The sequence below is a fragment of the Topomyia yanbarensis genome, chromosome 3 (assembly GCF_030247195.1).
Source record: "Topomyia yanbarensis strain Yona2022 chromosome 3, ASM3024719v1, whole genome shotgun sequence".
Classification (NCBI taxonomy): Eukaryota; Metazoa; Arthropoda; class Insecta; order Diptera; family Culicidae; genus Topomyia; species Topomyia yanbarensis.
Genome location: NC_080672.1, coordinates 240,448,456 through 240,520,544, shown reverse-complemented (window position 1 = coordinate 240,520,544; position 72,089 = coordinate 240,448,456). Strand labels below are relative to the sequence as shown.

The 72,089-nt window shown below is 38.1% G+C and overlaps 1 protein-coding gene and 4 long non-coding RNA genes across 9 annotated transcripts; 3 read left to right on the top strand and 2 right to left on the bottom strand.

Moving 5' to 3' along the window:
- Positions 1-9,930: 9,930 nt before the first annotated feature.
- LOC131689541 (uncharacterized) lies at positions 9,931-10,966 on the top strand. Its single transcript, XR_009305416.1, has 4 exons — positions 9,931-10,078; positions 10,269-10,407; positions 10,459-10,611; positions 10,671-10,966. It is a non-coding gene; the product is annotated as an uncharacterized LOC131689541 (long non-coding RNA).
- A 20,339-nt stretch (positions 10,967-31,305) lies between these two features.
- On the top strand, positions 31,306-32,287 carry LOC131689539 (uncharacterized). Its single transcript, XR_009305414.1, has 3 exons — positions 31,306-31,601; positions 31,665-31,751; positions 31,810-32,287. It is a non-coding gene; the product is annotated as an uncharacterized LOC131689539 (long non-coding RNA).
- A 617-nt stretch (positions 32,288-32,904) lies between these two features.
- LOC131689538 (uncharacterized) lies at positions 32,905-34,134 on the bottom strand. 2 transcript variants are annotated; one of them, XR_009305413.1, is made up of 5 exons: positions 33,886-34,134; positions 33,682-33,765; positions 33,352-33,490; positions 33,095-33,300; positions 32,905-33,035 (listed from the first exon to the last, which is right to left on the bottom strand). It is a non-coding gene; the product is annotated as an uncharacterized LOC131689538 (long non-coding RNA). The 2 variants fall into 2 exon arrangements; XR_009305412.1 differs by lacking the exon at positions 33,886-34,134 and having other exon boundaries at positions 33,682-33,857.
- A 488-nt stretch (positions 34,135-34,622) lies between these two features.
- On the bottom strand, positions 34,623-35,876 carry LOC131689537 (uncharacterized). The gene is made up of 4 exons (XR_009305411.1): positions 35,661-35,876; positions 35,442-35,588; positions 35,168-35,389; positions 34,623-35,064 (listed from the first exon to the last, which is right to left on the bottom strand). It is a non-coding gene; the product is annotated as an uncharacterized LOC131689537 (long non-coding RNA).
- Positions 35,877-39,584: 3,708 nt separating this feature from the next.
- Positions 39,585-48,049, top strand: LOC131689534 (uncharacterized). Of its 4 annotated transcripts, none has more exons than XR_009305409.1 (5): positions 39,585-39,599; positions 40,341-40,541; positions 45,408-45,532; positions 46,440-46,647; positions 47,779-48,049. XR_009305409.1 is itself a non-coding variant. In XM_058974728.1 (5 exons), exons 2-5 carry the CDS (start codon positions 39,804-39,806, stop codon positions 47,800-47,802), a joined length of 363 nt encoding a protein of 120 aa, XP_058830711.1. In that variant the 5' UTR covers positions 39,589-39,599; positions 39,767-39,803; the 3' UTR covers positions 47,803-48,049. The 4 variants fall into 4 exon arrangements, 1 of the variants encoding a protein (XP_058830711.1); XM_058974728.1 differs by lacking the exon at positions 40,341-40,541 and adding an exon at positions 39,767-39,809 and having other exon boundaries at positions 39,589-39,599; XR_009305410.1 differs by lacking the exons at positions 39,585-39,599; positions 45,408-45,532 and having other exon boundaries at positions 40,252-40,541.
- The last annotated feature ends 24,040 nt before the right edge of the window (positions 48,050-72,089 follow it).

The window sequence follows — 72,089 nt, the reverse complement described above, 5'->3', positions numbered from 1 at the left end:
TTCTCATCGGCTGCTATTGAATTTTTTATTGATTGGACTTCCGGTTCCGGAGTTACGAGTTGAAGAGTGCAATCACACAGCAAATTCCCATATGAACTGAAATGAAAAATTTTCAAAATCAATTTTGTATTTTTCATGCCAAATGACATTATAATGTATGAAACATTGAGATTTGATGTAAACTCGAAAAAAAAACGTTTGACAAAAATTGATTTTTTTGGACTTTGGTACTTTTTTGCTCTGTTACTATTTTCTGAAAAATTAATTCTGCATAATTTTAAAACTTCAAAAATTACGGTTTCGGAATTATGCCGTTTAGACTTTAAGATCGATTTTCACCAAACCCCCACCAATTGTAAAATTGGTATTGTAAAAAAACGTAAGGGCGATACTTCAATGCTGATAGGTGGGACCGAAAAAGTAAACAATCGCCAAAGGGACTATATACTATATATACAATCATTTTGTCAATTTCAATAGCAAACACAAATTTTAATTTAATAATTTCAAATACTTCATGAAGTTTTGGGTTTCGATCACTGAATCATGCAATCTAGGATGTAAAAAACACAATAGTTCTTAAATAGGAAATAAAACCAAGTCTGGAAATATGCACTGTTGATTTTCTTTGAATGGTGGGTTTTTTTCAAGAAAAAGCGTTGATTTCTTAATTCTCAGTCGCGTTGGTAATTTGAGTAAAGTATAAACTTTAAATCGATTAAAAAAAATCGTTTTTTTTTGGCTCAGTACAATATACATAACCCCTTTAGAAAAATCAGTTTTCCCACCACAATGCATTGATTGAGGAATTTAGATATTTTATTAACAGAGCATTAGCAATAATTCGTTTGTATGTCTATTTTATGAGCCATTTTTTCGCCTTCCCATTGATTTGGTTTGAGATTTCCAGCACTGATGTTGTCCTATGCTGATTTGAGTGATTCTCTGAGTCCTGCCACTATCCCATGTAGTATGTGTTATCAAAAACATCGCGAAGCATCAAGTTCTAAATGTTCTCAAACGATATAATATCCGAAGAGAGTGATAAGAGCTATAAGAAATGTCTTATCACACTGTTAGGTGGATTAAAAGCGTTTTTGCTTTTCATATTGATTTTTTTTTCTTTCTTTTTTATTGTTTTTGATTTTTTTTATTTTGATTTAAGTTAAACAGTGCGGTCGAGCGTGTTGCTCCCGCAATAAAATGGAACAAACAGAAGGATCACCCTCCGAATACGAATATTATGGGGAAGAGGAACGTATATCTGATTCGGAGACTGATGATGTTACGGTCGATCCACTTCCCCCAATGCCTCACAGCCCCCCCCCCCCCGAGTCAAGGTTTACCAGGATGGATCCGCTGGTTCTTGGGTGGTATACTTTCGGCCCAAAAATAAACCGTTAAACAGCATAACTGTTGCACGGGAGCTGACAAAACGTTACTCGGCCGTAACCGGGATTAAAAAGGTTCAGTCAGATAAATTGCGCGTAGTCGTTACTGACTTGAAACAGGCCAATGATATCATTAGCAATAGCCTCTTTACGCTGGAGTATCGCGTCTACATCCCTTCTCGTGATGTGGAGATCGACGGTGTAGTAAGTGATGCGGGTATAACTGTCGATGATCTGATGAATGATGGGGTTGGCCGCTTTAAGGACCCTAACTTTGCAAGCAATTGCACTCAAAGTCCATCGAAGATGAGAATTTCTATCCATTAGACACGTTCCGCGTAACCTTCGCCGGAGCTGAAAAGCTACAAAGAGATCGATTAAAAGTGTATAAATTGACCGATACTAAGGTATACATGAGTAATGGAAAAGCAAAGTAACAGAAGTATATATATATATATATATATATATATATATATATATATATATATATATATATATATATATATATATATATATATATATATATATATATATATATATATATATATATATATATATATATATATATATATATATATATATATATATATATATATATAGTGTTCTCTTTGTTTCAACTCTCCTCATACCAAGGTGAGTTGAAACAGCAGTGAATGTGTGTGTATGTGTGTAACCAAATATTTTAAATATTATCAAAACGTTTTCCAAAGCAACAATTGTGTCATTTTTATTTGTTCACACCAGGATAATTCCTTAATATGACATGCATTCTTATCATTATTTTTCACAGTATAAATCTTTTGTAGAAACTGGCACTTGTTTTGAAAATTAATGTTAGATTTTGTTTAAAAACACAGGAATTTCGGCACTTATCCCAACAGTAATAACAGTAACTTACTTTAGCTAACCACTAATTAATTATAACTGTAAAATCATGAAATTTGATACCCATTTTTCATATATTTAGTTATGTATTATTTTCCAACGACTTTTCCTAGAACATTCTACATTTATTAAATTGGTTGATATGACCAGTGATACTATTTATGACTACAAGTTATACGGGTTTATGGAAACAGGTAATTTGGTATCTGTCGTGAATTTCAGAAGCTCAGTGCGAGCTCTCCATTAAGACGGCGTCCTTTCGCGGCAAAGTTCGTCAATTGTATGAAGCACGACTTTGTAAATCTTCGCTCATCGGTCCGTACATATTGGACAGCTTACCATACATACATGGGTATGCCATTACCGATTCGAACTTCGGGCGCTTGCAGTTGGTCTCACTCATTGAAGTCAGTTGCGATGCACACAAACACTCGTTCGTAGGTAGTAAAGTGGACGACGGATTCGAAACTTGGATGTATCATTTACTCGAAGCAAGCTGCGGATACTTCGTGCTCGCTTGCTTTATTCTATTTTTACGCATACATACATCGACAAGTAGAAAAGTGAGCAACGACATATTCGGCAGTTAGAAAAAGCATTAATGCAGAAGCTTTGAGCACGGAAAGAATGTGGTACCCAAACTCTGGGTTAAAAATCCCTAGCGGCAAGTTCCAATAATGCGAACTCAAAAATGGGTATTTTTCACGTAGTCTTTGTTTTCGATATAGGGGTGCACGTTGCAAATTCTACAAAAAAGGTATGTAACGAAAAGTGGTCCAATTTTAAACGCATATAATTCAGCCACAGACAAACAGACGTAACAGCTCGAAGAAAATTCTAAAAAAATCATCGCCCACGTTATGCTAGCGACATCTGTTGAACACATTGCACAAAATGTGATTCTGGCAACCATGGGAAATATTTTTTTTTTTCAACCGAAGTCCTGGCAACAACGCCCACACCGGTTGTCAACTGCAAGATAGTAGATGAAAGGTAGGAGCATTGTTGCAGTTGTTAAATTTGAAGAGCGAAATAGAAAAATCGCCTATGTCACGTACTTCAATTTGCATAGCATAATAACTAGACACTTTATACACAGACTAGCCAAGTGTCAAAAATTGCAGCCAAACGGAGTGCAAGAGGAAGCCCATGCAAAGCTTATGGGAGCTTCCATGATGCCAGTTTACATCCATGGTTGCTAGTTTTATTGTTTTTCTCTCCGCTAGTATGTTATATAAAGTGTCTGTAATAATAACTACAATTGACAAATTTAAAGAATGTAGAGCTACATCTGCATTTTTAAAATCCAACAACCATTTATTGTTACGGGAAGTTAGGCAACACTAAAATTGTTTTTCTTTTCCTGTGAAGAAATCAATTCTTAAAGTTAATTGGTCGTAAGATTGATTTTTGTCTCTATTTACTCTTCTTTGCCGTCGCGCTTTTGGAATCCCGGAGACATCAGGGACTCTTTATTTTATTTTTCAAACTGGCGTTTGCTTTTACTATAAAAACAAGGTTATGTAGCCTAAAAAATTGGCTGTGTTATCGAGGTAATTGGATCAAGATCGCAGAGAAACAACCCCTAAAATTTCCTTGCCAATATCAAGATCAATTCGCATCAACGATTTCATTTTTAGTTTTTCGTAAATGAAAACTCACTATGTAGGTTATGGGAGAATTTAATTTTATAAAATTCTAAGCTGATGGTTCGCCACGATGATTCTGCATACGAGTACATGACACTACTTTCCCTTTCAACGAAATCTTTGATCTTTCTCTTGAGTGCAAACTATGCTCGATCTGTTGGTTTTCTACGGAACTGTATCCTAACGCAACCTAAATATGTAGTTATTATCATTCATAATAATCTCACGACTTGATGTTTTATCACTTGTTAGGTTGCGACTGATCATTAAACATATCTAGATTGAATATGGCCTCAGCATATCTTTAGTTTCCATAGCATAAATTGGCAAGATCATAAAATGTATCTGCTTACCGATCGACATCGTGCAGGAAACTACGAGATGATTTTGAATAATTCTTGCCTTGGACACTTCGTCAGGAATACATTTCACATTTCTGGACCATTGTTGTCATTTTTCTTCGATAAAACAAACGAATATGAATGAGAAAAACAAATAACGTGGTGGGCTTTTCTGTGGCCAGAGGTTTTGATTCGGTTCAGTCATAATTATTTTTATCGGTAGTTTCGAGATAATAAAGTATCACTAATAGCCGTAAGCTCAAACGCGTACTAACTATTTTTAAACCGGACTAACTTTTAAACCGGCCTAAACTATTTGGTAAGCTTTAACCCAACGATGCTGTCATTTATATGGCTGCGTTCTGATCGGCGATACACGACAATGTTAAAAAACAACAAATTCATGTTAAAAAAATGAGTAAATTAGACAACACGGAGAGTTGTTTTTCATGCCGATATTTTCTTGCAGTAAAATAGCTTTTCTTCGTCATATGTCTCGTTCCATAGCGTGTGAGAACAATTTGGTCAACATGTAACTGACCTTAAAACTTTAACTTGGTGGATAGTTTATAGTTGGCCGATAATGCACAGCTTTTTGTAGTGACATAATATTTAATGCACAAAAGAAAATAAGTTTGAAGTGGTTGAACCATCGTGCCATGATAGTTATTTTAAACTTTGATTAAAAAATTGGTTGAAATATTTCAATTTGAATTCAAAATGAACTGTGAATATAATTCTAATTGAACACGATACCTGTCGACAGGGGGGGGGGGGGGGGGGAGAATATTTATATTCATTTCAAGCTAATTTTCACAAGTTTGGAATAAATATCAATTTTAAATAAAGGTTAGATCACACTCTGCGAATTAAAATTGTACACGTTTTTTCAGCGAAGCTTAAATAAAAAGTAAACAAAGGCCAAACAAAAAATTGACAGAATGATCATTTTAAATTCACAAGTGTTATATTTCATATTGTTGATTGCCTATTTCTGTAATGCACCAATGCAGATTGGAACGATTTTATTTGCTAACAAAATTTCTACGATTTTATAAATAAACAGTAATGAAAGTTTTGAGCATCCTAGCAATATATTTTTACGAACAAATATATTGATCGCCGTTGCGTTCGCAATTAATTTTAAATATTTTTATTTGGATGTTTTATGTGAGTTTATTCATATAGGAAAAATGCGTATATTTAAAATCTTTTATTTTTATCTTTGCTTTGGGTATTAATGGAGTTACTTTGTAAGCAGTTGACATTCTGAATCAATTTGAGAACTGGTAGTGAAAATAAGAAAATTTATAAAATAGTGCATTTTACGATCTACATCCGATTGTCATTTATTTGGATCTATCCAATAAAGAAAAACTATTTTTTTTCGTTATTCACTTTCTTTGATGTGTGAACGACAGATATATGGGCAATAATTCGTGATAACATGTTATTGATTTATATTACGGAATAAAATGATCCCACTTATTCTCACAGCGATATGTAAAAGAAAATAATCAAAACAATTCTTATTGCAGTTTTGGTTCTAATTCGCAAAAAACAACTTTGATCTGAATATGCGATAATCGATTCGATTTATCCAAATGCTCTCCTGTAACTCTTCGATGAGCAATTGGAATCAAGCGTGTAGAGAGAAGGAAAGAACAGAAACATCAAAAATACAGGTAAATATAGAGCACTCTAGTTAGAGTGCGCCCAAGACGCGTTTGACGTATCCAAACGAGCAGAAATCTGACGTATTTCTATTGTGAATACGTCAAATTTCATGTTCGTTTGGATACGTCATGGCCTCTTGACCACACTCTAACTGGAGTGCTCTAGGTAAATATAGTTCGACGGTGCTTGTCTTTTCTACCTGTTAAAACTGGCTTTATTGCGAGCAAAGAGAGCCATATTGATCCAGAAGAAAGCCGAAGAGAGGATTGAAAATAACGAAGTATGCGCAAGAGGAGCATGTCATATTTTTGTCTTTTTCCGGTAACATGATGCTGCCATTTGCATTACTGCGTTCTGGTCGGCAATACACGGCAATGTTAAAAACCGTATAATGAGGTTAATAGAAAATTCACTGTTTATGCTATTTAATAGTCTGATGTATTTATATTTTTAAAATAATTTTGGAATCCTCGATTTAGCTTAAACAAAGTAACATTAGAATTATTTAAGATTCAAGTGGCTACTACGTTCACACAACAAGTAAAAACGTGTTTTAACGCTATCTCGATGACATTTTTTTGTTGCTAATTATTAAAACATGTTTTAACTGTATAGTGTGAACATGGTATACAACGTTATTTCGCTATTTTGCTAATAATGGTGCATACTATCGTGAACGTTATAAAATTGTATTGTAAGTCTCTAGCCACTCCAAGGATTGAAAAAGCTTCTCTAACATTATATTTAGTAGTCAGACAGTTTAGCCAAATCTGACTATTTCAAATCAAATCAAATGCTTACAGAACAATAATGGAAGCTTACCTTTTTTGGAAACGTTTGTATTAGTTGCTGTTCTGCAGCACATGAAAAAGCCAAAATCAATTATTTATTTGCTTCAGATAATTATGTGGTCATTGGAAAAGAAATCTGACATTTTAGCCTGGTGGTGCTTATTATACCATCCTACCCAACTACTCCACTAACCATGCATATAGAATTTAGCGGACCTACTTTGCTGAAAATGAAGTAATTCAAATTATTATCACGATTACCTAATCAATCCTGAAATACCAAAAGTTCCGTAATTGAGCTGAGAATTTGACAACCTCAAAAGCTGATTTTCAATGACGTAAATCTGTCAAATGGGTTAAATCCAAATTGCTGAGCCTTCAACATCTATTGCTAAAACGATCAGTTCAACGAAATTTTGCGACGTCGTGCGAAAATTGAGAAAGCTTCAAATCCCGGTTACAAAATAATAAATTACAATTAATTACTTCCTATAGTCTGCAATCTGTCTGATAATCAATTGACAGATATAACTTAACAAATTGAACCTGACACTTGATGCAGACAGTGAATCTTCAGGAGGCACCTCGACAAAATGCATGTTAACCGTAACTCAATATTTCCTGGACCAATCGTACTGAATTTTGTACAGTTTTTATTCTTCACATCATTGGTCTACAGCGGAAATGCTAATCGTCCAAGATCTGATGGAAAATTATAAATAGTGAAACAATATAAGCAATCTTCGATGTTATTTAAATAACGATCAAAATGAGAATATTTGTAGCAGATTGTTTGCCGTCATAGTGTTACTTAGGTTGTATGGCAGGGCTTTATTTACAATCTTTTATTTAATCTTTGTTTGGATTCTTTCGAAAGCAGTAAATTATAAGAAAACTTCCACTTACTTATTGTGTTCTTTGTGAGAAGATATAAGTAGAAAAGAGTACACAGTGTGATTATATATTCTTTTCTTTTCCTCTAGTTAAACTAACTAAAAAATTGTGGGTATATTAAACAGCTTCACTCATTTCGATAGCCATAAGTAAACTAACAAACGAAAACAGTTTTTTTAATGCAGCTTTGCATCCAATTTTAAATTTTCGTTCTACGGTTTGTTTCAAAATTATTCGACTTCTGCTAACTTGCAATATAACTCTTCGACATGGCATTTTCCAATGAGCGTGCAGCACCTTATGGATAGGACGATAAAGAATGTCAAAAAATGACATTTAAAACTCGATTATACCTGTTTTTCGTACGGGGTAAAACTTGCTTACTTACCCTCATATGGTTTGTGTACAACATGGGCCATAATATGCACATAAAAGTCGAAAAGTTGATTCAAATTATTGAGATGTATGCAAGAGGAATATGGCGCCCCTTTACACTGTTTTCATTTGGCTTCAGGATGCAGCCATTTCTGCGATGACAGGTACTAACGTCTTAGACCGGACTAAACTGAGGCCTAAAATCAAAGATAGTACCGTGCGGCGGTACCAACTAGCTTCAAGCTTACCGCTATAAGTGTTCGAATCGGAAGATCCGTGGTGAAGTTCATCCTTTTCTCTCTTTTCAACGTGCACAAAAGAATCAGCATGCTTGTTCGGATCTTTATGTTTATTTATTTTATGGGTCGCTGACGCCATGTTCAATTTGACCTGTATAAAACTAATACATTCAAAAGTGACGAATGCTTCCACCTTTTTCCCCTTCATCTTGGTTTTCGGCTGCTTGCGGTAACGAAGTGACGCATTATGGCTATGTGTCAAAATCGCTTCACAAGCGCCACGCTCGGTGAGGTGGCGCATTTTTCATAATTCAAATCGACCGTTTTTTCTATGGGCGATGAAAATTCATCTCGTGTTACGTCTGTTTGTCTGTGATTCAGCCATCTCACGATAAATTTTCAATTTTTTTGCGCATGTCGCCCCGAAATACTTCTAAGAATAGATCATCATCATCGACTATTTAAACGGACGGATTTCGCCGAAGCAGCTCAGTCGCCTGTTGAGCGGCAGGCGAAGCAGATCACTGCGCTGTGTGCTTTTACAGCCAGTGTAGCTGAGCTAGAAGTCCGTTACACTGCTTGTGGAGGTACGCTACCCAGTGAATGCGAATGAGCTTGTCCGTATGCTATCTTTTGTGTTGTGCTCGTTTCCAGCACACTTTTATGTAAAATTATTCGTACACAAAATAGTTTGTACATGCGAGCTCCATTTGCAAACACGGTTAACATAGTGTCGTGGTATTAGTTGTCTCTTTCGCTCTACCCATCATCATCAGCGTTGATTCATTTTGCTTTGTGCGCTTAGGTTTAATGTTTGAAGCGAATGTGTAGGTAGGTAGATCTAATTTGTTACTAAATTGCACAACGAAAGTTTATTATTTACGTTCGATCAATTCATTGATTCATTTCCCCATCACGTGATTCATTTCAACTCAGCCTATAGTACTTTGATTCTACTAATAGGTACATACTACAAAGCCTATTTATGAATGAATACACTGCCACTTGAAAACCCGTTGCAAAAACGCATGTTGTGCATATATAAAATTGTTTTCGATTCTTATATTTTTATAGTTTCGATATATGATAAAGACCACTGCATTCGCTATATTTGTATGCGTACTTTAGGAAAGTTATAATAATGGCAAAATATTACTAGAATGCTTGATCTATACATGAAATGTAAGGATTGTATATTGTCTAAAATTTGATTTTTTTCACTGATCCGAGTTTTTTACCACACACAATCGAAAAGGTTTCATAAGCTAATCTTATTCTATAAAGATTTAGTTCCAGATATTAGTTCAGTCGCAGTTTTCTGTCTTCTTTCTTCAGATCTTCTTAAGTAAGTTTAATCGGATTCGATCACCTACTACAAATGAAATGACCTGATAACCAAGAAGGTTTGGTTCAATATGTAATATTCGATGTTGATTGGTTGTGATTAAACCATACGTAAGAAATATGTTTGATTTATTATTACTATAAATGTGCTAAGAAAATAAATATTTTACATTAAGTAGTATAGTCCTACGTCTACAGCCCGTGCAACCCCATAGGGCTGCCCCTTGTAGTTTTTTAAATAAGGCGGTTCCTTATTGAATGTGTAAAATGGTTGGAACTTATTTTTGGGTAATTTGAAAACAGTAAACAACTTATCACTGCCTGTGCGCGTCTTTACGTTTTTACTTTATTTTTATTTACGTACTGTGCGCGTCTGAAAACAATAAAACGTTGCATTTTTCGGTTCAGTTTAGCGATTCGCTGCAATTTTGGTCCCTGGAAACGATTTTCACTGGAACCACCCGGTAGGTGTTAATTTCGGCTTCACTAAAGGTAAATTTTGTAATTTTGTTAGTGTTATCGGAAACCTGGTAGTTGTTAGATATAATAGGTTTGTTCCATTACCAGGAGAAACTGAAAGTAAAAGTTTTTTTTTGCCCGGAGCAACTTCCGTGTACTGAAACAAACCTAATATCCGCTGGTAGCATATCTTCTTTTTTTAATTTATATGTTTGTTATACAGTGACTGCCGTATTTGTCGACCGGTCAATCCGTGTCTGTTTACTGCTGCAAACATGGTCGACTGCGCAACATTTAATAGTACCAACGAGTGATTGATCAAATTATATTTAAAACAATCGGAGCTGCCCGGAGCTCAACAGGTAAACATTCGTTGAATCCAATGATGTCTACTAACAAATTTATATTTCAAGGGTTGGCAAATGTATTGAGTTTACACCATGAGGAAGCCGGTTCTGGAAACAAGAGCTCAAACATATTCTCAGCCCCACCTGGCATGTACTCGATTTTCCACAGCGTTGCAGTCCTAGAATTGATTAGGTGAAAACTGAACTTTATTTCCAAAAGTAAGCCAAATCTTTTACATAATCAAAAGAGTAGGTAATGGTTGAATTTCCCGTTGCAGGCCACCCGTGGGGAATAATGAAATAGGAAAAGTGTACGGTGTAGGAAAACCTGCTGATCCATCGGCACTGGCTGCACTGTGGTATGGACCGGGCGAGATGGCCGAGATGTTACCTTGGGTTAGCAAAATAATCATTTGATATACTGGCGGTTTTCGATGCCGGTAACCGAGTAATGGGTTTACGTTAAAGTCGTGCCAAATCATGTTCCTGAACAAACTATATTCTTATTTTGTTCAATTTAATCAACTGCAAGAGAAATAAGCATTCTTTAATCTGGGAAGGGTAATGGCAGATGTTCCAAGTTGTCAACAAATGACTGAACGTTATTAAATACTCAAAACTCAAAAAGTTGGGGATTGGGACACGTTCTTTTCAAATTGGTGTATAGCTGTTGCTACTACTCTGGACATAGTTCTCTATTCTCATTGGTTTCGATGTCTTCACGGTTGATGGGTTGGTGTATCTTCCTACTTGCAAGTCAATTGTTCAATTCGTTTGGGTGGGGGATATGCGAGTCTTTGACTCTTGACCTTGGGTGCAGAGCTTAAAAATATGATATCCCAGCGTGAGCTTGGAAGAAACCGAAATTGAATTCATGCCCGTTGCGATGAATGAAATTTTTGGTTCGTTTCCCTCGCCATTCGTTCTACCGCCGCAGCGCATTCAGATTCGGACATGCTCGGTTTCCGAAGCAAACTGCATTTTGTTTATATGTTAACTCTGAGAGGGATTATTGAGCAAAAGTGCACCAGATATAGATTACGCAGTTCACTTATGCTTGAATTTTAGAAAATGCTAACTTCTGCCTTCAAATTGTCCACATAATAACAAAATTAATTTATATTTGCTCTGCACTTAAGCATTCGATTCTGTGTGAAATTTCAGTCAGTTGGTAAGTTAATGAATGAGAGAGGCGTTGAATCTGAATGTCGGTTTCGGTAAATGCAAGTAGAAATAAGTAACTGATTTTGAAATTTCGTAGCACTGCTTGGGTGTAAGACTGATTCAGAAAAGAAGCACTGCTCTGGTACATCAGAGATTGTTGGTCGAAATGATCTCAGATTTGTTTGAGTTGAATCCTATGGATATTTGGTTCAAGCAGAATTAGTACATTTAAAAAATTCGTCATGAATAAGAAATAATGAATATTTCTCACATCCGATATGGGCGGAAATTCTTCTTGTGTATTATGAATATAATGAATTGTGAATATAATTTCACCATCAGTGTGGTAAGATTTAGCAAAGTACTTTAAAATCATAATTCTAAAAATTTAGTTAATTCACATCCTAACAACGACCAATAGATTAGCATAGGAATCTTCAAATTATGTGATACGAAAAGAAATATAGCACAGTTGTAGTGAAGTACTTTGTCATGTGTATTAACAGTCGATTAGGACACTTAACATTTAGGTGACGAAAAATACATATTCCAACGATACGGGACAACCATTGCGTAATATCAGTTGAAGGTTATACGAATTTTGAATAGTTTACATCCGTTCAGTATCAGTGTTGAGACTGTCATAATAGGCAATCAAATTGCAATGCGTTTCGTTGTAAAATCGTTTTTCTCACTTTGTTGATATGTTTCAATGTATAAAGTTTGCAAGCTCATTCGTCAGATATTTCAATTGATAATATACTATCCAAAGTAAAGATTTTAGCCCTAAGTGAGATCTGGTTGAACAATTGTTTGGCGTCCAAAAGGGGCATTTCAACAGGAAACGGGAAAAACTTCCGCTTCTCCAAATTAACATTTCTTTGAAAAGACATTTTTATTATTAGTTAGTAGTTCATTGTTTGCAGTTGTCTAAAACAAATAATATCATGCCATGTACTACTTTTCGCGGACATTTTCAAAATTCGAGGGGGTAACCCCGGCGATACTTGTCGTCCAAAAGGGGGTAGCCCACAATCCGTATCCCCTTTTCTTATCTTTCGTTTTAATTTTTTTTTATTTGACGCGGCTCAATGCGTTAGTATAATTGAGCCGTGGGTCCTTAATGATTTTTACAATGTGAAAAAAATTAAAATTCACTTTCATGTGTCCATCGTGTCTTTCGTGTTTTTACAATTTGTAAAAATAGGAATAAATAATCGTTACAGCCTGTTCGTCGGGTCTTGTTGATGCATCTTACTGCTGCGTGTTGAGATCCTCTTTCTTAGTGGTGAAAAATGGGGTGCGTTGTCTGCCGCAATTTGGGGGTCATTCGGTCCGTCTTCTCTCGTATTTTCGTTCACGTCCATGTCCTCATCAGTGCTGCATTCATGATGTTCACGGTCCGATGTTCTTGGTTGTTACTTACGGGTCGGGTATTTGATTCTTTATTGCTGGTGGTGGTTGTTGGTTTAGAGGTATTTGGTGTAATTGTTGTTTCTTCGCTGTTTGAAATGGCAGGTGGTTTGGTGTTATTTACTGCCTGGCCCGCAGTTGTTGGTTTAACAACCGTTTGTGGATTAGCAGACGATGATTGTATACCGGTTTTGGCCGTAGCAGGTGGAATTTCCTTAGCAGTCTCTGTGCAAGGTTTTCCGTGGTGTTGCAGCTGATCACAATACTGGCATGTAGGACTTTGCCCTGTGTACGTGATTAGTGTTCGTTGAGAATATTGATACCTCGAGGTGATGTGAATCTGAATGTCAATTAAGAGGGGATATGTTTTGTCGGACGCATTCTCACCACACGAACGCCGTACCGGAGTCCTGGGAAGAAGTTCCTCCAAGTATCTTCCGTAACACTATTCACCTCTCCGGATTTTGACATGATTTTTTGATAACGGAGTCGCTGTATCTGGTGCCAGGTCATGTATCTTTATTTCAATGCTGTCAACATCTTCATACGTCGGGATACTGTATAAAATGTCATTACATTCGACGACGTGTTTCATGTTGTTCTGGGAAGCGAACGATTCTGCTTGACTAATGTTTTTGAACATAATCAGTACCGCACGACGTAAATGATGGAATTACACCGCCTTAACTTCTGCTATGTTGAGCTTCATGTTCACCTTCAACAATTGCTCCACTTCACGAATCGATGGTCTTACCGGACATTTCGAGAAGTCAACAGCAACACAGTTTGCCCGCAATGGGATATACTCTTGGTTTGTATTGTCACTCATTTTTTGTTCACGTTTCACACACTAGGTAGAAGGAATCAATTTTTACCTTTGCAAATTTATTTATTCCTTCGTCTTTGGCTAATTCTGCCATACAGACTGTTACTTAAAATTATTTAACATGTACAGTAACAATATATAACAACACAGACAATCGAGCAACAAGCAAAGGTATAACAATACAGTATTCCAAACAAAATTTAATTACAAATTCAGCGCTGTGGGGACTCCCAAATGTCAAACTTTTCGTGAAATTGTCGGAAACAGAGTCCTAATGGCCATGTTGATGGAGATAGTGCTATTTTTCTTAGCCTTGTGTCAATTCCTACTTTGAATGAAATGAACGGCATTAATGACTCGTCCTTCCATTCAGGTACGAGCTTCTTCACAATTGCAGCATTAGTTCCGAGTCATTCTGCGACCAGAGTAGCAATATCTTTCTCATTCACTGTGTTCTTGACACGCGTAAAGAATAGCCAACAAAGATTTGTAGAATTACTTGACTCCAAAGAACCAGCAACCCTACACCCTTGTTTCAATCGAGTGGACGACATTTGCGGGTTTGATTGAGCTAGAGGTGAACTTGTTTCCGCCAAAGAAAAACGAGATCCAGCCATTTCGATAATTGATTCACGAATGGCAGCGATTTCGTTTTTCATGTCCGACACTTCTTTGATTATATCAGTACTGTATTTGTTTGTCTCAGTATTTACATCGACAGCAACAGTAGCCGCATGAGCAGGGGTAAATGAAGTAGCATCGGTGATAAATAGAATATACGACGAACATACGGCGCGCGGGTAAATTTGATTACTTACCCTGCTACAGCAGCGGAGCGATTGCTAGCGTCTGAACTGAGCGAGATGAGAAATCAAACTGATGAGTACACTCAGGTTTTTTTACGCAGGGGATACGTACCGCGTAAAAAAACCGCGTTCATTGGAAAATCCGCGTAAAAAATACGTTAATTGGAAAATCCGCGTAAAAAACGCGTTAATTGAAAAATCCGCGTAAAAAAACCGCGTTAATTCGAAAATCCGCCTAAAAACTCTCAGCAAAAGACTTATACAGTCGTGATTCGCTGGTTGGGCCACAGCCTTGTCCAACTAACGAATTTGATTCGCTAGTTGGACCGACTGACAAATGTCAAAAACTCTCCAAAGGAGAGGTTGGTAGTGTAAATGCATCTGTTCACATCTCTAAATATTGTCAGATTGATTGTCAAAGTAAATTTGACATGAGATTTTGACGTTCAGATGTTTTTTAGTTGGACAATGGTCCAACTAGCGGAGGTCCAACTAAAAAGCGGTCCAGTTATAAAATGTCCAACCAGCGAATCACGACTGTATATATTTTTGGAAGTTTTTTTTGTACGGATTTTGCAATTAATGCGGTTTTTTTGAATGCAAAAGATTTTTTTCTGAAAAAAATTTAAATGCAAAGAACTTAGAAGAATTTTGGCAGTTTTTATTTTGCGCGGATTTTGCAATTAATAGGGTTTTTGCAAAAAATATTTGAAGTCTTTTTGAATGCAAAAGACTTAGAACATTTTCGAAAAGATGGAAGAGACGTGTCTGGAAGACTCCTTATGGCCCGCACCCCAATAATATGGGTATTTTCGGAATGGTCTTGAAGAGTAGGTGCCATAAATTCATTTTTGAGGCCATTTTGAAATCAAAGATGGCGACTTCCGGTTTAATGAAATTCGCTACAACTCAATCAATACCTATGGATATTTTCGGAATTGTCTTGACGAGTAGGTGTCAGAAATGGATTTTTGATGCCATTTTGAAATCAAAGATGGCGACTTCCGGTTTAGCAAAATTCGCTAATATAATCAATATAGATATTTTTGGAATGGTCTTGACGAGTAGGTGCCAGAAATAAATAAATCTGCACCTTCCCCGCAAGGTTTTCCATGAAAAATTGATTTTGGCGCCATTTTCAAATGCTAGATAACGACTTCCGGCTTAGCGAGATGCTCTACAACTCAATCAACATGAGCATTTTCGGAATGGTTTTGACGACAAACGTTTGGCGTGATTTCAAAATTCTCGATGGCGAATTCCGGTTTTCCGAAATTCCCGCATGAAAAATCTGGGCAATCATCTAAATCACCCTCAAATATAAAATCTAATCATAAACCAGCAAAATGCAAAATAGTTTTATTTGTTCATCCAGAAAAATGCGGTGAGAATGGAAGAGAGAAGAAAGAGTGGTGGGTTTGAATTTATTCAAATTAAATATACTGCATCTTTGTCTCCTACTCGTCAAGACCATTCCGAAAATACCCATATTGATTGGGTTATAGCGAATTTCGCTAAACCGGAAGTCGCCACCTTGGATTTCAAAATGGCGCCAAACATAAATTTCTTGTACCTGCTCTTCAAGACCATCCCGACAATACCCATATTGCATGGGTTGTAGAGAATTTTCGCTAAACCAGCAGTCGCCATCTTGGATTTCAAAATGTCATCAAAAATCAATTTCTAGTACCTACTTGTCAAGACCATTCCGAAAATACCCATATTGATTGGATTATAGCGAATTTTGCTAAACCGGAAGTCGCCACCTTGGATTTCAAAATGGCGCCAAACATAAATTTCTGGTACCGTAAACCGGGGTGACATTGATCACTTTTCGAAGTAATGATTACATAATTTTGGACGCAACACATTTTTTTAAAGTTTAGTATTTTTAAATCATTTACTGATGTATGGAGAACAAGATTGGATGGTTTTACCTAAAATTGTCCGCTTACTGATTTCAAGTTGAAGTCCGTTTTCGTATTCCGGGGTGACTTTGATAACCTGCATGTTCACCCACATTAAGTTATTGATGTCAATGTTTTTCATTCAAATGTTTGTTTAAACTAATTCTGGAAAGGTTATTAAATAGATGTTTATTGGTATTTTACAAAGTATTTCAATGTACTGTAAAATTCGAGTAACCAAAATTCGTATAATTAGTGTCCAACTAGAATAAAAGATTCTGAAAAACTTTAAAAATACTAAAATTGTTTATTTCAGTGCTTTATCAATATACAAAAAGTTTCATCCATTTTAACACGTTGGAATATTGAACAATAAAAAAATGTTGCGAATATTAGCTTAAAATAATTTGAAATAATTGCCGATTAGTTTCACAAAAATTGTATTTAAAATAAACAAACTCTTAAAAGTAAATTTGGCACATCCCACTCTAAAGAAAAGTAAAAAATCGCTTGTAATTTATTACTCTTGCACAAATCTGAGATTTATTTGTTTTATAAAAAATAGACACGTTACGAAGCTTCGTAAAAATAAGGTAAAGTCAAATTTCGGTTTTTTGTAGTTTTTGTGCCCAAAAACGGAACAATATACTCAAAAAGTATAACAAATCAGTATTTAATAAGTTTGGAATAAAAATTATTTCAAATTAAAGTGATTCGGTAGACTATTCTGGTTTAATAAGAGATCTACGAAAAAAGTTTCGAGTGATCAAAGTCACCCCGGTTTACGGTACCTACTCTTCCAGACCATTCCGACAATAATGGGTTGTAGAGAATTTCCGCTAAACCGGCAGTCGATATCTTGGATTTCAAAATGGCGTCAAAAGGAGTCTTCCAGACACGTCTCTTCCATCTTTCAGAAAATCTTCTAAGTCTTTTGCATTCAAAAGGACAAAAGGAATTTTTGCAAAAACCGCGTTAATTGGAAAATCCGCGTAAAAACCGCGTTAATTGGAAAATCCGCGTGAAAAAACCTCGTAAAAAACCGCGTAAAAAACGTGGGTGTAATGCTCTTTATCTCAAAGACTACTAAAGATAGACTATTACCATCTTCAGTAAAGTTTCTCATATAAAAATCTACCACAACTTTGCAGAATGCACCAACTCGCTATCTCTAATTATACGAGAAATAAATTTTGGATCTCACTTATAGGAGGGTTAATCATCAAACCATTGACTTAAAAAGATGGGGCGTCCAATTATCATAAATTCTTCAGAAGATAGTATATCGCTATAACTAACCATTTCGGAGTTATTCAAAACGATCATTTTCGCGTTTTAAACCGCTGTGCGTAGTGGGGAGACTTAACCAAAGAAAACGTTCGCAGGAAAACTTATAACTTTTGAAAAAGTAAATCAAAAATTCTGCAAAAATTATGAACACCCAAAATACCTTTGCATATTATATTTCAATGACTTTTGAAGGATTCAAAACTTTTTTAGAGATTTATGCAGGCTTAGCTTAAAACCTGGTCAAGTCTCACCATCCCCTACTAATGAGCATAGATAAACAATCTTAATATTAAGTAGTTTTTAGTCGATTTATGGATTATTTAATAAATTACAGAGTTATTACCATATAAATCTGAAATTTTGAGTTTTAGATTTAAACCGTATCCAGTTTGAAACTATTACAATGAACTTAGTGCATGTTCTGTGGCGCATTTTTATATAGTTGTTTCAATGTGGAACTAGAACTGAAACAGTTAGATCCCCTGTATACAGGTGTGTTTTATAAGCTTGAAAAGTTTCGTTTTCAAATTTTAAATTTGGGTTAAACACCCAAATAAAATACGAAAAAATAAAAAATGCGTTTAAAATATTGCATTACTACTTTGGGGTTGACTACCAAGAATCGCTATAGATTAGTTTCGCAACTTTTTGAAAACCAAACTGAAAGTGCTCTAACACAATTCTACCTGCTTACAACCCTACAGTTCAGTATGCGCAAATCGAGGTCCACCATGTCTTAGAAATACCTACAGAAGCATGCCCTTCAGATGCCTATATCCAAAATATGAAACGTGTGTGCAAATAGACTCATTATGCTACGTACCTACGAACCGCCAAAAGCATTTTGGCATAAGAATTCTAACCTAACGTACACACAAGCATACAAATAAATTTATTTATCCAAACGCAAACTCACAAGCAGCACACACACATTAGGGCATTGCAAAAATACGCACTGTTGAATTCTTAAAGTCCCCTTGCTTTATATTGTGACAAATGTCAAAGTATGCTCAGAAACCAATTTCACATCATTTGGTTTAAATAAATAAATAAATAAAAATAAACATCTGTATTTTCAACGTTGAAAAAAAATTTCTTTGATAAAAATCGTTTGAAGAATAGTTGAGATATACACAGCAAAAAAATATGAAAATTAACTTCAGCGTATTTCCTGATATCGTTGCGTTGCGTTGCGTTGCGTTGCGTTGTGACGATGATTTTGGCGGATTGCACACTGACTTCATCATGTTTGACTGCTGATTATCTAATAAGAGTTGCTTAGGAAATGGTAAGTAGGAATTCATACCAATTCGACCCATATTAAAACCTCAACAGCATGATAGCCATCATTGCCGGCCGCCCCCATCTCCATCGTTCACGGGGAAGGATAAAGGATAAGGTAGCCAGGAAGTGTTGATGCTCCACCTACTTAACGGAAGGACGACGATTCATCAGACTCTTCCATAGGTGTCGCGGAGTTGGTAGTTTGGAAGGGTATCAGGTCTAGGATTCGCTCCAAGCAAGCGATGCGACCTGTAAAGCATATTTTATTACGTAGTTGTTTAGTTAGTCTTCGAGTGCACGATCACTCGAAAAAGAGATCTTCTTTAGTTTTTGGTTTTTTTTAAACTCTGGGCAGCCGGCTACCGAGAGTATACTATGTTCCCTAAACAAAAGCAATTTGAACTCCACTCGAAGTGACACATTATATAGGCAAAAATAGCGCGAGATGTTATAAATCAGGGAAAGTATTTCTTATTTTCCATATCAGATTTGTGGAATACAAGTATACGAGCGATAATAACGAACACTGGAGGGAAATATAAAGGATTGTTAACCTGATGCACGGGCTTGTTAGCAATAACGGAGCTTGAAATTAGGTTCATAAAAACAGACGTGGCGAATTTTCAATACGTATTGACCCGTGATCATAGATACTAGTCAGATTATTCGTATTGGGGCTAATTTCCGATCAACTATTCATTTTTACGGCAATGTTTTCTCGACTAGATCTGTTCGCACCCTCTCATTCTGCTACTATCGGCAGAAGGCTGATAGCACCCAGTCGTCGCCGGTCTAAGGACCAAATGTCATCAATAGACTTAGACTCGCGTGGAGGCATGAGATAGGAAACTTGTGAGAATTTTGTTATCCCACCGTTTGACGACCTTCAGCGTATTTCCTGATATCGCAGAAAAACTATTCGTGTAATTATGTTTCACGAATAAATTTCCGCTATATATCATGCACATAAAATGACCCCTGAAAATCATGCAAATCTGTATGTTCCTATGGAAATTTACATTATTCTGCTCGAGACCTGCGCGCTATTCATTCAACTTTCAGGTAAAATATCTTATTTTTACACGATTTTATACGAAACGGTATTGAGCAGAGAGAAAAATTAACTGCGTCATACACATACATGCACGAGCCGCAACTCAATGCGCTTGGATCGTCCACGCTCAAGCGAAGCTTATGTACGCCACTTTGCAGTCACGTTGATATGTGTCGCTTTAGCCTAGTCCATAAGGGGGTGTCTCTGGTGAGTCAATGATTGTCGGTTCAAGTCTTGGTATTATTTAACGATTTTTTTTGATGTCGGTATCGTCACTAATACATACGTAAGTTATTTATAGTACAATTTGTGTCCAATGTAAACCTAATCACTCGCATAATTTTACACTATTGGTCGCGTTCCCTTGATGTGCAGTATAGTTAGCATAATTTTACACGAATTTTTTTTATCTGTGTATGAGATTTGATATGAATGACAGAAGGCCTTAGAACCCCAACTTCTCAGGTGCTGACTATGTTCGCAAAGGTTCCGTTTGATTCCAGAGTTTCGTACATTAAAAATTGCAAAAAACTATGATTTGCAGCGTGGAGAATAAAGGAATGTTGGGCACAAAATATTCCAAAACCCCAACTTCTCGTATTTTCTAAGGAACGAGAATTTTCCCATTCAAATACAAAGATTGTTTCCTTTAAAAAAAGTACCAACCAAAATGTTCCTAACGCACTTCTAAAGTTATAGCATTTCGTGTATGTTTTCCTCATATTTTCCTGTAGTGAGAAAGATGTAAACTTCAATCGAAGTGAGCGGGGTCAAAAGCTGTCCAAATGATGTGAAATTTGGCATCTGAGCTTACTTTGACATATGTTACAATATGAAGAGGGGGATTCTGAGAATTTACCAAAACTGTTGTTTTGGACTTTGAAAATTTAAAAAAGAATTACTTAAAATCACGATATTTTTCAGTGTTTTCACTGATATTTTACTTCCGTCTCAAATGCAAGGTATAATATGTGCTTCCTTCTCATTAGATCCCACCATAACCCTCCTCCATCCCTTAGACAACTCTCACACCCCGCGTTTCTTTCATTCACGCCGCCCACCAAATTAACTTAGAGGTTCTCTGATACTTTCTTCCTTCACACATTAATAACCCCCCACCCCTGCAAAACTATATTCCCCATTCATTCCAAAATATAGTAACATGAAGACAACATTGAACTCACACTGATTAAACTAATTATATATGGGTCATTCCACGCGAAGTGATCAAAAAAAGATGCAAACTTGAAATCGACCTTCACTGATTTGAACAAAATTCGGAGGAGTTCTTCATCTAGGGCCAATATATAAAAAACCAAATTTTTGTGACAATTGAACCACCCCTTTGGTCATGGGAGCACCCCCCGTTTTGGCAAATTGCCAAAACCCTTGATTTTCTTTTGATCATATCTCTGGTTCTATTTACTCTAGAATCAAACCACAAGATGGCTTTTGAAGAAAATTGTTCAAGGAGTCTATAAAAAACATTATTTTTTGCCGACAGTGTTGCCAACTATGCAATTTTTTCAGTTAAATATTAAAAGGTAATTTTTCTCCCAATACGTATATTTTAGTTTCGAAAAAAATTTTAATGCCATCGCGTTCCTCAGACATTTTTACATAAAAAACACTTATCGTACCAATATAATATGAGCGCATCCTGAGATATACCGTTTTGAAGGGAAAAACTCCGATTTTCTCATATAAAATCCATTTTTATTGGGCAAAATTGAGAAAATCTTCAAACTGTCATAAAATCGGCCCTGATCTGCTAGAAGCAAACCAAATACGTAGTTTTTCATCATTTCTCGTCTACTTCACGAAAAATTATGTTTGAACCCAGAATACTCAAGTTGGTTTTTTAGTGTTGTGCGCTTGCGATTTTATATGGGAAATTGCGGTTTTTTCTCTTCAAAACGGATGCGCTCATATTATATTGTTTTTTATGTAAAAATGTCTGAGGAACGCGATGGCATTAAAATTTTCAAAATTAAAATATATGTATTGAGAGAAAAATTAACTTTTAATATTTAACTGAAAAAATTGCATAGTTGGCAACACTGTCGGCAAAAAATAATATTTTTTATAGACTCCTTGAACAATTTTCTTCAAAAGCCATCTTGTGGTTTGATTCTAGAGTAAATTGAACCGGAGATATGATCAAAAGAAAATCAAGGGTTTTGGCAATTTGCCAAAACGGGGGGTGCTCCCATGACCAAAGGGGTGGTTCAATTGTCACAAAAATTTGGGTTTTTATATATTGACCCTAGATGAACAACTCCTCTAAATTTTGTTCAAATCCGTGGAGGTCGATTACACGTGCCTTGATCACTTCGCATGGAATGACCCATATTATATATTATATTTTTATGTTCCAAGTCTGTCAGCGTCGACATGGTGCTCACACTGATAATATAAATTCGTAAATATAATGAAATCGATCATGCAATGCACGAATTCATTCGTCGTTTTCTGCAACGAAGCATTTTCGTGTATTGTAAATAGTAGGTTTCGTTCATTTCATGAACAAGAATGGCCGCTCGGTGAACGAAGGCTTTCGTAAATTTTACACGTTTAATGTACACTGCACGAATGTTATCGTTGAAAACGATATTATTTTTCGTGAATGAAACGAAATGTTTCGTTTATTTTAATAAACGTTTGTGTATATTACGCACGATTTCATTACTCACACGAATTTATTTCGTTCATCTTAGGAAAGTTTTCGTATTCATTAGCGTATTATTTTTTCAATCGATATTTTAGGATCGATGTTTGCCAACAACGATTTTTTGAATACAATAGTGCGTGTTTTTGCAATGCCCTAATGTGTGTGTGCTGCTTGTGAGTTTGCGTTTGGATAAATAAATTTATTTGTATGCTTGTGTGTACGTTAGGTTAGAATTCTTATGCCAAAATGCTTTTGGCGGTTCGTAGGTACGTAGCATAATGAGTCTATTAGCACACACGTTTCATATTTTGGATATAGGCATCTGAAGGGCATGCTTCTGTAGGTATTTCTAAGACATCGATTTGCGCATACTGAACTGTAGGGTTGTAAGCAGGTAGAATTGTGTTAGACCACTTTCAGATTTGTTTTCAAAAAGTAGCGAAACTAATCTATAGCGATTCTTGGTAGTCAACCCAAAAGTAGTAATGCAATATTTTAAACGCATTTTTTATTTTTTCGTGTTTTATTTGGGTGTTTAACCCAAATTTAAAATTTGAAAACGAAACTTTTCAAGCTTATAAAACACACCTGTATACTGGGGATCTAACTGTTTCAGTTCTAGTTCCACATTGAAACAACTATATAAAAATGCGCCACAGAACATGCACTAAGTTCATTGTATTAGTTTCAAACTGGATACGGTTTAAATCTAAAACTCAAATGGATACGGTTTAAATCTAAAACTCAGCGGTTTAAAACGCGAAAATGATCGTTTTGAATAACTCCGAAATGGTTAGTTATAGCGATATACTATCTTCTGAAGAATTTATGATAATTGGACGCCCCATCTTTTTAAGTCAATGGTTTAATGATTAACTCTCCTATAAGTGAGATCAAAAATTTATTTCTCGTATAATTAGAGATAGCGAGTTGGTGCATTCTGCAAAGTTGTGGTAGATTTTCATATGAGAAACTTTACTGAAGATGGTAATAGTCTATCTTTAGTCGTCTTTGAGATAAAGAGCATTACACCCACGTTTTTTACGCGGTTTTTTACGAGGTTTTTTCACGCGGATTTTCCAATTAACGCGTTTTTTTACGCGGATTTTCCAATTAACGCGGTTTTTGCAGAAATTTTCTAAGTCCTTTTGAATGCAAAAGACTAAGAAGATTTTCTGAAAGATGGAAGAGACGTGTCTGGAAGACTACTTTTGACGCCATTTTGAAATCCAAGATATCGACTGCCGGTTTAGCGGAAATTCTCTACAACCCATTATTGTCGAAATGGTCTGGAAGAGTAGGTACCGTAAACCGGGGTGACTTTGATCACTCGAAACTTTTTTCGTAGATCTCTTATTAAACCAGAATAGTCTACCGAATCACTTTAATTTGAAATAATTTTTATTCCAAACTTATTAAATACTGATTTGTTATACTTTTTGAGCATATTGCTCCGTTTTTGGACACAAAAACTACAAAAAACCGAAATTTGACTTTACATTATTTTTACGAAGCTTCGTAAAGTGTCTATTTTTTATAAAACAAATAAATCTCAGATTTGTGCAAGAGTAATAAATTACAAGCGATTTTTTACTTTCCTTTAGAGTGGGATGTGCCAAATTTACTTTTAAGAGTTTGTTTATTTTAAATACAATTTTTGTGAAACTAGTCGGCAATTATTTCAAATTATTTTAAGCCAAAATTCGCAACATTTTTTTATTGTTCAATATTCCAACGTGTTAAAATGGATGAACCATTTTATATATTGATAAAGCACTGAAATAAACAATTTTAGTATTTTTAAAGTTTTTCAGAATCTTTTATTCTAGTTGGACACTAATTATACGAATTTTGGTTACTCGAATTTTACAGTACATTGAAATACTTTGTATAATACCAATTAACATCTATTTAACAATGAATACCTTTCCAGAATTAGTTTAAACAAACATTTGAATGAAAAACATTGACATCAATAACTTAATGTGGGTGAACATGCAAGTTATCAAAGTCACCCCGGAATACGAAAACGGACTTCAATTTGAAATCAGTAAGCGGACAATTTTAGGTAAAACCATCCAATCTTGTTCTCCATACATCAGTACATGATTTAAAAATACTAAACTTTAAAAAAATGTGTTGCGTCTAAAATTATGTAATCATTACTTCGAAAAGTGATCAATGTCACCCCGGTTTACGGTACCAGAAATTTATGTTTGGCGCCATTTTGAAATCCAAGGTGGCGACTTCCGGTTTAGCGAAATTCGCTATAACCCAATCAATATGTGTATTTTCGAAATGGTCTTGACGAGTAGGAGACAAAGATGCAGTATGTTTAATTTGAATAAATTCAAACCCCCCCACTCACACCACTCTTTCTTCTCTCTTCCATTCTCGCCGCATTTTTCTGGATGAACAAATAAAACTATTTTGCATTTTGCTGGTTTATGATTAGATTTTATATTTGAGGGTGATTTAGATGATTGCCCAGATTTTTCATGCGGGAATTTCGGAAAACCGGAATTCGCCATCGAGAATTTTAAAATGACGCCAAACGTTTGTCGTCAAAACCATTCCGAAAATGCTCATGTTGATGGAGTTGTAGAGCATCTCGCTAAGCCGGAAGTCGTTATCTAGCATTTGAAAATGGCGCCAAAATCAATTTTTCATGGAAAACCTTGCGGGGAAGGTGCAGATTTATTTATTTCTGGCACCTACTCGTCTAGACCATTCCAAAAATATCTATATTGATTATATTAGCGAATTTTGCTAAACCGGAAGTCGCCATCTTTGATTTCAAAATGGCATCAAAAATCCATTTCTGACACCTACTCGTCAAGACAATTCCGAAAATATCCATAGGTATTGATTGAGTTGTAGCGAATTTCACTAAACTGGAAGTCGCCATCTTTGATTTCAAAATGGCGTCAAAAATAAATTTATGGCACCTACTCTTCAAGACCATTCCGAAAATACCCGTATTGTTGGGGTGCGGGCCATAAGGAGTCTTCCAGACCCGTCTCTTCCATCTTTCCGAAAATGTTCTAAGTCTTTTGCATTCAAAAGGACTTCAAATATTTTTTGCAAAAACCCTGTTAATTGCAAAATCCGCGCAAAATAAAAACTGCCAAAATTCTTCTAAGTTCTTTGCATTTAAATTTTTTTCAGAAAAAAGTCTTTTGCATTCAAAAAAACGGTATTAATTGCAAAATCCGTACAAAAAAAACTTCCAAAAATATATACAGTCGTGATTCGCTGGTTGGACATTTTATAACTGGACCGCTTTTTAGTTGGACCTCCGCTTGTTGGACCATTGTCCAACTAAAAAACCTGTTTTAATCCACCTAGCGGTGCAATTGTGCCTTTCTCATTCATGAATCACGAGAATGTGTGCGTTGTTTATATTCATTAAAAGCTTTTAAATGCATATATTACATTTTATTATTGTACATCACATGACAACTATATACAGGAAAATAAATCATTATTCGAGTTCTAAAATTTTGAAAAGAGAAAAACAGCCACGGTAATATTGAACTGAAAAAAAGGTGCGAAATCGGCAAAGTCTCAAAAAGTCGATTTTCATAAAAAAAAATTCGAGATAACATAAAATCTCGACGTTTCATGCATTTTAAAGATGTTTGGCATCAAAAATACGAATTCGATTTCTGAAATTTCATGAGGTCCCCCCTTTGAAAAAAAAAATTTGAGTTCCGGCTTATATGGGAATTTCAGATGTGACCGGACGGTATAGTCTATATTTCCGGAACCATATAAGCGATCCGTACGAAATTTTATGGACATCTATGGGGATATTATAGCTATCATTTGGGACTAAGTTTGTGAAAATCGGCGCCCATTTCCGGGAAACTGATGTGAAATTTTGAAAGATGGCCGCTTTTCCCGGGCACTTCCGGAACCGTCTATGGTGGTCAATGTAGTCAACGAAAGTTTGGTTGGCCGTCGGTGACCTAGAACAGCAAATTTAAGTTGTTTGAGAGACATTTTAGCGGAATTTTTACCTTTTTTGCTTTCATCGGAGTATCGGTTTGAATCACAATTTGCTATGTGATCGCACGCCACAACCTGTAACTCCGGAACCGGAAGTCGGATCGGGATGAAATTAAATAGCCATTTACGGGGACGCAATACCTTTCATTTGAGGCCCAGTTTAGTCGAATCGGTCTAGCTATCTCCGAGAAACCGATGTGACTGTTATTCTGAATTTAGATACTTCCGCCGGGGCTTCCGGAACCGAGGATGGTGGCCAATGTGGCCAAATAGACTTTGAATGGATGTTAGTGACCTAATACTACAAATCGAAGCAGTTGTGGTCATATTTTGGAATAAATTTCACCTTTATACATTCATTGCAGAATTTATTAAAATCGACATTTTCTGCGTGTTCATACTTATCACCCTGTAATTCTGGAACCGGAAGTCGGATCCATTAGAAATTCAATAGCAGCCTATGGGAACGTCGCACCTTTCATTTGAGACTAAGTTTGTGAAAATCGGTTCAGCCATCTCTGAGAAAAATGAGTGACATTTTTGGTCACATACACACACACACATACATACATACACACATACAGACACGACGAACTGAATCGAATGGTATATGTCACTCGGCCCTCCGGGCCTCCGTCCTCGGTTTTCAGAGCAATTGCAATACCTTTCTATTGAGAAAGGCAAAACATCTGAACGTCAAAATCTCATGTCAAATTTGCTTTGACAATCAATCTGACAATATTTAGAGATGTGAACAGATGCATTTACACTACCTACCTCTCCTTTGGAGAGTTTTTGACATTTGTCAGTCGGTCCAACTAGCGAATCAAATTCGTTAGTTGGACAAGGCTGTGGCCCAACCAGCGAATTACGACTGTATAATTCTTTTGCTGAGAGTTTTTAGGCGGATTTTCGAATTAACACGGTTTTTTTTACGCGGATTTTTCAATTAACGCGTTTTTTTACGCGGATTTTCCAATGAACGCGGTTTTTTTACGCGGATTTTCCAAAGAACCCGTTCTTTTTAACGCGCGTTTTTTACGCGGTACGTATCCCCTGCGTAAAAGAAACCTGAGTGTACTCAGCAGTTTGATTTCTTATCTCGCTCAGTTCAGACGCTGGCAATCGCTCCGCTGCTGTAGCAGGGTAAGTAATCAAATTTACCCGCGCGCCGTATGTTCTATTTGCAAAGGCAAAAATTGATTCCTTCTACCTAGTGTGTGAAACGTGAACAAAAAATGAGTGACAATACAAACCAAGAGTATATCCCATTGCGGGCAAACTGTGTTGCTGTTGACTTCTCGAAATATCCGGTAAGACCATCGATTCGTGAAGTGGAGCAATTGTTGAAGGTGAACATGAAGCTCAACATAGCAGAAGTTAAGGCGGTGTAATTCCATCATTTACGTCGTGCGGTACTGATTATGTTCAAAAACATTAGTCAAGCAGAATCGTTCGCTTCCCAGAACAACATGAAACACGTCGTCGAATGTAATGACATTTTATACAGTATCCCGACGTATGAAGATGTTGACAGCATTGAAATAAAGATACATGACCTGGCACCAGATACAGCGACTCCGTTATCAAAAAATCATGTCAAAATCCGGAGAGGTGAATAGTGTTACGGAAGATACTTGGAGGAACTTCTTCCCAGGACTCCGGAACGGCGTTCGTGTGGTGAGAATGCGTCCGACAAAACATATCCCCTCTTACTTGACATTCAGATTCACATCACCTCGAGGTATCAATATTCTCAACGAACACTAATCACGTACCCAGGGCAAAGTCCTACATGCCAGTATTGTGATCAGCTGCAACACCACGGAAAACCTTGCGCAGAGACTGCTAAGGAAATTCCACCTGCTACGGCCAAAACCGGTATACAATCATCGTCTGCTAATCCACAAACGGTTGTTAAACGAACGACTGCGGGCCAGGCAGTAAATAACACCAAACCACCTGCCATTTCAAACAGCGAAGAAATAACGATTACACCAAATACCTCTAAACCAACAACCACCACCAGCAATAAAGAATCAAATACCGATGACGAAGTATTTACAAATGCGACCCGTAAGTACTAGAAACAACCAAGAACATCGGACCGTGAACATCATGAATGCAGCACTGATGAGGACATGGACGTGAACGAAAATACGAGAGAAGACGGACCGAATGACCCCCAAGTTGCGGCAGACAACGCACCCCATTTTTCACCACTAAGAAAGAGGATCTCAACACGCAGCAGTAAGATGCATCAACAAGACCCGACGAACAGGCTGTAACGATTATTTATTCCTATTTTTACAAATTGTAAAAACACGAAAGACACGATGGACACATGAAAGTGAATTTTAATTTTTTACACATTGTAAAAATCATTAAGGACCCACGGCTCAATTATACTACTAAGAAAAGGGGATACGGATTGTGGGCTATCCCCTTTTGGACGACAAGTATCCCCGGGGTTACCCCCTCGAATTTTGAAAATGTCCGCGAAAAGTAGTACATGGCATGATATTATTTGTTTTAGACAACTGCAAACAATGAACTACTAACTAATAATAAAAATGTCTTTTCAAGGAAATGTTAATTTGGAGAAGCGGAAGTTTTTCCTGTTTCCTGTTGAAATGCCCCTTTTGGACGCCAAACAATTGTTCAACCAGATCTCACTTAGGGCTAAAATCTTTACTTTGGTTAGTATATTATCAATTGAAATATCTGACGACTGAGCTTGCAAACTTTATACATTGAAACATATCAACAAAGTGAGAAAAACGATTTTACGAAACGCATTGCAATTTGATTGCCTATTATGACAGTCTCAACACTGATACTGAACGGATGTAAACTATTCAAAATTCGTATAACCTTCAACTGATATTACGCAATGGTTATCCCGTATCGTTGGAATATGTCTTTTTCGTCACCTAAATGTTAAGTGTCCTAATCGACTGTTAATACACATGACAAAGTACTTCACTACAACTGTGCTATATTTCTTTTCGTATCACATAATTTGAAGATTCCTATGCTAATCTATTGGTCGTTGTTAGGATGTGAATTAACTAAATTTTTAGAATTATGATTTTAAAGTACTTTGCTAAATCTTACCACACTGATGGTGAAATTATATTCACAATTCATTATATTCATAATACACAAGAAGAATTTCCGCCCATATCGGATGTGAGAAATATTCATTATTTCTTATTCATGACGAATTTTTTAAATGTACTAATTCTGCTTGAACCAAATATCCATAGGATTCAACTCAAACAAATCTGAGATCATTTCGACCAACAATCTCTGATGTACCAGAGCAGTGCTTCTTTTCTGAATCAGTCTCACACCCAAGCAGTGCTACGAAATTTCAAAATCAGTTACTTATTTCTACTTGCATTTACCGAAACCGACATTCAGATTCAACGCCTCTCTCATTCATTAACTTACCAACTGACTGAAATTTCACACAGAATCGAATGCTTAAGTGCAGAGCAAATATAAATTAATTTTGTTATTATGTGGACAATTTGAAGGCAGAAGTTAGCATTTTCTAAAATTCAAGCATAAGTGAACTGCGTAAACTATATCTGGTGCACTTTTGCTCAATAATCCCTCTCAGAGTTAACATATAAACAAAATGCAGTTTGCTTCGGAAACCGAGCATGTCCGAATCTGAATGCGCTGCGGCGGTAGAACGAATGGCGAGGGAAACGAACCAAAAATTTCATTCATCGCAACGGGCATGAATTCAATTTCGGTTTCTTCCAAGCTCACGCTGGGATATCATATTTTTAAGCTCTGCACCCAAGGTCAAGAGTCAAAGACTCGCATATCCCCCACCCAAACGAATTGAACAATTGACTTGCAAGTAGGAAGATACACCAACCCATCAACCGTGAAGACATCGAAACCAATGAGAATAGAGAACTATGTCCAGAGTAGTAGCAACAGCTATACACCAATTTGAAAAGTACGTGTTCCAATCCCTAACTTTTTGAGTTTTGAGTATTTAATAAAGTTCAGTCAGTTGTTGACAACTTGGAACATCTGCCATTACCCTTCCCAGATTAAAGAATGCTTATTTCTCTTGCAGTTGATTAAATTGAACAAAATAAGAATATAGTTTGTTCAGGAACATGATTTGGCACGACTTTAACGTAAACCCATTACTCGGTTACCAATGAGATGTGATATTTGTTGCGGTATATTGTTTTACATTTATATTGCATAGAACCCAGAGACAAATAGGATTGTCTGGTAATGTTTACTCACAGCATCAGAGTCACATTTCTTATCATTTATGGTTATCTACATATATTAGGGAGATTCCCTCCTAAACATTTACCTTATATTGCTCATAAAAGTCGCGCAGGCATTTTGGAAGTCATCTCTCATTTCCACCAAGATCTAGTTTCATTGTAGACATCGAAAACCGCCAGTATATGTTACATGGACGAGCTGTGTTGACTAAATATTGTCGTCACAACACAAGTAGAGAAATATTTCGGACTTCTGGCCGCACTGCCGTAGAGCATAAAATGAACACTTTAGAGTGAAACATCAATCTGAACGAAACGACCAGGAAACTACTGTCATCACTCTCACACTGACAGATTAACGAAGCAGCAAGAACATCCGCTCACCCGACAAAGTGAGCTGCGAACAAAGATTACTTTCAGTGCTTCGTGACCCTCCACATCGCAAACTCGATTTCAGCACCTGCAGATCCACTAGCGTGGTTGGAAAAAGCTTCGCAAAAAGAAAACTAATAAAGGTAAATTGATTGCTGTTGGACTTGAAACAGTTCTCCAATCATACGAAAATGATTTCCGTACAGAGCGCACGTACACTCGGAGGAAAAAAGGAACCGCTACAAAAGAACACATCAGCACAGCGTCGGTTGAGCCATTTTGCCCACCACTAGGTGAATTACACCGACGGAGAAGCGTTCGAACTTAACTAACGAAATTTATTTCCAACAGCACACGCAACTCCGCTGGACCGTATCACGGGAGGTGCTACACAAGTGGTACGTGCCCTCATCGGACAATCGCATCGGCACTCCCCGGCATATCCCCGCCGGTCATCATTCGTAAGCAGCAAGCGAAGCGATCTAGGCATTACCACTGTTAGGTGCTCTAGTGGTGCATCCACGTGCGATCGGGTTGGAGCCAAATAAGGAGCGATAGTGTAGGTGGGAAAGCACACGTGTCAACCTCAAAATACAAGACAAAGCTGTTGCAGAGAAGCAGTAGTCAACCAGCCAGTCGTGAAACGTCACAGGGTGCGTGTCGTCACTGGAGGAAAGTATAGCTAGTCATCTGCTGGCGGGACGTTAATGCACGGCCGTGAACTAGTGTTCAGAAATCATCAAACGATACAGGCATCAAGAGTCAGCCGTCAGCGGAAGGCGCAGTGACACGAAGAGACAGAACGGGGTGAAGCCATTTTGAGGTCTGATCCATTCAACTGCCCACGCCTTGCATGAGCGTGAGAGGAGCAAAGAGTAACAAGCTTGCGATCGCCGGGAGCAGGGCGTGTGATAGTGTGGGAGAGTGCACCAGCAGCAGCATAGGCGGTGTCTGCGTAGCCTCAACCAGTGGCGCAGGTTGTGTAAAGCGGCAGAAACGAAGCTGCCACGTTATTGCGCTATTAGCGCGGTCGAATAATTTAGCGCTCAGAAGTGAGCGATCGAACAACAACTGTGATGAAGTAGCAAGGGGGCCCCTCTTCGTCGCATCCAGGATCGTCCATCAGCAACAGCATGGAGCGGCAAAAGCAGTAGATGTAGCAGATGATTTTAAGCTAGCATTAGAAATTAAGAGTCGTTGTTAAGAAAATGGGCACAATACAATGAATGTTAACATTAAATATCTTTTAAATGCTCATTGGCTGCCCGAGCATCTTGTAGACATTAAGTGAGCTTTAGCCGGGCGAGAATAGAAAGGGGAACAGATCTCGTTCACCCAATGAGTCGAGCATGGCACGTCTCGGTCTGTTGAGTAGATTTAATGTTTGTTGATGATTTTCATTCCGACGATATGAATGAAAAGGGAATAGTAATATATATCATATGATTATTTTGCTAACCCAAGCTAACATCTCGGCCATCTCGCCCGGTCCATACCACAGTGCAGCCAGTGCCGATGGATCAGCAAGTTTTCCTACACCGTACACTTTTCCTATTTCATTATTCCCCACGGATGGCCTGCAACGGGAAATTCGACCATTACCTACACTTTTGATTATGTAAAAGATTTGGCTTACTTTTGGAAATAAAGTTCAGTTTTCACCTAATCAATTCTAAGACTGCAACGAGGTGGAATTTCTTTAATAATTTTGAATAGTCTCCATATTTTGATACACAACGCTGTGGAAAATCGAGTACATGCCAGGTGGGGCTGAGAATATGTTCGAGCTCTTGTTTCCAGAACCGGCTTCCTCATGGTGTAAACTCAATACATTTGCCAACCCTTGAAATATAAATTTGTTAGTAGACATCATTGGATTCAACGAATGTTTACCTGTTGAGCTCCGGGCAGCTCCGATTGTTTTAAATATAATTTGATCAATCACTTGTTGGTACTATTAAATGTTGCGAAGTCGACCATGTTTGCAGCAGTAAACAGACACGGATTGACCGGTCGACAAATACGGCAGTCACTGTATAACAAACATATAAATTAAAAAAAGAAGATATGCTGCCAGCGGATATTAGGTTTGTTTCAGTACACGGAAGTTGCTCCGGGCAAAAAAAAAACTTTTACTTTCAGTTCCTCCTGGTAATGGAACAAACCTATTATATCTAACAACTACCAGGTTTCCGATGACACTAACAAAATTACAAAATTTACCTTTAGTGAAGCCGAAATTAACACCTACCGGGTGGTTCCAGTGAAAATCGTTTCCAGGGACCAAAATTGCAGCGAATCGCTAAACTGAACCGAAAAATGCAACGTTTTATTGTTTTCAGACGCGCACAGTACGTAAATAAAAATAAAGTAAAAAAGTAAAGACGCGCACAGGCAGTGATAAGTTGTTTACTGTTTTCAAATTACCCATACATTCAATAAGGAACCGCCTTATTTAAAAAAATACCCATTTTTGAGTTCGCAATATTGGAACTTGCCGCTAGGGATTTTTAACCCAGAGTTTGGGTACCACATTCTTTCCGTGCTCAAAGCTTCTGCATTAATGCTTTTTCAAACTGCCGAATATGTCGTTGCTCACTTTTCTACTTATCGATGTATGTATGCGTAAAAATAGAATAAAGCAAGCGAGCACGAAGTATCCGCAGCTTGCTTCGAGTAAATGATACATCCATGTTTCGAATCCGTCGTCCACTTTCCTACCTACGAACGAGTGTTTGTGTGCATCGCAACTGACTTCAATGAGTGCACGGTAAAAAATCATCACGTTAATGTAAAGTGATTTGCAGTTGAATTCACACTACTTGTCAAACATGGCAATGTAAAGTGCAAATCTATTGAAAGAAACCATATGAAAGCATGATCTAATGAAGAGAAAATCATTTCAATTGCGATAGATTTTCACAACACTGTTGATGTGCAGTGTATTGAACTCTGGTTGTTTTTCATGCGTATATTAACGAATTATCACATTCATTTTAAATGAAGCACGATGGAATCAACAGAAAATCACTTCGATTGTGGTTGGCTTGCACATCACAACTGATGTGCAGTGCATTGAACTCTAAATGTTTTCTATATGTATATTTTATCAATTATCACATTCAATGTACAGGGCTTATCTTGAAATTAATTTGTAGTGTAGCTTAAAATGTACATTTAAATTTATATTTTACATGTTTCTTATGTCGTTTTCGCTTGAGGCAGAAACAAACTCAGCTTCGGACCTAACCGGTGTTTGAAGCCAGTTTCCAACCTAGGTTATGCGCCGCTGAACTGAAAACCTGGTTGGGTTCTAACCTGAAATATATTTCGGGTTCGCTCACACCACCGCTGTTTGGCGAAAACTCAGCTCAGTTCAATTAAATACGTTCGTTTGAAGCAACTAACATGGGTTTGTTTCTAGGGTCTCAATCGAAAACGACATTAATATATATACAGTCGATATTCACAAATGAACAAATATTCAAATATCACTATCTTTATGAAGCCATTTGTTTCTACCGTTCACCAATTTTAAAAAAAGTCTTCGGTTCACGTCGTGTTCACCTCGGTGCTTAAATCCAGCAGTTGATAATCCACGTCAAACTAGAAATCGAATATAACATTAAATTAAAATTGAATCATTTCGTATAAACCATAAATCCTGTCAACTAATTACGTATGACAAGTTTCAATATTTTTAGCTTACTAGTTGGTGTCTGTGTTCGGATTTAATTAGGTTCCACAGCTTAGATTTCTTCAGCTCCTCCAGAAGTTGGGCTCCATCAAAAAGGTTGATCGCATTGGAAAGGAAGCTCTCCATTTATCGAGCACGGTTGTCCATGGAGCGATCTACCAAATGCCTGCTTACGATTATTACGGCCAACTACAGTTGTCGCCGTTGCATTTTTGTTTGACGGAGGATATTGACCTGAAAACAATAGTATAAAAATTGATAATGACGAAATATTCATAATACTCACGATCTAGAAGTCGAATAATATCGAAAGGAAAGGTCGGATCACAGCTTGGATTGCGAATTGCCATCATTATACTTTTGAGCCCGTGCGTGTTTTGACATTTGTAAACAAGTGCAAGCTATTATATTTCAATAGATGTGAACAGTGGTGCTAATTCAACAGATATAATTTTTATTTTAAAAGTGATTTCTATTGAATAATTATCAAAGAGAGATCACTTACATGCAAATTGTAAATCACTAGAAAATTAAAGCCAAATCACTTCAATTAGTAGTGCGCCATAACGAGCTGACTGAAATGCAAAAGCCTTTAGATTAAGGTTGCACAGAGAATGCGCAAAATTCGCAAACGAAAAAAGCAGTTTTTTTTCCACACCGTATGTCAGATCTTCATACAAATCAATCAGCAGTACTGTAACAACATTCTACATACGCTGATTGATTTTTATGAAGATCTGACATACGGTGTGGAAAAAAACTGCTTTTTTCGTTTGCGAATTTTGCGCATTCTCTGTGCAACCTTAAACGTGATCATTTCTTACCGTGTGAGACCAACTGCAAGCGCCCGAAGTTCGAATCGGTAATGGCATACCCATGTATGTGTGGTAAGCTGTCCAATAGGGTGACAATAAAGCGACCATTTTTGAAATTACTAATCTACACCCCCTAGCGTCGTTCAAAATCATGAAAAATGACACTGTCCAAATTTGAGCGAAATCGGTTAACCCTAACCCCTCCCCCAACGAGCTTAAAGTTTGTATGGGATTTTTGGCCAAAATGTATGGAGAAACACTCACAGTTCACATTATCGCCCCTAGAGGTCGCTGTAAACTTCCGAATACGGACCTAGGAAGGAGTTAAGTTTTTGAAGATATGCCGAACAAGTTTGTCGAAGACTGCAAAACAATCCAACCAACCGTTAAAGAGTTATTAACGTTTAAAGTTGGATACTGCTGCTTAACATTCGCAAAGGGCGTACTTCGCTTATCTCATATATGTGGTTAGGAGGTTAGGTTAGGTTAGGTTAGGAAAAACTCATATATCTCTGAAACGACGAGAGATAGAAAGTATTTGGATGTTATACAAAGTTGTAGAGTAGCAAAAATACTTGAAAAATGCAAAATTCCTCCACATGGTGGCGCCAGTGAGCAAAATTAATTCAAGGTAATTCGCCTATCTATACAATGGTAAGAGATAGTGACTGAAATTTCATGCAGAATCGAATGCTTGAGTGCAGAGGAAATATAAATTCATTCACCAACCAAAGCATTAATTTGTTATTATGTGGACAGTTTCAAGGCAGAAGTTAGCATCTTCTACATTTTCGAGCATAAGGGAACTGCGTAATCTATATTTGGTGCACTTTTGATCAATAATCCCTCTCAGAGCTAGAATAGAAATAAAATTCACTTTGCTTCTGAAACCGAACATGTCCGTACCTGAATGCGCTGCGTCGGCCGAACGAATGACGATTGAAACGAACCAAAAATTTCATTCATCGCTGCGGGCGTGAAGTGAATTTTGTTTTCTTTCAAGTTCAGGCAACGATGTCAATTTTTTTAAGCTCTGATCCTTATATTATCGAGAATTTGAATTTTGCTTTGTGCGACTATTCCGGCAAGGAAGGATCGTCTCCTGATATAGCTGCAACATTACTGCCGGCGCTCGTCGATCGCTCTGTCGTAGTAGAGACTGAACCGGCTGGGTAGTGTCATTTTGCTTTGTGCGTTTCATCGCGCATGTTGCTTGCTATCGCCGCAGAGATGTGGTGTATGTTGTTGCCGTTGTCGCCTCGAGACGTGCCATGTGCTGCGAACCCAACTCAATTGATATTGGTTATACGAGTATGGGACTGATACTTCGGCAGTAAGCAAAGGGTGCTAGGGCAATTTGAATGCCGGATGGACAATAGTCAAATTAGATTCCAGCTCCGAGCAGCTTTTTAGGTACCTGTGCAAATTCTTAACTCGATCTCTGAAACTATATTTTTGCACCTACTGTTTAAATTTTACATGGGATTTTGTGTGGGAAAAGACTGTCTTCTTGCTCTTCCGAAGTTCCCGCTTCATCATTGCTCAGTACTGCTCCACCGGGCGCAGCTCCGGACAGTTTGGCGGATTCATGTCCTTTGGAACAAAATGAACAGAATTGGCCTCATACCACTCCAGGGCACTTTTAGAATAGTGGCATGATGCCAAATCTGGCCAAAATAGCGGAGCTTCGTCGTGCTGCTGCAAGAACGGAAAAAGGCGCTTCTCGAGGCACTCAGAATTGTAGATCTCGCCATTTACTGTGCCCTTTGTCACGAAAGGCTCCGTCCTCAGTCCGCAAGAGCAGATGGCCTGCCAAATGAGATATTTGGAGGCGAACTTCGACATTTTCTTCTTCTTAAATTTGTAACTTGCGGCCTAGCAAATATGAGACTCCCTTTCTCAACGCCTCAGGGTCGGCATACGCTCGTGGCTAATCGCGGTCAAGAAAACACCTGATCTTTATCCTCAAGCAAACACAACTTTTATTTCCCTTTTCGTCGACACTTTTATTCTTTTTCTCCACTTTCTTACTGGCTATCTCCTACCTTAGCACTTCTTTATTCTTCGGTTTTCTTCGGGGCCCCTTTTCCACTCCAGTCGTTGTCGCTGCCACTTCACCACCGTACTCCACTGCTTCACTCCATTGATTCTGCGGTTCCACGCGATGTTCTACGGCTGCCGCACGTCGCTCGCTACCGGTCGTCTACGCGGCCTCGAGTGTTTGACGATCTCGAGCTTCGACGAGGGGTTCTATTCGTCGGTTATGCCCGGTTTCCCGCGTGAGTATTCGACGGTCGGACACGGTAGGGCTTTCTGGGTTCACAGGGGTTATACACTAAAACCACGGCTTCAAGGTATGAACTACGGGGTCCTCCGAACACAATGGGGGATGTCAAAATGGCGGATTGGCTTTGGGGGACGGTCGAGGCGTCACATGGGTTAGTTTGGGGGACGGTCAATTACCTGGAAGTCTGGATTCTCCGGTTAACTCTCCAGTTCCTTATTTCTGCTTTTTTACTTCACTTCACTCTTTTGTAATTTAACACTCAGCTTCACTTCTCTTTACTTCGACTTTTATTGCCTCTTCTGGCTTGACTTGAAAATTCTAACTTTAATCGTCGATAGTTACCGGGCAATTGAACTCCGGTTTTGGTGGTTATTGACCTCATACCCTCGACCGTTGACCCTTTGGTTCGCCAATGAATTCCGCCCAAATCCTCTATTATCGCCACCCCCAATGGCCGCCTGTTTGCTGAATCCGGCACCTGGTGGTGGTTCACGGAAATTGTGGCGAGTTTTCCTGGCTGCGTTCTGGCCTTCTGACGGTGTTCGCCTTTTAGACACTTCACAGATCTTTTCTCGACATACACAGATTTAATAAACGTAAACTAAACGCGACAATCTCACAAATCTTATCCAGAAACAAATACACTGGTTACACTCTCCCCCTGCTCGGGTAAAAAATATTAGTGAAGCTAATATTTTTTTAAATATTTTAATACAAAACAAATACACAAGAAAAATCGAAAACACGCCGCGTACCTCTGAACCTGAATTATCACAAATAAAAATTAACCACATATCACACTTCATCATTATTTTTTTTAAATTTATGAATGCTGTTAAATTATCAGAAATCCAGAAATAAGCGGGGCAAGGGGTAGCATTTCAAACAGAGCTAAGATGAGTCGGGGTCATAAGGCTTCACCGTCGGTTACCCAACTCCGCGCTATTTAAAGGATAAACCCGTACTGACCATCAATATCTTTCGATTACGGTCTCCAACGAACTCATAACACTGTTTTAATAAACCAACATTGATGAGAAACAAATTGAAATTTTATGAATAACATTATATACAGTTAAATTTACAATAATAGAATACATGCATAATACTATATAGTTTAAAATAATTTCCGGAAATATATACACATAATTATCACATTACAAATTAGCGCTCGCGTACGGTACATGATTTATTTCATCACGCGTGAAACGTTTCGTTTGTCGGAGTTGACCATTTAATCTATTACTGCACTCTGATAGCGTTATCATTTTTCATCGGTGTGTGCGAAATACGGAAGATCGAGCTGTCACTATCTTGTCAAAAGTTGCTATTGTAAAACGTGGTAAGTGTGCAATGGGGTTTTATTTAGGAAAAATTTTGGAAAATTGTGCATTTAAGAAGAATTTTATCAATTTTGGTGACTTTTCGTCGACGAAGTCTGGCCAGAAGATCATTATTATTATTTTAGTTCTCTTCGGATTGCATTTTTTTCTTGATTTTCCTAAATAGAAGTCCATTGGGCAAAACATGAGGAATATATGCGGCTATGCAGGTAAGTAGCCTATTCACAAAAGTTTTTTTTCTATCCTGTTCTGTATTTCTAATTTCTCTTCTGCTTCCGTGTTGTTGATTTATTGAATGTATGATCTGTTCAAGGTCTGAACGCAATCTTGTGCCTTGTTTTCTATCTCCGCCTACACACAACCTCACACTTGCGGTACCTTGCAATAACCAATTGAACTGCAACCTCAAAGACTTGTTTACAACGTTGCATTCAAGTTGATCAATTGCACCCGAATGCATTTGAGTGTTGGGCTCTAAATGAATCAACTCCTCAATTTTTCCTGGATTTAGGGTTAAAACTTTTTGAAATCTTCTTATTTCACTATTCTCCTCTGATGTTATTCTAAATTTTCATTGCATTACATTTGTATGTTGTTTCCAAGAATCCGTTCTCTTCTTGTTCCAGGATTATGCAAACGAGGGCTAATGAGTGTTCTAGACATGGATATTAACGGAACACTATCGTCACCCTATTTGACCTCCCTTCACTCAAGAACAAAACCCTTTCTTCTAATTTTAGAGCTCTACGCCTTCAAATCAGCCGCAGAAAATACTCCAAGAGATTTGCCATTCAAGTCGGAGACCTCATATGAGCTTGTCCCTTTCTTGGCGACGATAATACACTGAGTATACGGAGGACCAAGCTTCGCATTAAAAGCATTGCCCGCCGATGATTGTCGGAATGATCGTTTGTAAACAAGTTGTCCGACATTAAACGTGGGTGAGTACCTTTTGTGGCGAAAATCGTACTGCCTTTTCGTGCTCTCAAGAACCTTTCTCAGGTTGTCTCTTACCAAATCCCAAAGTTTCGTACTCACTCCTTTCATCCTGCTCATCCTTTCCTCTTCACTGAGAGTCTCGTCTCTCTCGAAACGATGATCTGATCCACGAGTTGCCATCTCGTGTCCAAAAACGACTCGATGTGGGGTAAATTTGGTTGACGAATGCACGCTGTTATTCAGAATATGCTCCATTTCTGAAATTCTGGTGTCCCATAACCTTTGATCCGTGCGAACGTATGTACGGATCATGGAGTTTATCGTTCTGTTTAAGCGTTCAACTGGATTTGCCTGGCTTCGATGACGAGCGTTCGCCCAATGCTGAACTTCGTATTTCCGCAACAACTCCTGAAATGCTTTAGACTGGAAAGTCGTGGCATTGTCAGTGATTACAAATTGGGGAACCGAAAACCTCCGCAACCATTTTTCTTCGAATATAGTGCACAGACCACTGGACGAGATCTTCTTCACCGGAACAAGTAAGCAGTACTTAGAAAAAAATGTCTAAAATGACTAATAAGTGAGCGTTGCCCTGCTTGCTCCGGGGAAGAGACTGAATGTAATCCATGCACAAAATTTGAAATGGCCTGGATGCAATCCGTTGCTTGCCCATCTGTGGTGCAGTAGACACCGTTGAATGTTTGATTTCTTTGCACATTTTGCAGTTACTTATGTACTTTTTTAGCTCAGCGTACATTCTAGGCCAATCCTCGACTATCGATTCGAGTGGAAGGAATGCGTACCAGAATCTAAGCGACTACAAATAATCAAACAGAAGCATGACGACAATTTTCATATAGGGTTTGAAAAGTGCATCGAAAATCTGAAACAGAATCTCGCCACAATTTCCGTGAACCACCACCAGGTGCCGGATTCAGCAAACAGGCGGCCATTGGGGGTGGCGATAATAGAGGATTTGGGCGGAATTCATTGGCGAACCAAAGGGTCAACGGTCGAGGGTATGAGGTCAATAACCACCAAAACCGGAGTTCAATTGCCCGGTAACTATCGACGATTAAAGTTAGAATTTTCAAGTCAAGCCAGAAGAGGCAATAAAAGTCGAAGTAAAGAGAAGTGAAGCTGAGTGTTAAATTACAAAAGAGTGAAGTGAAGTAAAAAAGCAGAAATAAGGAACTGGAGAGTTAACCGGAGAATCCAGACTTCCAGGTAATTGACCGTCCCCCAAACTAACCCATGTGACGCCTCGACCGTCCCCCAAAGCCAATCCGCCATTTTGACATCCCCCATTGTGTTCGGAGGACCCCGTAGTTCATACCTTGAAGCCGTGGTTTTAGTGTATAACCCCTGTGAACCCAGAAAGCCCTACCGTGTCCGACCGTCGAATACTCACGCGGGAAACCGGGCATAACCGACGAATAGAACCCCTCGTCGAAGCTCGAGATCGTCAAACACTCGAGGCCGCGTAGACGACCGGTGGCGAGCGACGTGCGGCAGCCGTAGAACATCGTGTGGAACCGCAGAATCAATGGAGTGAAGCAGTGGAGTACGGTGGTGAAGTGGCAGCGACAACGACTGGAGTGGAAAAGGGGCCCCGAAGAAAACCGAAGAATAAAGAAGTGCTAAGGTAGGAGATAGCCAGTAAGAAAGTGGAGAAAAAGAATAAAAGTGTCGACGAAAAGGGAAATAAAAGTTGTGTTTGCTTGAGGATAAAGATCAGGTGTTTTCTTGACCGCGATTAGCCACGAGCGTATGCCGACCCTGAGGCGTTGAGAAAGGGAGTCTCATATTTGCTAGGCCGCAAGTTACAAATTTAAGAAGAAGAAAATGTCGAAGTTCGCCTCCAAATATCTCATTTGGCAGGCCATCTGCTCTTGCGGACTGAGGACGGAGCCTTTCGTGACAAAGGGCACAGTAAATGGCGAGATCTACAATTCTGAGTGCCTCGAGAAGCGCCTTTTTCCGTTCTTGCAGCAGCACGACGAAGCTCCGCTATTTTGGCCAGATTTGGCATCATGCCACTATTCTAAAAGTGCCCTGGAGTGGTATGAGGCCAATTCTGTTCATTTTGTTCCAAAGGACATGAATCCGCCAAACTGTCCGGAGCTGCGCCCGGTGGAGCAGTACTGAGCAATGATGAAGCGGGAACTTCGGAAGAGCAAGAAGACAGTCTTTTCCCACACAAAATCCCATGTAAAATTTAAACAGTAGGTGCAAAAATATAGTTTCAGAGATCGAGTTAAGAATTTGCACAGGTACCTAAAAAGCTGCTCGGAGCTGGAATCTAATTTGACTATTGTCCATCCGGCATTCAAATTGCCCTAGCACCCTTTGCTTTGTCTCTTACCAAATCCCAAAGTTTCGTACTCACTCCTTTCATCCTGCTCATCCTTTCCTCTTCACTGAGAGTCTCGTCTCTCTCGAAACGATGATCTGATCCACGAGTTGCCATCTCGTGTCCAAAAACGACTCGATGTGGGGTAAATTTGGTTGACGAATGCACGCTGTTATTCAGAATATGCTCCATTTCTGAAATTCTGGTGTCCCATAACCTTTGATCCGTGCGAACGTATGTACGGATCATGGAGTTTATCGTTCTGTTTAAGCGTTCAACTGGATTTGCCTGGCTTCGATGACGAGCGTTCGCCCAATGCTGAACTTCGTATTTCCGCAACAACTCCTGAAATGCTTTAGACTGGAAAGTCGTGGCATTGTCAGTGATTACAAATTGGGGAACCGAAAACCTCCGCAACCATTTTTCTTCGAATATAGTGCACAGACCACTGGACGAGATCTTCTTCACCGGAACAAGTAAGCAGTACTTAGAAAAAAATGTCTAAAATGACCAATAAGTGAGCGTTGCCCTGCTTGCTCCGGGGAAGAGACTGAATGTAATCCATGCACAAAATTTGAAATGGCCTGGATGCAATCCGTTGCTTGCCCATCTGTGGTGCAGTAGACACCGTTGAATGTTTGATTTCTTTGCACATTTTGCAGTTACTTATGTACTTTTTTAGCTCAGCATACATTCTAGGCCAATCCTCGACTATCGATTCGAGTGGAAGGAATGCGTACCAGAATCTAAGCGACTACAAATAATCAAACAGAAGCATGACGACAATTTTCATATAGGGTTTGAAAAGTGCATCGAAAATCTGAAACAGAGATTCTGTTTCAGATTTTCGATGCACTTTTCAAACCCTATATGAAAATTGTCGTCATGCTTCTGTTTGATTATTTGTAGTCGCTTAGATTCTGGTACGCATTCCTTCCACTCGAATCGATAGTCGAGGATATCGGAACGTGCTGAAACAAGCTTGTACAGTTTCGAATTTTCGATCCGGAAGTCCATAAACTTCTCCGGGCATTGCTCTACCGAACCGTACAAATTAATGTACCACTTATCCTCAGCTATCGTGTCGATTGTTTCTATGGACCGGGACAACGCATCAGGAACTATGTTCTCCTTCCCTTTCCTATGCTTTACCTCCATGTCGTATTGTTGTAAAGTTATGCTCCAACGACTAAGACGTGACGATGACTTCCATTTCGCCTTCATGATGAATGAAAGTGCGGATGAGTCGGTCACCAGCGTGAACCTTGTGTCTTCAATGTAGCACCTGAATTTCTCAATACATCGGAGAGCGGCGAGCCCTTCTTTTCCGCTGCATGATAGCTCAGCTCTGCTCCCTTCAGTTTCTCCGAATAGTATGCAATTACCCTCTCCTCTCCATTTTGTAACTGGGTAAGAGCTCCTGCGAGAGCTGTATCGCTAGCGTCCGTTTGTACTGAAAATGGCACGCTAAAGTCCGGATTGGCCATCACAGGCGCTGAAATCAGCCTCTCTTTGATAGCCTTGAAAGCTTCTCCTGCTGCGTTGTTCCACTGCACTCTCTTCGGCTTGTTTTTAAGCAAGTCGGTGAGAGGTGCAGTGAGTTCGCTAAATTTATCGATAAACCTGCGGTAATAGTTCACCATACCGAAGAATCGTCTTAAGGATCTTACCGAGCTCAGGGCCTCATACCCAAGGATCGCTTGAACTCGATCTGAGTTAGGCCTAAGTCCTTCTCGGGACAAAATGTAACCGAGGTACAGTAATTCATGGCAGCAGAAGTTTGACTTTTCAAAGTTAATTACTAAATTAGCTTCTCTCAGTCGTCTCGCCAGTTCTCGTAATTTTTGTATGTGGTCCTCAAAAGAATTACTGACCACTACAATATCATCCAGATACACAAAAATGGAAGGTTCTAGCACACCATAGCCTAACACTCGATCCATCAGCTTACTCAGAGTTGCCGGACTGTTGATCAGTCCAAATGGCAACCGTGTGAACTGAAAAAGGCCTTTTCCTGGGATCGAGAAAGCGGTGTATTTGCGAGATTCTCGATTCAGGGGCACCTGTAAGAAAGCCTGGGTCAAATCTATGGTCGCGACAAATATTTAAATGGACCTAGATGGCTTAAAATTCTGTTCTGGTGTGGGAGAGGATATGCATCTCTTTTTGTTCGCTCGTTCAGCTTCCTAGCGTCCAAACATAATCGCACATCTTCACTATCTCGTTTTTTAACCGGCACTATTGGTAGGGCCCAATCCGAATTGGAGGGTTCAATAATGTTATCTCGTACCATATTGTCCAACGCCTTGTGAATCTTCCTCTTTATTTCAGGACTCCAAGGGTAGGGATTCTTCCGAACCGGGTCCGTTGCCTGAAACTCCTCCTTCAGTTATATACGGTGTTCAATTAGATCCGTCTTTCCAAAATTACCCGGACTGGCTACTAAGAACAACTTCTTGACCTCCTCCAATTGCTGAATTTGTTCCTCGCTTAACGTTTCTTCTTCTTCTTCCAGAGAGTCACTGCATCCATCCTCGATCGCGTCCACGAATTTGTGCACTGTAGGACGAATACCGAATTGCTGCCAAAAATCGTAACCCAATATGCATCTACGACTCAACTTAGGAGCAATCACCACTGGTATGATTTTTGTTTTGTCATTGAATGTTATTGGAATGTCTACACACCCTACAACTTCTAATTCCTGCCCTGCAGCTGTTTTCAAACTCATCTCCGTGGGTCTAATTTTCAATTTTAAATCTTTAACTAGCTTCCTTCCTCCTATCCCTAAAACTAGCAATCTAGCAATCCGATTACTGAAATACCCAGCATTTCGACCTTCGCAAATGGTCGAGGATCATTACTGAGAGTTACGAGCATTGTTGCTATCTCGCCATCCTCTTCCTCCTCTTCTACTTCTCCACGCACCTGCGAATATCCAAGCTGCATAAGTACTTCCGTAGGATCAGCTTCGTGAGGCCTTGCGGAGTCTGATTCACGACTGACTCGCCTCACTGAGCAGTCTTGTGAACGTTTTTTGACTCACAAAAGGGACACTCTTTTGTTGCATACCCGGGGAATCCGCATCGTTCGCAAAACTCGTCTCGTTTCTTGGCACATTGCGTGTAACTATGTCCATATTCGTGACAATTGAAGCAAACACCCCTTTTCACCGGAATGTACGCCCCAACAATCCGCTGTAAAGCACTAGTTCCACTTGGTCCTGGAACTGGCTCATTAGAAGTAGAACTGTGTGTATTCGGTTTTGGTTTTTCGAATTTCTTACTTTCCTCTTTGTTTCTTTGTTCACCACCTGGTGGTTGCTGTTGCCACTTCGTCCTCTGTCCTTTTTGGTTGTAATCCGTTGTGGAATGATTTCCTCTGCCTTGGTATTTATTTTGGTAACGAGTGTTATTCTTATTTTGAAATTGTCTTTGCTCTCCTACCTCCTCAATCTGCATATTCTGCGATGGGAACCTATTTTCCTTCCTTTGGTACAACTGCCAATTGATTGAGTCAAACCTCTTACCAAACTCTTTCATTTTAGCAATGTTGCTGATATTGGCGGCGAGCATCGCGGTACGACATTCCCCGCGTGTTCCGGAAAAGAACATCGAACTTCCGTTTTTCATCCCATGGAACTGGCATACCCCGGAAGATCCGGACCATGTCTAAATAATAGTCCTGAAACTTCTCTCTTGCGCCTTGCTTCCGGTTGTTGCCTTGCCGCTCATAGACGTAATCGATATCGACAGGTAAGAACTCACTCTTCAATTCTTGTACTAATTCCTTCCACGTTCCAATTTCATTGCTACCATTTACTTCCATGTACCATGACCTGGCTTTCTGCGTGAACAGATGGTGTGCACTGACGAGCAACTCTGCCTCTGTAAACCCTTCCGAACGCGCATTATATTCTACCTCCTTTAGAATTCGTTTAACTTTCTACCGTTATCCATTCCATCGTACCTAGTTGTCCATTTATGCACAGGTAAACGGTTGTTATTCACTTTAGACCTACTACTATCACTAACTGGCTCATCTAATTTGCCTTGCACATCGCCCTTTTTATTTTCTGAACTTTTCAAACTGTCTACTGTACCATTCCTTTCCTTTAACCAAGCTAAGAAATCTGGTTTGTCCGACTGAATTTTCTCTTCCTTTCTCTTCTCACTGTTACTTTCTTCCATCTGGGTACTATTGCTGATTTTACACACTTTAATCCCTATCTGTTCCGCACATTTCCCCTGAAGTACCTGAATCCTTTGCAACAACTGGTTTACAACCGACAAAAGCTGTTTATTTTCCTCTGCTAGCCTATCATGTCGCTTCGCTTCCTCATTTTCCACCTGCTCACCACCCTCTGCATCTTCGTTGACCGCTCTTTACACTATGCTTTCATCGTCACTCTCCACATTTGATTCTGCCTCGACGGGGATCTCATGTCGGGGTTCATCCACCTTCTCTCCGGGACTCTCTTCTAAAATTCTCTCGTTAAAGTCTTGGCGGCTCGGTCCTGCCTCTGTGTCTGTTCGGCGCATTTGATTTATGCTCTCGTTGATAATGGTTCGTTCAGCTTCTCTCACTTCTGGGAGGTAGGAGGTAACGGAAAAATAGACATTGAGTAACCTCACACAGTCCCCAGCGATCATTGCTAGGCTGTTCAAATCTTCTTCTTCAACGGCATTTGGCTTCAGCCGTTCCATTCGAAAAAGAACATGAAGCAACTTAGTCTTAAAAATTTGTTCTGGGGCCTTCTTTGCCTTCCTACCTTCCAAACAAGCTTTAATATTATTTAGTTTTTCATCACACTCAATCAACTCATTCACCACCGATTCACCATCAAAATCAAACGCAACATGTGACAAATTCTTTTCCTCTTTCAGGCGGTTTCGCAGTACTCTCTCTAGCTGACTGCGCGGAGCATCGTGGGCTAGCTGACGAATTTTTAACTCATGCTCTAGCTCATCAACAGATAAATGGGCAGTATTCATCCCATGGTACAGCGACATCAAATGCCTCATCTCCATCTTGATCACAAAATTCAAGGAAAATCACTGAGCGATAACTTGAAAAAGAAAAAGGTTCGCTCAAGCGAATCAAGAAAAAAAATCAAGCTTTAAAAATTGTATTCAAGTTACGCTAAAACAAACCGAACGTTTTGCCTGGTGTTTTCACTCAACTCTTCCGAAATGCACTTCACCGTTACTGAAAAATGTTCCGGAATTTTCCGCAATATCTAATAAATTTACTCCGAATGAAAAAAAAAAACTTTAATCGATTTCTCTCGTTGTTGGTAGCTTTTCTTACCACCACTGACCTCCAAGACCCCTTCAAAAATACAGTTATCAATAAATTTCCCTCTTTTTAATGAATATCAGTGCGACTGAAGTCAAAGTTTGCTTGAGATTTCTGGACGTTTTCCCAGAGACTTCTGCAAAGACGTGTTATCAACTCTTCAAGTGTTTTTCTTGCTCAATTAGCCTAAACTATTTTACTTGGGCGCCAAAGTGTAACTTGCGTATCGCTACGGCCTAGCAAATATGAGACTCCCTTTCTCAACGCCTCAGGGTCGGCATACGCTCGTGGCTAATCGCGATCAAGAAAACACCTGATCTTTATCCTCAAGCAAACACAACTTTTATTTCCCTTTTCGTCGACACTTTTATTCTTTTTCTCCCATTTTCTTACTGGCTATCTCCTACCTTAGCACTTCTTTATTCTTCGGTTTTCTTCGGGGCCCCTTTTCCACTCCAGTCGTTGTCGCTGCCACTTCACCACCGTACTCCACTGCTTCACTCCGTTGATTCTGCGGTTCCACACGATGTTCTACGGCTGCCGCACGTCGCTCGCCACCGGTCGTCTACGCGGCCTCGAGTGTTTGACGATCTCGAGCTTCGACGAGGGGTTCTATTCGTCGGTTATGCCCGGTTTCCCGCGTGAGTATTCGACGGTCGGACACGGTAGGGCTTTCTGGGTTCACAGGGGTTATACACTAAAACCACGGCTTCAAGGTATGAACTACGGGGTCCTCCGAACACAATGGGGGATGTCAAAATGGCGGATTGGCTTTGGGGGACGGTCGAGGCGTCACATGGGTTAGTTTGGGGGACGGTCAATTACCTGGAAGTCTGGATTCTCCGGTTAACTCTCCAGTTCCTTATTTCTGTTTTTTTACTTCACTTCACTCTTTTGTAATTTAACACTCAGCTTCACTTCTCTTTACTTCGACTTTTATTGCCTCTTCTGGCTTGACTTGAAAATTCTAACTTTAATCGTCGATAGTTACCGGGCAATTGAACTCCGGTTTTGGTGGTTATTGACCTCATACCCTCGACCGTTGACCCTTTGGTTCGCCAATGAATTCCGCCCAAATCCTCTATTATCGCCACCCCCAATGGCCGCCTGTTTGCTGAATCCGGCACCTGGTGGTGGTTCACGGAAATTGTGGCGAGTTTTCCTGGCTGCGTTCTGGCCTTCTGACGGTGTTCGCCTTTTAGACACTTCACAGATCTTTTCTCGACATACACAGATTTAATAAACGTAAACTAAACGCGACAATCTCACAAATCTTATCCAGAAACAAATACACTGGTTACAAATTTGTTGTCCTCATAGAACTTGCTCTTGCCGTTGAAAAACTCCAACCCCAGAATTTGCTTAAAATCGGCTTTTATATACGTTTCGTCGTCCATCACACAGCAGCCATATTTTGTCAGCATCTTCTCGTAGAGCTTCCGTGCCCGAGTTTTAGCCGTCGATTGTTGCCGCTCATCGCGGTTTGGGAAGTTCTGTACCTTGTATGTATGTTGTCCAGCTCTCTTCTTTGCATTCTGGAAGTAGCTCTGCGACATGCCTTAATGGCTTTAATCATCCGCTTCACCTTTCCCTCCGTCTTTTTGTTCTCCGGTCCCGGTTTTCTTCCAGCTCCTTTGCCGGGGTCCAACGTCAACCGCTCCTGGAACCGCTTCAACACTCTGAAGACGGTTGAATGGTGAATGTTAAACATTTTTCCCAACTGCCGGTGCGACAGGTCAGGAAATTCCAAGTGTTTGGAAAGAATTTGTTCTCACGACTCGCGTTGGTTCACCTCCATTTTCGTTGAATCGAAAAACACACGAATGTGTCGCAATAATTTCGTGTTCGCCCTTTAGGTCCACTGTAGATTTGTTTCATTTTGTGTTGAACTGTTTAGAGCGTACAGGGTCCTCAAAGGGCTGTACAATATCGAGAAGGAATTATTTGTGAGCTGAACACGGCTGGTGGATGAATCTGTTTGTGTTAGCAGAGGCAATTATTTTCATTTCTGATTAGAGGGTAGCATACACGACGAAAACCGGATTTTAAAACATTGCTCTCCGGCCTGACCATTTTCCAGGATGGTGTGTTGCCTAATATCCATGCCATTCTGCCGTCAGGCGTTGGCAGGCGAAACAGTGCCGAGAAAACCAGAACCTGCCCTTTTCAAGACGACCATTGATGATGAGTTTTGATTTGATATTCCTTCTCTCTCTTTTGTTGGCGCATCATATTTTTTTAAATTAAGCTACGACTTCCTTGAGAACAACACACGCTTTCCTAACCATTGGTTTACTTTATTATGAAAGACACAATAGGTAGGCCATGCTGGTTTCTTGGGAGACATAATAATGGTTGAGGTCTGGAAGCATAGATCAATTTTGAAGTTCTGCGGACGACCTTCGTTGCAAACTGCTTTCGGGGAGCTTTCCATCCGGTGGATTTACGAACTGTTTGGCACGGGTCATAGCACGAAAATTTCTACTCCGCTACTGCCGATGCTAGCTAGTAGCATAACGACGGTCAAATGAGTGATGAGGAAAACCGACCGACCGTTGTTTAGTCGCGCGAATATGCACTAGTATCGCTCACTCGCTCTTTTTCGCGTCATATTTCTTTCCATTCCTTTCTGCTACTAATACTAGTATGAACAAAATGAATATACGTCTTTCCCTCACCTTCCATCTAGTGACTAGTATTGCCACACTGCTTTTCACAATAGCCTTCCAACAATTTTTTCAGCAAAAGTTGCAGATTGGAGAGAAAAAAAAACATTTAGAAATTCCAAAAATATTCCCAAAAAACTATGTAGGGTAATTTCGATTGAGATGCCGCACTCTCTATATCTCGTATATAGGGTCAATTTTATACGGCAATATGATATTGTGAGTTTGTCTTTCGGGGAACTACAACACTAGATATGTACAATAATCCTTATTATTAACTCACGAAAATTGTATTAATGATTTTGTGCGTCTAGTTGCATCATGCCCAAGTAATAACTGAAGTTTTATAGCACGCTACAAGTGCAATCTAAGTTTTATCAGTGGCTATAAAACTATCATAAAACCACAATTGTTACTAGAGTGGAGCGCCGAAATATTTTCAGCACTACATTAAAATTTTGTTTTTCTTAAATCGTTTGACTTTTTTGTGAATCATGTATCGGTTGAATAGATTGGATCTTTTGGAAGGCATTCTGATCATGAGCACGGTCGGAAAATATCGTCGTGCGGCATCTCTACCATACAATTGGGAGAAATGCCCATCAAAATTACGAGTGATATGCCGCACTCGATGGTGGAGGATACATAGCTAATATATATTTTTCCACCTCGTAATGTCATTTAATGATAATTTGCGTCAGGTACGGGTTCTGGATAAGGTATATCCACAATCCACAGTGACATATAGGATTATGAATCAATTATCTATATATTTAAACGGGCGATATGTATCTGAGTAATAGTTACTTCGGTTTATTCTTTAAAGTTTCAGGCACTAACATCAACGAGAGGTAAAAAATACTTTTGTTCACTATTTTTCAGTTTGTGATCACGGTGCGACGCCTCACCCGCAGAGACCCGCCTCTCCCGCAATGATCTTTTTTAAAAATGCTCATTGAAATTTAATGAATTTTTTTATGTCAAATTTCATCATATATTGAATGATTTGCTTTGATGCAGGACCGCTTTTTAGAAATGTGCGGCATCTCTCCCCAAATTACCCTATGCACAGAAGACGGCAAAGGAGTATACACATTGTTTTGCCATAATATTTCAATAAAATTCAAACAGTATTTCCACAGAGAATACTAACATACTAACTGCAGAAGAAGCAATTTTCTTTTAAAAGTAAATAAGTAATTAAACCAAACATGGATGGGTAACGTCTGTGACACACCGGAAATGTTGTTTGAAATCTAGTGATATTCAACAGAATCTTTAGATTTGAAATAACAAGTTTGAATGGAAATTTTCAAATTATTCTTTATTATAATTATAGTGGTTCGGAAAAGAACTATTGATGGTTGTGCTGAGTTTAAAGATCGTTGGATGCTGAAGAATTCTCAGCATGATATCATTGGTGTTGGTGTAGGTTACTAACCAGTTATAATAGTATCATGTGTTGTGTGTTGCAGATTTCAAATTAAACCACTGGATCAATCAAATGAAAAAATATGAAAAGTCCGAAATATATCTCTCACTTTCTACATTCATGTTTTTTGCCATACAAAATAACCCTTATAAGCGCCAAAACTTATTAAAATGCCCGAAGTAAGTGTCACTCCGGTTATGTCACATTACCCACCCATCTTTTTTTATTCAAACAAAAATTCAGAACAGTTTAGAAGGAGCCCCCATCCACTGGTAAAGTTTGGTTTTGTTCTCCTCCACAGTCGTAATCGTTAGAAAAATTCGGTGGTCAAAAACACTTCAAGGCCTCAAGGGAAACTTTTATTTAAAAAAATGTTCCCAAAATTTGGTCCTTCAGAACATTCATTTTACATTATAGATATTTTTGGAGGGACGGATCGAATCCAGAAAAAAAAAATTCGGGAGGGTTTGTGAAATTTTGATTCGATGCCTATATTTTGCTTTGACATAAGATCTCGATGTTTCATGCATTTTGAAATCTTTCGGCGTCAATAATTATAATTAAATTCCGATTAAAAACGGTTTTAATCCATTAAAAACGGTTTTAATCCATCTAACATTTCTTATAACTCAGCAATAATTCTTCGGGTATTATATCGATTAAGAACATTTAGAACTTGATGCTTCGCGATGTTTTTGATAACACATACTACATGGGATAGTGGCAGGACTCAGAGAATCGCTAAAATTAGCATAGGACAATATCAGTGCAACTCTCAAAGGTCAAACCAATTTAATGGAAAAACGGAAAAATGGCCCATATAATAGAAATAAAAACGAATTATTGCTAATGCTCCGTTAATAACATATAAATTCTTCAATCAATGCATTGTGCAGCGAAAACTGAATTTTCCTAAAGAAGTTATATATGTTGTGCTGAGTCAAAAAATTCGAAAAAGAAATTTTCGAATAGATTTGCAGTTCATACTCATTAGCGTTTACTCAAATTCCCAACGCGGATGAGAACTAAGCATTGAAATTTCAGCTCTTGATATCTCACTATCCTGAAGTGCATGCGTGCATAGTTCAAACTTTAGTTCGATATCGACTTTTTCTAAAAATAACTTCCCAGTAGAATCTTTGATTTGAATTATTATCCCTAATACTACGTTCACACTACGAGTTAAAACGTGTTTTAACGCTATCTTGACGACATTTTTCTTGTTGCTAATTATTATAACATGTTTTAACTCTGTAGTGTGAACGTAGTATTATACTATCCTAATGCCAAAGAACAAATAAAAAACTCTCGAAAACGAGGACACGAAACTTTTCGATTACCTTCCGTCACTTCTATTAAAAATTTTCAATTACTATAAATTTACTTTTTTATTTCGACTATGTTAGTCACATTTTCTTTTTTCATTTTAACGACATTCAATTAGCTAGAGATTACTGGGTAAGGAAAGTTATGAAAATAAGAGCCACAGTACTAAAGTGAGAGCTAGCATGTGAAGTAAACAGATCGGAAAATTAGAAGTGGCAAGGTCGGTTGTCACGGTAAAGTGGCAAGGTCGGTTGTCACGGTAAAGATAGACTTGTCTGCCTATACCAGGACACATACTAGTGAACTCGGGTGGTTCGTAGTTATGCTGCCTAAGCTCGACCCTCATTAGCAGAAGACACAGATTAAACCCGTACGATATTAAGCCTGTTCTAATAACCCTGCCACTTTTAGTTTTCCGATCTGTTTACTTCACATCCTTGCTCTCACTTGAGTACTATGGCTCTAATTTCCATAACTTTCTCTACCCAGTAATCTCTATACTGTTATGATAAATCTCTTCTACTGTTCATAAATAATAAAATTTACATTTTATCCAAAGCTTGAGTTTGTGAAGCTCGCAATAGAAAGTGATTTAAAAAAAATAGATTAAGGAACATTTCGTAAACATCATTTTATAACTTGATATACTCCCTACACTTCATGACAGTAATAAAGTTGCTTTAAATGATAGTCTCAACAAATTCGCTAAAGACACGAACTCTGCTACAATTTTTTTAAAAATTATTTCTCCACAATATTAAAACTTCAAAGATGGCGTTTTGGACAGTAAGTTTTCATCAAACTTCCACCAAATCGAATTTCTGGCCACGCCACTGACTCCAAGTAAGTAAAAACAAAGTCATTCAACACTCGTCCCCAAGAAACTTCTTCGAATACTGCCTATCAATTATAATACATTGAAGACCCGTTTTGATCAGGCCCCGATTTAGTCTGCCCCCATTTTATCAACCTCATGTTTGATGGACTCTAGCAGACGAACAAGGCTGAACGCTACTGAGAGTAAGAACTTTAAATTGACTCAAACAAAACTTTTTTCGAATTTCGGGCTTAGCACAACATATATTTATTTAACCTCTTTGGGAAAATTTAGTTTTCCCCACTCAATACATTGATGGAAGAATTTGGATATGTTGTCAATAGAGCAATAATTCGTTTGTATATCTATTTTATGGGCCATTTTCTGCTTATTCATATATTTGGTTTAGCATTTGAGATTTCAAGCACTATGTTGTCCTATGCTGCTTTGAACGATTCTCTGAGTCCTGCCACTATCCCATGTAGTATGTGTTAACAAAAACATCGCGAAGCATCAAGTTATAAATGTTCTCTATCTAGTGATACAAAATGTATCATCACACTGTTAGGTGGATTAAAAACGTTTTTATATGAAAGTTGTCATAACTTCGAAACGAAAAAAAGTTTAGTAGTCAGTTAATGTTTTAAAGCAAATTATGCGCCCTAAAATAATCTACAAGTTGTCCAAAGGGTACTTCAGTGTAAAATAAAAACTACAAAAGTTTTAGAAATGAAACCGTTTTTTAACCCTTCGGAAGTCGCGCAAGTGGCCCAATGAACGAGCAGCCGCTGGTGCGCCAACACAGTTTTGCTAGCTTTGTTAGCCGGCGGAAGGTTACAGAACACCCTGAAGCTTACATTTGGTTTTTCTCTCGTGCAATGAAAATTACAAAAGCTAGAGCTTGCATGTCTTCAGCAAATTTGTTTAAAATGTGTTTCTCTACAACTTCTACATCGAAAACTAAAGTTCTTTCTTGAACCGTTAAAAAGTTTAGTTTTAAAAATTGCTAAAATTAGAATCACCCTAACATTTGTTTAAACAAAAGAAGGGCATTGCAAAGTACAACAACTTTGCCAAATATGTTGTAAGGCTAAGTCATTTAATTTTAGCAAAAAGTTAAAATTGATGCTAAATTCACATTCTAGACATCTGTGTTGTGGGAGCATATTGAATGATATTATATACAGTATTAGAATCTGGACAAACGTCTTCTTTCGATTTCGAATTCTTCTGCATGTGTTCCAAAGAATACCCAAAGATGTGTCTCTTGACAAGTCATCCACAAAGTGTCTCAAGTCTCAAGTTCATTTTAACACGGCGTAAACTGTCAATTTGCTTTGCCAAATATTATATTTTTATCTCTTACCATTGTATAGATTGGCGAATTACCTTGAATTAATTTTGCTCACTGGCGCCACCATGTGGAGGAATTTTGCATTTTTCAAATAAAAGAATAAAGTATTTTTTGCTACTCTACAACTTTATATAACATCCAAATGCTCTATCTCTTAGCGTTGTACAGATAGGAGCATTCCCTTTAAATTGCTTGGCTCATTACCGCCACCATGCGGAGAAATCTTGAAACTTTACAGTGAAACCAAAAAGTCCTTTTATTTCTCTACAACTTTGTGGAACATCATAACTTTCTATCTCTCGTCGTTTCAGAGATATATGAGTTTTTCCTAACCTTGCCCCACCTTTGCATGTGGGTCACATATATGAGATAAGCGGAGTACGCCCTTTGCGAATGTTAAGCAGCAGTATCCAATTTTAAACGTTAATAACTCTTTAACGGTTGGTTGGATTGTCTTGCAGTCTTCGACAAACTTGTTCGGCATATCTTCAAAAACTTAACTCCTTCCTAGGTCCGTATTCGGAAGTTTACAGCGACCTCTAGGGGCGATAATGTTAACTGTGAGTGTTTCTCCATACATTTTGGCCAAAAATCCCATACAAACTTTAAGCTCGTTGGGGGAGGGGTTAGGGTTAACCGATTTCGCTCAAATTTGGACAGTGTCATTTTTTCATGATTTGGAACGATGCTAGGGGGTGTAGGTTGTGAATTTTTTTTTCATATAAATCATTGTCACCCTAATATATATATATATATATATATATATATATATATATATATATATATATATATATATATATATATATATATATATATATATATATATATATATATATATATATATATATATATATATATATATATATATATATATATATATATATATATATATATATATATATGTATATATATATATATATATATATATATATATATATATATATATATATATATATATATATATATATATATATATATATATATATATATATATACATACAAGTCTCAGTACGAGCGAAGCGCGTGGCGCTACGTTTTTCGCGCGCAAGGCGCTATTGAAAAATTCATATCTCCGTAAGTATCCCACTCCCAAATTTTTATGGCATCAAGAAAAATGATTTTCCTATTTTATAAAATAAAAAAAAATGAAAAAAAATCATGTCTTAGTTTGAAAAAAATAGATTTGTTTTAAACTTTTCAATATTTTTCATGAAACCAATACGTTGAGTAAGTATTAATATACTTCATCCGAAAGCTGTGAAAAAGGTGCACATTTCATGTCTTGGGAACTTTTTGGTATCTTCTTTAGTTTTAACAGTACGAGCGATTGAAAAAATTATGTTTTTTTCAAATGGTGAAATTAAACACAAAAAATCTCGAAAGTCTCGCCTACTATGTTGAAGTAAAAAAATACGTGTCGAATTTTTTGGACTACTAAACCGAGAAAAAAAATTGATCTGGGCAAAAAAATTTTTTGTGCACCATATATATATATATATATATATATATATATCTATATATATATATATATATATATATATATATATATATATATATATATATATATATATATATATATATATATATATATATATATATATATATATATATATATATATATATATACTTCTACTTCTGTTAGTTTGCTTTTCCATTACTCATGTATACCAAAATAGTATCGGTCAATTTATACACTTTTAATCGATCTCTTTGTATCTTTTCAGATCCGGCGAAGGTTACGCGGAACGTGTCTAATGGATAGAAATTCTCATCTTCGATGGACTTTGAGTGCAATTGCTTGCACAGTTAGGGTTCTTAAAGCGGCCAATCCCATCATTCATCAGATCATCGACAGTTATACCCGCATCACTTACTACACCGTCGATCTCCACATCACGAGAAGGGATGTAGACGCGATACTCCAGCGTAAAGAGGCTATTGCTAATGATATCATTGGCCTGTTTCAAGTCAGTAACGACTACGCGCAATTTATCTGACTGAACCTTTTTAATCTCGGTTACGGCCGAGTAACGTTTTGTCAGCTCCCGTGCAACAGTTATGCTGTTTAACGGTTTATTTTTGGGCCGAAAGTATACCACCCAAGAACCAGCGGATCCATCCTGGTAAACCTTGACCTGGGGGGGGGGGGGCTGTGAGGCATTGGGTGAAAGTGGGGGAAGTGGATCGACCGTAACATCATCAGTCTCCGAATCAGATACACGTTCCTCTTCCCCATAATATTCGTATTCGGAGGGTGATCCTTCTGTTTGTTCCATTTTGTTGCGGGAGCAATATGCTCGACCGCACTGTTTAACTTAAATCAAAATTAAAAAAAATCAAAAACAATAAAAAAAAAAGAAAAAAATCAATATGAAAAGTAAGAAACGAAACACTTCACCAGTTGGTTCCTGACGAGCTGGTAGGTGAATTGATCCTTCGTTTGTTTTATCCGTCACCCGCGTGACCTTCACACAGTAGAGAGCTGGTATAGCTCGTGAAGGCAAAGCCGTCTTTCAGGCAAGAAAACTGTTTAGTAACGCACTTCACTGCACTACCTGACACAATTTAACGTTTATAATGTTTATACTCCAGCCCTTGCTGGGATAACCACCTTCACCGATATCGCCTAACTCAAGGTAATGTTACAACAAACAACGCGGGTGTGTAAACTGAAAGGGCGCTCGGTTACGAATCCACATTAGATATATGTCCGAATTGTTATAGAATCGGGTTTTATGCGCCTTAGTTTTGAAATATGAATGTGGGATTAATATTTCTTGTAAATACACACATTAGGTTTATGTGCCAGGAAATTGTGTTTCTATGCCGCCGCTAATTGCAAAAATCTATGTGTAAAATCATTAAACATAACGTCTACATTTTTATCAATGTATGCTACCGCGTTTGTTGCGTGCATGTGACTTCGTGTGTATAAATTCGATTTTGTAACCGTGTGGCCATTCACATATTCGCCTGCGTTCTTGGATGGTCAGTGACCATTGGTCACGCGGATCGTTATTCTGATATTAGGGTTTTCGGTGTACAATTCCCGTTCTGACAGGGAGTGAGTTACCCCATATCACTAAAGTTCCTGGGCGTGTTGTCCAGCGGATATGAGGGTTTTCTTTTTTTAATTGGTCGATTTGAAGGCATGGGCCTGCTGATACCAAGGATAGAAACTTCCGGAAGTGACCGATTCATGGTCGTGCAAGTGCGGCAGTTTTTAGGTTCACGCTCAACGCGTATATATATATATATATATATATATATATATATATATATATATATATATATATATATATATATATATATATATATATATATATATATATATGTGTATATATATATATATATATATATATATATATATATATATATATATATATATATATATATATATATATATATATATATATATATGTGTATATATATATATATATATATATATATATATATATATATATATATATATATATATATATATATATATATATATATATATATATATATATATATATATATATATATATATATATATATATATATATATATATATATATATATATATATATATATATATATATATATATATATATATATATATATATATATATATATATATATATATATATATATATATATATATATATATATATATATATATATACTTCTGTTAGTTTGCTTTTCCATGTATACCAAAATAGTATCGGTCAATTTATACACTTTTAATCGATCTCTTTGTATCTTTTTTTTCTTTATTCGGCATGTTATGATTCCTTCTATTACTATATTTGGGTCATTCCACGCGAAGTGATCAAAAATAGATGTAAACTAGAAATCGACCTTCACTGATTTGAACAAAATTTGGAGGAGTTCTTCATCTAGGGCCAATATATAAAAACCCAAATTTTTGTGTCAATTGAACCACCCCTCGTGTCATGGGAGCACCCCCCGTTTTGGAAAATTGCCAAAACCCTTGATTTTCTTTTGATCATATCTCCGGTTCTATTTACTCTAGAATCAAACCACAAGATGGCTTTTGAAGAAAATTGTTCAACGAGTCTATAAAAAATATTATTTTTTGCCGACAGTTTTATATTTTAGTTTCGAAAATTTTAATGCCATCGCGTTCCTCAGACATTTTTACAAAAAAAAAACACTTATCGTCCCAATATAATATGAGCACATCCTGAGATATACCGTTTTGAAGGGAAAAACTCCGATTTTCTCATATAAAAATCCATTTTTATTGGCCAAAATTGAGAAAATCTTCAAACTGTCATAAAAATCGACCCTGATCTGCTAGAAGCAAACCAAATACGTAGTTTTTCATCATTTCTCGTCTACTTCACGAAAAATTATGTTTGAACTCAGAATACTCAAGTTGGTTTTTTAGTATTGTGCGCTTGCGATTTTATATGGGAAATTTCGGTTTTTTCTCTTCAAAACGGATGCGCTCATATTATATTGGGATGATAAGTATTTTTTATGTAAAAATGTCTGAGGAACGCGATGGCATTAAAATTTTCAAAATTAAAATATACGTATTGAGAGAAAAATTAACTTTTAATATTTAACTGAAAAAATTGCATAGTTGGCAACACTGTCGGCAAAAAATAATATTTTTTATCGACTCCTTGAACAATTTTCTTCAAAAGCCATCTGGTGCCTTGATCACTTCGCATGGAATGACCCATTTCTATACTATACTCTATCTATACTCATATGTGATGATGTGATGTGTTTTGAAGCCACCATCAGCTCAAGGTTTTTCCAGTGTATGCGGGTAGACTTATCGTAGCTCCGAAATTGATTATCATTTAACCTTCACATTACTATTGTTACTGAAGAGGGAACAAACGGGGATTGGGCGGCCCCGTAAGCAGAGACACTTACGCGCATACCGCGGGACAAAAGATCCTCTTCCAACAATAACATCCAGCCAAAGGGTAAAAAAATTCGCTATACGTGCTTGAACCCACCTGATGGTTTGTTTGGAGAAGGGCGCGTCAAACTCCTATCGGACCTTCTGAAGTTTCCTTCAAGTGACTCAGGCTGGCTACCCACGTTCCCTCGTCCAGTCTTCAATTCGTATGATACCCTGATGCCCCAGCCCCTTCCCAGATATCATTTGTAGTATAATGTAATTTGAATTAATATATGAGTTATTATGGAATGATATGAAGCACAGTAATAAAAATCTGATTTTAGTAATTCTGTTGTATTTATGGAGTAAGGGAAAAGCCCGCGGGAGTGCTGCTCCTTTTAAGCCTCTTCTCCCGTAGGCATAAAACCTTCTCAATTTTTTAATTTTTTTATCAAAATTACTTAGAACATAAGATATCAGATTAATAAAAGTTTGATTCATTTAACAAGTTTATACTATACTATCTACAATCGGACTAGATACTGGCAGAGACTTTCCTGTCTCATATTTCTCTCCTTATCTGCGTATACAACTTACTGCAGCTACGATTTGAATGCATCATTGCTCCTTTTTCCCAATCCAATACCTTGCGAAGACGGTTGCCATCAGCAAGTATAGTATTCTGCAGCTCGACGATATATGCCTAATATTGAGTAAGCATCATTAAACATATATGCATGTTGTACAAAAGTGAACATAATTAATCTAGTAATTGGCATAATGTAATTAATAGAATGAAAATATATATTAAAAATATGTGTTACAACTCCTCTAATATATAATGGATACTGAGAGCGCAGTTAATTTGAAATGGGTTAGTGGTCTAAAATAGAGTGCGCTGGAAATAATGATAATGTGTTTATTCATAGGGTTATTGGAAAAGCCGTTCATTCTCTTTGCACGTAATCTATACTAAACCAGATTGATTGCCGTCTTCGTACTGGTAATCCTGGCCCTATAATCCATCCTCCGTCGCAAATGTGGTCCGAGTTCGGCGCTTATAACTTAATACTACAAACTCTTGAGTTTAAACACAATTATAAATATGTCATAGCCATAGTTTAGTAATCAATATAGTAAATATTTTATGTTATGGTAGCATTTGACAAAAATGAACGGAATAATTATACCAACTACTCTGCCTATTGAGTTCGATGCGTGTTCCTTTTTCTGCCATGCTAGAGTCAAACAGCAGTAATAGAAGTAGCTGCAAAAATAAAAATTCGCATGCACACATGACTAAATTAAAACACGTTTTAAGGTGAAGCGATGCCAAAATCACAACAAAGATTCGGTTATGTTCGGCTATATTCGGGTTACGTTCAGCATCTGTGTGCGGCTAGAACGTACTATACCGATAGGAGATGGCACGCACACAAGCGTATCGTTCAGCAATCAGCTGACTGATTTTTGCACCACGTGTTTCATTTGTTTTGAAAACTAAAAATGTACAAATTTCCCAAATGAATCAAAATTCCTTGAAGAGAATGCATTCATCTGCATGTGCCAACATGCTTACATACAGTGATACAATTTCTAAGCAATCTGAGATAAGATATTTAAGTTACAAAGGATTTTGTCTTGCGCGCCAATGCAATGTTTTGATTTTGACGATGAAATAAAAAGAAGAAGCAGAAACGACGGCAGCCATTTTAGCTGCCACCTTGTTGTTCTGTTCAGCATGTCCTTAACCATAGTTCATATAATGTGATTAGAATATCATTGAAATAACTTTCCCTTATAATGCGAACTTAAAATAACTTATTCATGAGGCCTGTGATGGTCTATTTTATTACAATAATAGTTTGACTACTGTATATCAATGAAGTCCGACATCTGTTGGCTACAAAAAATATTCTAAATGCCAGCCAATTATAACTGTTGGGACTAATTTATGTATAAGTTATAATGCTATATAAAATTATATACCATTGATGCTGTGAAAATAAACTTTAATGAAATATTTAATGGAATATGTGAAGTGTATATAATGACTATTGCCGATCTACGTCTGCCCTGTCGATGCGCCCATGCTCAGCCTGAAATTGTGTTTGTCAAATGTCGGTCTATCAATCGATAGACAGCCAAATCGATGCACTTTTGAGAACTGATCAGCGAAATCTGTGTCTGTGGAAATATATGCGTACATTTTTACCGTTGAATCGTCAATGAGGAGTAATGTAGTGTATATACTACTGGGAATGTAAAGTTTATTATGTATTCTTAAAGGTTCAAGTAGGGCCAGCTTCAAGATACTTTAGGTACTTATTTATCGAATTTGTTTTTTTTTGTTTTATTTTGTGGCATTATGGCATTGTGATTGCTTCCTTTTGTATCTATCATATCTAACTTCTCTATATGCTCCTTTTTTATTCCTGACCATTTAGATTTTTTGCTGATATTACTCTACAATCCTTCTAAGACTTACCTTTTGTTCTATGCTTTGTACAACTCCACACAGTAAAAACCAGTTCTCATGCATCATCATTCACTATTTCATTCTCTCTTCATATATGTAGGAATCTTAATTAAGTCTCTTCTCTATTCGCAGATATACATTCTCGCCCATTCCGCAACGCTCCCTCTCCCTCGCTCCCACACATCATTCGAATGTCCTGACACTAGAATATTTAAAATCTATAATATCCTTTGTATTCTTCTCATTTGCTACTATTTTACTCGTTCTTCCTATCAACACTTCTGTTTCTCTCCTCTTCGTATCCTTTTTATCAGCTCTGTTTCAACTATCATCCTCTTCTCCATCAGAGATTTCGCTGTCCTCTCTTTTGTAGATTTCTTCTACTTTTTGCTTGAGTTTAGCCTTGTCCTTTGCAAGAGTCTCCCATTGTTCCCAATCCATCTCGTTAAACCTGCTGGCGTCCTGGTTTAGAGAATCTTTCCATGTATAGCTGGGTCGGCCTTCTTTCTTTTTCCTGAACTCCATTTTGTACGCTAATTTCAGAGGGTGTTTTCCTTTTCTTCTTATTATATGGCCATAGTATTGTAGCCTTCCTACTCTGACTCTCCGATTAATTGTTTTGCCATTGAGTTCTTTTCTTACGTTAAAGCATCCATTGCCTTTTTTCCTACAATTTATCCATATGTCTTTTATGATCAATTTTTCATATTTTGCTAATTGCTGTCTGTTCTTTTTTGTTAGGGTTGACACTTTTGTACCGTATAGCATGGCTGGTGATATTACAGTGTTATATATAAGGCGTCCTATTTCCCACGAAGGTTTGAATTTTTTACAGAACTCAACGATCACTTTTGCTGCCTTGACTGCGTTGACGCACCTTTGTCTTACAGTTGCCGGTCGATTCAGTGTTCTCGTTAGATTGATCCCCAAGTACTTGATTGCGTCACACACCTCGTATGGTTTACCATTCAGTATCATTGTTGTCGGTGGATCTCCAGCTGGGTTTGGCACTCTTATGAGAATTTGACTTTTATTATTATTAATCTCCAGCCCTACTTGTGCTAAGCAATCTTCAACCGCTTGGATAATTTTCTCCAAATCGTCTTGTTTTTCCACAAGTATTAATAAGTCATCCGCAAATGCCAATATGCAAGGTATTTTGAGGGAACCTTCTCTTATCATATGCAACTCTGGAACGCTTTCTGCAACTTTCCGGAGGACGCTCTGCATTATCAAATTAAACAAGAACGGTGATAGGGGACATCCTTACTTTATGCCTTTGCCCCTGTACACTTCCTCCGACAACTGGTTTTGCCATCGCACTCTCGCCCTGTCCTCCCTCAAACAGTTTAACACTCTATCAATTAGATGCGATGGAACTTCCATCCCTAACAGCACATCTTTCAGTCTTTCCAGATTAATGTTGTCGAATGCTTTCTTGATGTCCAGTGTAACTGCTATCATGCTTTTACCTGCGTTCCAGTATTCTTCCATTGTTCGTCTGGCAATGAATATTTGGTCATCTGTCGACCTACCTTCTGTAAATGCTGCTTGATACAGATCTAATTCTCCCGTAAACTCCTTCAGCCTATTCCTCAGCCACTTTGCGTATGGTTTATATCCTACATTACAGAGACTGATTCTTCTGAACTGATCTACGTTTGTTGGTCTGCTTACTTTTGGTATGGGTATCTGAATGGATTCTGTCATAACCTTTGGCATATCATTCTCCAACCAAATTCTCCTCCAAATTCCAACCATCTGCTCTAAAGTTTCTTCATCCGCATATTTAATATACTCCATCCGTATACCATCTGCTCCGGCCGATTTTCCATTACACGATTTCCTTATTATTGAGCTCATCTCTTCCTGCGTAGGGGGTTCAGTCATAGGACATGTGTCCTGCTTGTCTAGTAGTTGTAAACTAGGACCCTCACTTTCCTTCAGTATGTCTCCCCATAGTCTAGTCGGGATATAGGCATTTCTCGGTTTCTTCTTCTGAGTATACTTTTTCAGAAACAGATATGATTTTCGTATTCGGACTGCTACATCGAAATCGTTTAGCTTCATGTAGAATTCCTTAATGGTATTTTCGTTGTGCTCTCTTATAGCATCTTGAAACTCTTGTTTTCTGTCTCTTACCTTCCATTTGTGGAGGAGCATATCAGGGTATTTATTAGCTATATTCATCGCCTTTTGAAGCCGGTTCAAGGCTGTTTTCCTTTTCGGAGTCAAGGGTATTTTTGAGGTTCTCAATGCGACTGCTGCTGATTTTTTCATTTTATCCGTGATTGCCTGATACGCTTCGCTTACGTTCACTTGTTGCAGATTAATTTTCATTTCATATCTGCTTAGTGCCTTGTGATATCTCTCCATTATTGCATCTTCTTTGAGTACTGATGCATCCAATCCAATGATTTTCTTGTCTTTGGCGTGTATTTTGATTCTCTTTGGTACTCTTACTGCTGCCAATAACAGTTTGTGATCTGTATCTACTCTCGTCCATAACCCTCTAATAAATCTAAATTTTACCTTTCCGTCTAGTGGCTTTACTATGTGATCTATTTGGCTCTCTTTACCTCTAGCCTGCCAGGTTGAATTTACGTTGGTACCAATCATAGATGAGATATTTATTAGTTTATGAATATGTAGGAACATTTTGAACTCCTCACCATTGTCATTACTTTTGTTGAATCCCAACTTTTTCCCTACATATACACAATCTTCTTCCGTCACTGTTTCCCTACCAATCTGTGCATTCCAGTCCCCTACTATTACCAATTTATCCCTTATATAGTTCTGGTCCGCCACTGCTCCTATATTGGACAAGAAATTGTAGGCTTTTTTGTTTGGACCATGTACATTCACTACTATGAGCTCCAGCTCGCCCTCCACCTTCAATCTCGCGGAAATGGCTGATTTTCCTATATTTCTAATATCCTCTATTACTATATTGGCCTCCTTCTTGATTAAAATCGCTAATCCTCTCGCTTTGTTTTGTCCTTCTCTTACAACGAACCACTTGTAGTTTTTCGTTTCAATAATACTTCCATCAGTGTTTACCTCTTGCAACGCCGCGATATCTACCTCATAAAATTTCAAGACCTCGTCTATCTCTTCTCTTTTATGCTGTCTTTTACATCCTCTAACATTCAATGAGCCCAATCTTACCAGATTATTAACATCCTTTGTACATTCCGATTTATCACCGTTCACACCTTCGGTGCAGCTGCCACAACCATTCCCGACCATCCGTTGCAGACCTTGTCTACTTTCCTTCCGAGTGGGACCATCACTATGGAATGTAACTCTTCCATCGCTGTCCTCCTCCCTTTTTCGTTTTTTCTTTTCCATTTGCTTTGTACCCCCTTCCTTGTTCATCTGTTCGTCCTTTTGGTTGTTCGTGCTCTCATCACTCATGTGTCTATTTACATTCTAAGTAATTTTTTTGCTTGTTTCTTCCTCAATCCGCTGCATATCTGGCCTATCGGTTTGTACCTCTCCTATGTTACAGTTTTCCTCGGTACTATTACATTCGCTTTCATTCGTATTCATGCTACTATTATTTCCTTCTCGATTGCTATTCTCTTCTATAACCTCTACCACGCTATCATAATGATTTTTTACCGCTCCTCCAGTATATAGAATTCTTATTATGTCCGCCTCATTGTTTTTTTCCGATCCAATCCTCATGCTTCGGTTATCCTCTTGGTAAACAATAATTAATTTGTCATATATTTCCGCTGCTGCCACTATAGTCTCGAATCCTAGCCAAGTGCCCATTCTTCTAACGTATTCTAAAAAACTTTCGAACCCCTGTTGTTCCAGGCTTTCAGTCAAAAATAGCTCGAATCGATCCCTATGTTCATTGATATAATCAGCTATTATTCCTCTAAACTCTTTTATGACTTTCTCTTCGACCGTGCTATCTGTTTTCGAATCAGTAAGTTGGTCTACTAAAGCTCTTATCAGACAATTACCGTCTTTCTCGATTTCCTTCACCCTTAATGTGTTCCGAGAGTTGAATTCCTTGGTTAGATAATACCTATCCAGTTTACATATTTTTGGTACCATTTTGCCATCAACCTTCAAACTCTTTCCACACTGTTTCCCGTATGTGCTCCCTCCCGATGGCTTTTCTCCTATCCCATTATCTATCTCACATTTCTTGTGATAGCTGTCATAGTTTAAACCGCTGAAGACCATATTTATTTTATTTCCTGTAACGCTTACTCCAATTTCTTCATGTGACCCATCAAGATTGCGGACTACCACAGTCGTTTTCAGTGCGACGCTTATCCTCCTTATTAGTTCCTCGTTGTTCCATTTTTTTACACCATTTCCTGCTTTTACTTCTCTCAGCCACTGTCTATACATTCTGATAGTGCTTGTATCTCCTCCCAATTTCTCTTTTTCCACGCATAGCAGTTGTATCTGATGTACAATGCACTCAACCACGTTATTCTGTCCTCTTTGAATGTGTGTTATAGCTCCATCCTCCCAATATTTCCATTGAGGTGTTATTCGATCATGATTCGTTTCTACCTCGAGAACGCTGCCATACGAATCTTTTTCCCCATGCTTCAGCCATAATTTTATCTCCTTTTGTTTACAGTCCTTACATCCCACTACTTCGTCCCAATAATCATGCTGCATGACGGTGATTTTCACCTCCAAAACCTTCGCAATATATTCCCATGTTGCTATATTATTGGTTTTATTAGACGAGTTATAATTTTCACCATTTCCCAATATCTTCTTCAAACTTGCGAGCTTAAATGCAATGTTTTCCCTATCTTCCTCGATCCAGTTCAATTGATGTCTTATCGCTTCCTCTAAATCGTTCCCAGAATTTACTTCCCTGACCAAGATTGACCTCTCATTCAACTTGCACTCATACTGCCGGAAGATTTCCTCCCTTGCTTCCTCCCTCGCATACATACATACTTCATTACAGTCGTTTTGCTCGCCTGCTATGTTTATGGTAAAACAACCAAAAACGTCCTCCCCCCTATCGCTTTTGTGAAATAACTTCAGATCAGGCGTTAGTTGAGAGCATCCCACCATCGTTAACGGTACCACACTCGTCATGTCTGTTTCGCTATAAAAAATGCCGATAGACACTCTAAAAAGCTCTCCCGTTGCTTGCAGTATTTCCTTTTCTACCTTCTCGCTGCCTCTCCGTATCTTCAAAGCTTTCTCCATATAGTTCTCTCCCCAATACATATGGAAGCAGTTCCCGTTATTCTCTATATAGTCTGCTATCAACAATCTGTATTGCACATCCGAGAAGCAATGCGCCCTGAATGAGCTATCTCTTTTTTCCAGCTGGTGAATTAGGGCCCTCTCTATAGAAGGAAAAAATACCACTTGGATCTGCTCCTCTCTGCCCATCACAATCGCCTTATAGTTACTCATACTGCTACACTCATATGGGACGACGGATTATCAATTGGAATGAAACTTTTCTCCACACTACTTACCGAGATTCCTCTTCCTACCTTTTCCTTTCTGTTCCTACTAGCCAGTCCGACACGCGTCCAACCTAGCCCCGTTTCCAATAGGAAAGTCCAATCTAATATGCGCGACGTCACTCTCCCTCTCTTTTTGCCGCGCTAGCTTTTCGGAAGTCTGTCAAATAGGCCTCCAATATACGCACACCAATATCACGTTGATATCTCACTTCTCAATATTTATCTTCCTGCTCTTTTCTTCCTAGCTGTACACACTCTCTTTCTTACGGCAACTTTTTTTTCGTTTTCCACCACCGTTGCTTATACGAAACTCCAACTTTCTTGAGCTAAAATTAATGCAACAAAATGCCTTTTAACCATCTACCACTTCACTAATGCCACAATGCCACCATCCACTTATTTTCGGGTTTAGAGAAACCGCGTATCTTTACAATAAACATGCAAAAAGCCGTTAAATCTGCGCCAAAAATCACTCAACCGACTTTACGTCTGCGCGCGTTTGTGTCTTGAAGCTGACATGCTCTATAAACTCGTAAATAAACTTTCCGACTCGTATCAAATCATGAACAGAAAATCATATTATCAGTATCCAATAAGCCAACAAAAAAGGTTTGCCGTCTCTTCCAGCCGCACGTTACTTATCAGATAAATACTTCGAAATGAAAAGAAACACCCTTTCTCTTCAGCATCTAATATGAAGTACTGATAGCTTGAAACGTGACATCGGCTTTTATCACTTTCGCACTGATGAGGGAAGGACTGCCTTCATGCAGAATAACGAAAAAATATTTGCGGATTCTTTTTGGTACGGCTTTCGCTAGCTGGCAGTGTTGTCACATCCTCTAATTTTCTAAAACATTGCAGAGTTTTGGATTCTGTTTCCGAAAGACTATTTTTAATAAATCACAAGTTTTCGCTAATTTCAACCTGAAAATGTACTTTAAGTAGCTGCACATTTTTGTATTGTTTCAGAAGGATAAATTTGAACAAATAACAGATTGTTGCAAATTTCAGATTGTCAATATACGCGCAAGTAACAAATAACGAATGTAAACTGCGCAATTGGATTATCGCTGTCAATGATTGGAAATATTCCAATTCGTTCTTTATTGTTTGTTATTGTTATAGCCCTTACAAGGGCTTTTAATTTAACAATAGTAACATGCAGAATGGAGCAATTAGCCTCAAACAAACTCTTCCAGCCGCGCGCTATTTACATCGTTTCACCCTAAGCGGTAGGAGTGATCAAACGCAGCACTCATCGTAGCGTATTGTCAACATGCATGACTGCTACTGCTGTTCTTTACGGCCCGACGTTTGACGGGAGAATGAAGTCGCTCGAGGAAAGATATTCTTTAAATAGTCGATGATGTCGTCATTCATAGAAGCGTGGTGTGCTGGGTGCTCAAATCTGTCGTACGAGACGCTATAGGCACGATGTTACTTGTCTGGCAAAAGAGCAACAACTGATTCAAACAGGCACGCGGCACATTTATTTATAACTTTTCGTGTTCGTTTGAATCACTAACCTGATCCCTATGGACGGCTCTGCCGATAGATTGAATAATGTATGGGAGTTTTCACGTTTTCGAGATCTGTTCATTTTTGCTTGTTTTTCAATAGTGTGATATTGAAATACAAAAATTGTCATGTCATTTCAAGATTAGAATCATCAGCGCCTGGCGGCAGTCATGGTATCTATTACCTACCATCGAAAAGTGTGAGCTGGCATGAAACGCAGCAGGGACCCCTATATTGAAACGTTAGAAGTATTCTACTTCAAAAAGAAAACCCTCATATCCGCTGGACAACACGCCCAGGAACCTTAGTGATATGGGGTAACTCACTCCCTGTCAGAACGGGAATTGTACACCGAAAACCCTAATATCAGAATAACGATCCGCGTGACCAATGGTCACTGACCATCCAAGAACGCAGGCGAATATGTGAATGGCCACACGGTTACAAAATCGAATTTATACACACGAAGTCACATGCACGCAACAAACGCGGTAGCATACATTGATAAAAATGTAGACGTTATGTTTAATGATTTTACACATAGATTTTTGCGATTAGCGGTGGCATAGAAACACAATTTCCTGGCACATAAACCTAATGTGTGTATTTACAAGAAATATTAATCCCACATTCATATTTCAAAACTAAGGCGCATAAAACCCGATTCTATAACAATTCGGACATATATCTAATGTGGATTCGTAACCGAGCGCCCTTTCAGTTTACACACCCGCGAGGTTTGTTGTAACATTACCTTGAGTTAGGCGATATCGGTGAAGGTGGTTATCCCAGCAAGGGCTGGAGTATAAACATTATAAACGTTAAATTGTGTCAGGTAGTGCAGTGAAGTGCGTTACTAAACAGTTTTCTTGCCTGAAAGACGGCTTTGCCTTCACGAGCTATACCAGCTCTCTACTGTGTGAAGGTCACGCGGGTGACGGATAAAACAAACGAAGGATCAATTCACCTAAACGCCCTCTGAACCAACTGGTGAAGTGTTTCGTTTTTTACTTTTCATATTGATTTTTTTTCTTTCTTTTTTTATTGTTTTTGATTTTTTTTATTTTGATTTAAGTTAAACAGTGCGGTCGAGCGTGTTGCTCCCGCAACAAAATGGAACAAACAGAAGGATCACCCTCCGAATACGAATCTTATGGGGAAGAGGAACGTATATCTGATTCGGAGACAGATGATGTTACGGTCGATCCACTTCCTCCACTTTCCCCCAATGCCTCACAGCCCCCCCCGAGTCAAGGTTTACCAGGATGGATCCGCTGGTTCTTGGGTGGTATACTTTCGGCCCAAAAATAAACCGTTAAACAGCATAACTGTTGCACGGGAGCTGACAAAACGTTACTCGGCCGTAACCGAGATTAAAAAGGTTCAGTCAGATAAACTGCGCGTAGTCGTTACTGACTTGAAACAGGCCAATGATATCATTAGCAATAGCCTCTTTACGCTGGAGTATCGCGTCTACATCCCTTCTCGTGATGTGGAGATCGACGGTGTGGTAAGTGATGCGGGTATAACTGTCGATGATCTGATGAATGATGGGGTTGGCCGTTTTAACCCTTTCATGCCCAACTTTTTCCTAGTGCATGTAGGGTTTTAAAACTATTTTTCCCTAAGAACGGTGAGATCACAAAACACGAAAAACCTTTTTTAATTAAGATGGGTGCTTCCCTTGCAGTGCTAGAAGCTGTTCAATTTTTACCTTCCAATGCTCAATACAATTCTCCTAGAATATTTACAATAGTCCAATTGCCTGGAAAATGTAGCCAAAGACAGTCAAAATTGATAAGTTTCATCAGTTTTCACACATATTGCACGATAACGAAGATATATGAAAAATTCATTTCCGTCGTCAACGTAAACTGTCCCTGGCAGCATTGCTCTATCGGAATCCAATCAGACTAACTGCAATAACTTCAGTTGTAGAGCTTTTCCTTATAACTGTCAATGC

Excerpts from the sequence above, each read along its gene's own strand:
- LOC131689534 (XM_058974728.1), top strand. Across the intron at positions 45,533-46,439 it reads CTTAGGAGCAATCACCACTG|CAATGTTGCTGATATTGGCG; the intron begins GTATGATTTTTG and ends CTTTCATTTTAG. Across the intron at positions 46,648-47,778 it reads GACGTAATCGATATCGACAG|GCGGTTTCGCAGTACTCTCT; the intron begins GTAAGAACTCAC and ends TTCCTCTTTCAG.